The 72,089-nt window shown below is 39.5% G+C and overlaps 1 protein-coding gene across 1 annotated transcript; it reads right to left on the reverse strand.

The window, feature by feature from the left end:
- Positions 1 to 2,624: 2,624 nt before the first annotated feature.
- LOC149802162 (potassium channel subfamily K member 18-like) lies at positions 2,625 to 22,191 on the reverse strand. Its single transcript, XM_089954399.1, has 4 exons — positions 21,858 to 22,191; positions 19,466 to 19,783; positions 18,752 to 18,879; positions 2,625 to 4,978 (listed from the first exon to the last, which is right to left on the reverse strand). The coding sequence occupies exons 2-4, from the start codon at positions 19,762 to 19,764 to the stop codon at positions 4,143 to 4,145; spliced, it is 1,263 nt and encodes a 420-aa protein (XP_089810525.1). The 5' UTR covers positions 19,765 to 19,783; positions 21,858 to 22,191; the 3' UTR covers positions 2,625 to 4,142.
- Between the last annotated feature and the right edge of the window lie 49,898 nt (positions 22,192 to 72,089).

A 72,089-nucleotide genomic window follows, 5' to 3' on the forward strand; every position in this document is an offset into this window, starting at 1 on the left:
CACAAACCAACCGTGTAATATAGGCCCTCTTTTCTCATGTATAAATCTTGGCATAAAACTGTGCTTCCATCTCGCTTTGTTGCTTTCCAAGTTGACCTTGTCTTCTCTTTAGAAAATCCTAATAGTACAAGTATCATAGAATTTCTCACATCACTTGTTATTCTATCGCCTTCTCGCGCGAGTGGTCTGACTAAATTATGGAGGACAAGCTCAAATCAAAGGAAATCATGTCTTGATTTAGAAACAAGTGTGGTATTGCTTTTACTTTAGGAGAATTCAAAACAAAGCAATAGTCTCGTCCCCGGCTAATGTGTCTGTTTGCTCGATGGGATCAGGAGTATCTACAAACATAGGATCGGCTGGATTTTGCCAGAACGAGTAATTATCATCATCATCATTGGCGACTCGGTCTCGAAAGACCATGCGAATAGCGCCCTTGGGGTGTTGCCTGTCTCTGTTGGCAACGTCTGCTGTGGCTGTGCAGGCCTATACGTGAGTGACAGTCCCTACTGCAGTTGGTGCAGACATACTGGGAAGTCTGCATTACTGTGGTTGCTGTTGCGTTCTTCTTTCTCTTACGTTTCTCTGCCACCAACTGGCCTCTCCTCGCATCAGCGACTGATATGCCATTGTTTACCTTCAGTCTCCAGGTGCCTCGGTCCTCAGCCAGCTCTTCCCAGCCATCGGGTGAAATGTTGCATGCCTTCATGTCCCTCTTGCACACATCTTTGAAACGGAGTGAGGGGCGTCCGACTCTTCTCATGCCAGTGGCCAGCTGTCCATATAAGATGTCCTTTGGCAGCCTTCCATCCTCCATGCGTCGGACGTGACCCAGCCATCGAAGGCGGCGTTTAATTAGCAGGGAGTACATGCTGGGGGTACTTGCACGCTGCAGGATCTCGCTGTGTGGAACACGGTCTTGTCAGCTGATTTTCAGGATGCGTTTTAGGCACCGTATATGGAAGGAGTTGAGCCGGCGTTCTTGCCTCATGTAGGTACTCCACGTCTCACTTCCATATAGAAGGGTGCTGAGAACGCAGGCCTGGTAGACTCGGACCTTGGTGTGCTCTGTCAGCGCGTTGTTTTCCCAAACCCTCTTTGTTAATCGAGCCATGATGGTGTTTGCCTTTCCAAGCCTTCTGTCCAGCTCCATATCAATCGAGAGAGTGTTGCTGATGGTTGACCCTAGGTAGGTAAAGTTGTTGACTGCTTCCAGGGTGACACCGTTGATTTTGATTGAAGGGGCAATGGTGGTATCTTGCACGCTGACATTTGTTTTTTCCAAGCTGATTGTGAGACCAAAGTGCGTGCAGGCAACAGCAAAACGGTCTCCCAGTCTCTGGAGGGCTTCCTCGGTGTGGGCCACAAGAGCTGCATCATCTGCAAAAAGCATCTCCCTGATGAGCACAGCTCTCACTTTGGTCTTTGAGCGCAGTCGTGCCAGGTTGAACAGGCTCCCATCAGACCTGGTGTGTAGATATATGCCATCCGTGGACGTGTCGAAGGCGTAGGACAGGAGCAGGGAGAAGAAGATCCCAAAAAGTGTTGGTGCCAGCACGCAGCCCTGCTTCACACCACTGTTAATTGGGAAGGAAGTTGAGGATGATCCATCATACAGGACTGTTCCCTTCATATCTGCATGGAAAGAGATTATCATGCTGAGGAGTTTTGGGAGGCAACCGATCTTACTCAGAAGTTCAAAAAGGCCCTTCCTGCTGACCAAGTCAAAGGCCTTGGTGAGGTCGATGAACATCATGTAGAGTGGTTGACCTTGCTCTCTGCTCTTCTCTTGGAGTTGTCGTAGGGAGAAGATCATGTCTGTCGTCGACCTGCCTGCTCTGAAGCCGCACTGTGATTCCGGGTACACACGAGTGATTATAATCGCGAATATATCGGCATGGCCGGCAAAGCTGATTACGTGACGTTACTTTGATGGTATATATACGACATGGTCGAGCAACGAGGCCAACATGTAGCGCTTGCCAATGTTATTATTGCATTCATATTGACATACTCTGAGGCATACTCAATGTTTGTTCAATGCATACGCCTTTACATTCATTGCGTCCTAATACCATTGAACTTGACATGTGCAAAAGTTTATCTAATTGTGAAGGAATACAGTTCCTTATTTCATTCATGCTTATCTGCAACAAGGGTCTTGTAAATATACAGGCACACAATCGGAACAATCAGGAATAAACAAATCAATAAACTGGTTTAAAATGTGCCTCAAAGCTATGTTAGTCACGACCAGTAATGCATCATTTATCAATGCTCCAACCCTAATACCCCGTTAGCAGTACCAATTATAAATGTTACTGACTTATTTTTATATATCGGCAATGGTTTCTGCTTCTCTGGAGTTGGAATGGATTTCATAAAATCTCGGCCATTCGTTTCCCTTCCTTAACAATTTTCGTAAATGATTTATATCTGACTTATCTGTCTGTTTTATCTAACAAACGGTTTAAATGGCTCGTAAAAGATGACAGAACAAATCATGCTGAAAGATAAATTCATTGTCTTTCTACAGAACAGATAATGTTAATTTTGTTTAGGTGTGCTTACATAAATATTGTGAATAAAGTAATAAATATCAACATAAAAAGCACACACAAATATTTCCCTCATACGATTTATCACAGAAGACATTTAAAATAGAATAATGCTCAAGTCAAATATTATTTCAAGTAATAATGAAACATTATTGAAGAAAAATACATAGAAATGCGTGCGTTCTAAAAATATCACAAGTGCAATAAATATGAAGATAGAAATGATGAAAGAATACACACCACACTGTATCTTCAAATATATGAAGTTTTTTCTGTGTAAAACAATACTATTGCATAGAGATTTAAATACTACTAAACGTGGAGAACTTCGACTGTTTAGCACTGCCGAATAGCAAAATATTTATTATTAGAAGAACTAGGTCTCTGCAATGGCGGAGCGAGCGTTTCGATACGCCCGGGAGCAATGCCTGCAAGTGGAGCTCCTATCGAGGCTTCCGCAAATGTTCTTTTGTTAAACCGTTAATTTTCTACAGAGAAATATTTTATGTCGGATGCCAACCTCCCTGAAAACAACGACTACTTATACTACTAATAATGTTGACGATGCCATTACTACTACTATTATTGTTATTTTTATTATTATTAATAATATTATGAACTTAGTCAAATACAGCTCGATCAATTTTCGTCATTGTTTTCAAATGCCGACATTTTTTAAACCTATAATATGGTTCTTAGATATACTTCTGATGGAGAAGAGAATCAAAGTATTAGAATTATTCGGGAAAAGGAGATTACATCATCGTAGTTGTTCGCGGAAAGATGATTTCATTAGGGTAGGGAATACTATTAAAATCATTTTGTTCCCTTAGGACAATTATTCGAGGAAAGGGGATCGCATTACACTCATTGCTCAATGAAAAGGAATGCCATTCACGCCATTGATCAGGGGAGGGGGTCTCATTTTCGCCATTTTCAAGAGAAAATCGGTACATAAAATAATAAGAGAATCCACCGTAAACAGCAGTGCTGCCGACATTTGTCTGACACAGCCTTAGTACTTAAAAGTGTTGCTTGCTTTTAACAACTTTTCAATTAGTATTCAATGCATATCATTTGAATTCTTTACAATTCCATAACTTTTAACATTTTGATTAATAAGTAATGAATATGTTCTAATAAGTAATTTAAAGTCGGACATGCTATTTTTTCATCAGAGAGGAAAAAAGAAGCAAACATAAAAAGTACGAAGGAATATCGGTTCTAAGAGATATGAAACATGAGTTAAAACTACGCTATTAAAAATTTAATTTCTTAATATCACGAAGTTATGCAACCTAAGCTGTTTTATCACCATTAAAAAATATATCTCTCAATAACTTTGGATGTTTCAAATAATATGTCAAAAATGCGAGTTGTCCTAGTATCTCTATTAATTTAATTGTCCTTCGATTATGCCGAACCTTGTTAAGTGTTTGTCTTGCACTCACATTCCCATAGTTACACGTTATGCTAGTCCCAACTTCGGTGATACACTGTCTAAAACTGTAAATACTAAATGGGAAAAGTATTCAATACTCTACTCGATTTCGTTCATTCTTGCAACAAGTTGCCGTAACAAGTTCAGTCGTCTGCTTCTTTGTCGATAATTCCAAGCTTTTGTCCGAGCCATTTACATTTGGTAACCATCTCGTCTTGCATGAGGGCAAAACACATAGACATTATTGCCATACCGAAGAGGACGTACACCGCGCCAAGAATCAATCGGGCTGCCGCTTGGGGGTCTTCGAAATCCCTGCCTGGAACAACGTCTCCGAATCCAATGGTGGAGAGAGTGATGAAACAGAAGTATGCCGATTGCAGCATATCCCAGCCCTCCCAAAGACCGAAGAGAACTGATCCACCAAAGATATAAACACCAATCACAATCATCGTGATAGTAAGCGGAACAGTTATCTTTTCATCGCATTCATCGTCGTCATCATCGCTGTCATCGTCTATCATCATCTGCTGATTAATAATAGCTCTATTTCGACTTGCAAGATCCGCTGGTGTCATGGTCTTGATGTCCAAAGGGACAATCTTGGGTTTTATGCTCGGTGGAGAATCTGGCCTTTGGAGGAACAGTTTCTTGTTGTGCTCACTGAAGTTCATAGCCTTCTTGGCAAACTCTGTTTCCATTGGTGCAGACGTGGATAAGATTTTGCACTTCTCAGTATTATTTCCCTTGGGTTCTTGTGATCCACCATTTATCTGAACTACGGCGTTTTTAAGCTTGTCTCTTTTCTTATTTCGGCAGCAACCGAAGCAGCAGATCTTTGCATAGACAAAGCGAAAAATGTCGGCGAGGACATCTCCGATGTTGGCCAAACACAGAAGCATTAAGGGAATTCCTAGAACAGCGTACGCTATGCATACCAGACGTCCCCAAAAAGTTTTAGGGGCAATGTGACCATAACCTGAAGATAAAAGACAAGGGTGTAGTAATTGTTTTTGTATGTCTGGATGTTGTGATGGTGGCGGTGATTGTGTTTGTAGTAATAGTAGGTATCCGTTAAATCTTACCCTCACCCCTATCCCAGAACCGATCCGTATAGGTTGACGGACGATTTTAAGGTCTTATGTCACTTATATATAAACTTGAGGAATATTTGCAGACAGATCTGGCCGTAACAAATCGATGTTCATGTTAGACATGTTTATTCGTCTGACAAACTACTGTTTGTTTGTATGGTCCTTTTCTTCGATATGTAAGAACATTTCCAGATCATATCCTACGTTTCACGACATGCACATCCACATAAAATAAGACAACCCTATGCCATGTGACCATTTACAATTTTGTACCTACATACAACAGCTACCAAATACCTGTAAGTGTCCAAACTATGCGTTCCGGATAGATTTGTATGGATCAAAAAATGACATATTTATTAAACAGGTGACACCAGACCTCCAAATCGTCTATCACTATCTGGACAGTATTTGAGGGGGGATATATTTTATGGGACTATAGCAGCAGTAGTATCAGTAAAAGTATTGACTGCAAATAATAATAATAATAATAATAATAATAATAATAATAATAATAATATGGAGTAAAGTAGTGTCGGAGTAGAAAACTTGGGAAAAGAATCTATATAGTGGAAATGTAATTTTGAATTTTGTTATGTAACATTGATAGCGACGATGACGACGATGATAATGATGATACAGGAATAAGAACGAAGCTTCCTTTCAAAGAAATGCAGGTTTTTGAGTACTCCGTTATCGTAATGATGCTTCGCAGGTTCGAACTGGATGTTCATACCTGACTTGAGATGATAATGACTACGATACCCACGACGACAACAAGCACAATGATAATAATTTTATGAACGACGACCAGTATCATACTTAGTGGGTGAGGGCGAAAGAGGTCGTGGGGCGTCAAAACCCTGGGCGCCATATGTCTTGGGGTACCAAAACCTCTTTAGGCCTTCATCGTCAACCCGGACGCAAATTAGCCTTTGTACGCTTCTGACGACGATGATTGTAGACTAAAATCGATTACCATGCCAACAACATGAACATCAAAAAATATTTTGATGTGTGTATTCCAATATATCTATAAATATTTCCATATATTTAAACGCTTTTGAGTTAGTTAGGATCATTAAGTATTCAATCAATAGATAGTATGCATGTCTCTTTGATACTTTGGCTATTATGGCGATAACAATTTTTGAGACTTCTTGTTATTTATTTATTTATTTATTTATTTATTTATTTATGTATTCATTTATTTATTTATCCATTTATTTGCCAATTGTTAAGTGTCGAATTGTGAATTTCAGTGAAGAATAAAATTGAATGCATTGAGCATAAAAATTGTATCGTATTTAAGCCAGAAAAGCCTTTGTGAAGGTTAACTTCGACCTTTCATCGTTCATCACCCACCCACCCCATGTCAGTGTAAACTTCAAAGGGGCAGCATTCCAACTCAGTGAAACTGATCTTAACACGGTCCTTAAAAAAATAACCATTTGAGCTACCAACCCTAACCGCTTGGTAGGAACTTATGTCCACTTATCGGGGCCCCCGAGTGGCTGAGTGGTCTAAAGCGCTCACCGTTACGGATCACTGCCATCTCACCTCTATCTGCGTGAGTTCGAGTCTAGGATTCGGCCAATGTGGGTATGTGAGAAAGCTTGCCAGTAACTTCTAGTGGGTCGGTGGTTCCTTCCCGGGGTTTTCCAGGGTTCTTCCTCTACCATTAATACTGGCCGCCATGCATAGCCTATCGTGTGCTGGAAAATGGCGTTAAACCCCACAACAACAACAACAACAACATGTCCACTTATCATTTTTTCAAACGGAAATTGTTACGCACCGTCATTCACAGATTCAGGGCTGTCTAAACCTGATGAAAGGAATTATTTTGGGGGGAAAAATTACGGACCGCTGCCTACGACTGGGCAGAAAAAATTAAGGAGTACACTTTAGAAGCAATCATACTTTAAAGTGACGAATTGAGCCAAAATTCTTTTGTCTGAAATTTCCTGAAAGAGAAAAGAGTCTTGACTCCGTAGAGGCCTAAAGGGGATATAGTTTTCCTCGTTAAACAAGAAAGGGACCAGGTGGCCGTCTGGTAAAACGAAAGACAGGTTTTATTGATAGGACGCACAAAATCTGAAAGAGAAAAGCAATTACGTGCTAAATTTAAGTTTCACATAATATTCAATTATTTGATTGTTTTATGCAAATGTGTTTGCTATTACTAAGTTCCATATTATGTATCGTTTATTCAATTTCATGGCATTGTGTTGATGCTGGAATTGTTATGCAATTTACCGTTTAATTTTACAGTTATTAGTTCATTGGTAGAGTTGATTGCATGCGATCCAAATGTTCACATGTGTAGGATTTCATTGGGTTATGACAAATAACTTCCTTTGTTAAGACGAAAGAGTATCGTGAGTTAACGATATTTACCTAATTATATCTGATTTTCTAAAGTTTAAATAATATTGTAGTTAAGGATTGCTGTGAGCTACAGTTTGTGAATTCATGCAATAGTAATCGAACATGTAGTAACATATGTAAACGTATATTGTAACATTCGATAGACGCTCAGGTAGTAATTTAAGACCTGTCGCTGGAAGCAAGGTCAATGTCCTACCGTACTAAGTCAGAATTTACGCAGTGTATGGATAGCCAACATGCACTGAGTAACGTGAGGGAATTTTATGTACGTCTAGAGACTGAGGTATACAGAAATGTAGGGTGATATTGTCCTTTAAGGAACAGCTTTCTGGGAGAGAGACGGGACAGTCTGAAGACAGAAGTCCGAGGAATCAAAAGGACGAGGTCAGAATAAAATGACCAGGAAGTCTATGAAGGGACAAAGCATAGAGCTTAGGAAGGATGAACTAGGAGACGTTGATATACGGTCAAGAGAGGAAGGTGATTCAGATCGATCGTGGACATTGCGCTCTTTTCACCTCTCGTTATGATGATGAAATAAATCAAAATTGGACACTCCTGTTAAATTCTATTGACATAATCTAACTTGAGTTGGAATTACCGTTATTAATTTGTTCTGAATAAATTTGTTATTTTCTTGTCAAAGGAGCTCGTATTGCTTTATTTCTTACCAGTATTCTAGATCAAAATCCTGTAGAAATTTTATTCTTTTTTCACTCCAGCCGGGCTATAATATAGAGGGAGGTCATCTGCTAGATAAAGCCAGCCAAATCCAATTAACCAAACCTCTTACAAAGAGAGGAGACGTTACACCCATCAATTTAACATCGTCATCATCAGCAAGGTGCAGACCCTGTAGTCCACAGGGAACTTTGTCACTGGACCGTTGTTCACATCGTGTGACATGGTCTGTAGAGTACCACAGCTACATGAATAGTCAGAGGCCTGGCCCCATCGGACAAGGTTGACTGCACAACGACCCTGTCATATCCGGAAACGTTTCAGCGTGATCCACGTGTGTCTTGGAAGGTTGAAGCCAGGACGGTAGACAGATGACTCAGTTATTAGGGAGTGGCTTACAACATATGTTGGAAACCATTCATCATTCCGTGCCGTAATAGCTGTCAATTCATCCGGCAACGGACATAACCAGAATGTAAGTCTCAGAGCCAAACAGATTGTTCGATGTAAGGTGATGTTCATGTAGAATGGAAATTTCTCACTGGCATAACCCTTAGCCAGCAGGTTTGTGGCTGCATCCTGGTGACGGAGATGTGGATGAGGAACGTTGCTGAGTACCGGCAGACATGGTAAAGGAGAAGAACGTAGTGTTCCAGAGAGTATGTGCATTGTTGTGTTTACCTGGGCGTCAGTTAGCTTAGTATGGTCAAACGGGCCCAGACTGGAGCGCAATACTCTGCTGTTCAATCACAGAGGGTCAGTGCTTATGTCTTGAGTATCTAAGCAGTAGCGCCCCAGGTTGATGCAGCCACTTTGAGGACATTTTGTGTTTTAGTTATATTCGCATGCGAAATATAAAGTGCTGACCACAGATTTTCGTACTCCGAATTCAGCTGTGTTACTAATAAAAGATGACCACTACTGATCAAATATTTCGCGAATGGTTCGTGTTATATCATGACGATGAAATGACAATTAAGTGCCTTTCCCAAGGACACGTTGAGGCAGCCGACTCGGGCTGGCCTGGGCGGGTGTCAAAACCTTAAGCCTTGGATTACAAGTCACACGTCACTACAAACTGAATAATATGTGAATACTGCGTAGGTTAAACAAGAATACATATACATGCAAAACGTTTAGTTTATTTCGGTAGTTTTTTGGTGGTGGTTTCACTCATCACTACCCCCACCTTACCACCATCTCCATTGATCTAACGCGTAGGAACGAAGGTAAATGCCATCAACTATTCAAACTCATTGCGACTACAAATGTCTTTATCCATGGAATAACAAGCTGTTTGCAGCGGTCAATGTAGTAAATCCGCCTAATGCAGTATTATATTATAAGGTACAATTGCAACGTTGAATATAATAACTAACACACTAGATGCTATTCGTAGCGAAACGACATAGTACTTTTGTTATGATATGCAAAGGTTATTCGAGGCTAATTAATTCTAGTGATAACTATCACTATACTGTGATGTTCTACTGTGAAGATTTCTTATCTAAAACAGGTTTTGGAACGCAGGTAGAGCAGCGGTCCTGAATGCATATTCACTAACGAAACTTCTGACTGCTGTATTGCCCAAGGAAAAAGAGCACGCTATATTAAAAATCATGAAAGCTATTGACTTAAATAAGGAAACGTCCATGTTGTTTGTTTGTTGTATGGCTTTTCTTATCTTGCCATTTTATTATTTCTGTTGTTTTGTTTTAGTTTGTTTGTTTTTTTTTTTTTTAGTGTGGGGTTTTGGTAGTTCTGCAATGTTTATTCAATTCCGCCAGGTCCAAGTCGAGTTACCATTGATCAGTAGCGAATGTAAAGAAAATCAATCATGATATAAGGATATAAAGAGCATGCGCGGGGAACAATAAACTTCCGCTCAATAAATCGGATAATAGGCTGTGCTATTGTCTGAGTAAATTGTAAATACGCGCTTTAAAAAGACTTCCACTTCATACGCGAATAGTGTCAGGTGCTGTGAAAGAAATTGAAATGGACTCTATTTATAGTTTTTTGTTTTTGTTTTGACGCAAATCTAGTTCAAATGTACAGTGCTGGGCCTACGAAAGACAAACAATGAACATGAAATTCTAATCTTTTTGCCGAATCGATTAAGTAATCAATTATTCATAGTCCTTTGTTGAACTTACGTGTACGTATCTTCCATACTGCTAGAAGAATGCTGTCATATTGACAGGATAGATACTCGTGCAGGATATAATTTATGAATAATAATAATAATAATAGTAATAATAACAATAATAATTGCTGTTGTTGTTATTGTTATTATTATTATTATTATTATTATTATATGCGAAAGTAGTATTGTTGCATTGTTGTGTTTTTTTTTTTTTTTGCTGTTGCTCTTGATAAAGATTATCAGTTCAAAGCATCATGGTTCTATTCCTTTCTGTTTAAATAATACAAAAATATTAGGATTTTAAAGTGATATGGTCCACATCTTTCTCAGCTCCCAAGTGCATGTAATTGTTAGAATCTTGGCGGAGTGGTGGAGGGTTACTACTAAATAAATGTTATTTTTACTTTCTTCTTATACATGTGGATGTAGTCTGGGCTAAGTCAATTATGTTTAGTCCAGAACACACAACTAATTGTCATTGTCAAGATACAGACTGCATAATTATTATTTTTTTTTTAAACTTGAGTAAATAACTGTATTTATTCTAAATAGGGTTTCTTTAAAAATAAAGGCTTTTTTTTCTTCAAATGTAAGCAACATGTATACACAAATGTCTTAGAATAAATAATACACATAAAGAAAACTTCACAAGTAACTAAATAAATTCAATCGTCAAAAGCCACGGGCAAAATTCCACCACTCTCTTGTGAACACGCAACGATGAATATTCCCTAATTTACAATAATATCTAAGATTATTATATCCAATTAGAAGTATTTGTTTTCTCTTTGTTCTACTTACACTTACAATTAAATTAGATAAATAAATACTATGCAATTCTTAGAATGTTACCTTGCTATTTGTTTTACTCTCTCTCTCTCTCTCAGTTTACATACATACACACACACACACACACACACACACACACACACATATATATATATATATATATATATATATATATATATATATATATATATATATATATATATATATATATATATATATATATATATATATATACAAACAATATCCCACTTTTATACACTGTTCGATTTGATAGAAATTGCTACCATTTGTGCCATGGTGGGATGCAATTTCAAGACATTGTTCTCAACTAAATGTGGCCTTAACAAGACTGAACTCGTATTAATATGGTCATTTTCATGCACTCTAATAGAACTAAATCGTTAGTTTTCTCAGCATTAAATAAATATATTTCTTTTTTCTTATGATTTGCAATGCGTTCAATCACTTAACCCTTTTGAAATGAAATCGTTTGTATGTGTATAAACTGAAATGATGAACTGATTCACCCTGCGCACTTGCCCCATTTTTCACTGAATATGGCGCATTTTTGTCCTGAATTTATTCAAGAATAATTCGGCATTATCTCATCTTAAATTCTACCTGTTTATTACCTCTTTGTTGCAAATGTCGCATACTTCCTATCGTGGTACGACAGCTGATCATAGAGTTTGCATAACCTTTCATGGATGTCATAGTTTGTGGTATTTAAAAAGAAAATTCAACATCAGTGTCATCTCAACATGGTTTTGAGGCAAGACAAAAGCACGCTAGATCGACCTCTTGTTTTGCGGTGTCTAAATACAACAAGCACTAAAAGTCTTTGATCGAAAATCCTCTTCTCAACGACAAAAGCAGAAAAGCACTATCTAGTACGGACCGCTTCTTCCTGTCTATTCATTATAAATCGATGTTTAATCCACGTGATGCGGGTCTCTTTATAACAGTTCGTCACATTTGTGCACGATAAACAACTTTGAATGGGCTGTTTTGAATGTCGAATTGAGTTACAAATATTTGTCCCTTTAACGAAAACTCTAAGTAGGTGTTACTACCATAGCAATGTCCCATTATATTTAATTAGTAATGTTGAATTATCGTAATTAATCCTTCTTTAAGCAAGATCGCATAATTAAGACGATCAATCAACTCACCTCTTTTAATGTAAAAGTGTATACCTGCAATTTCATCAGCTCTAAGACGTGTAAACGTTACGCATTTATTGGGGATCTAACATGCTTTCTTGACAATGGCAGGACACAAGATTTACATTAATTCGATGGGTATATCAGTTTCCTTTAAATCGGTGGGTTTACCGAGTTTCCTTTAAATCGATGGGTATATCGATTTTCCTTTAAATCCATGGTGTATAAAAAAACCGCATATTCGAGTTATACATTGCACATTGCCAAGATATTTGTTGTGCGTACACACAAACAAGTTAAAACGTTTCAAAAGAATGCTTCTTTGTGGCATGTGTACGAATTCGCTCAAGAACCAGTAGGTAAACTTTTTTTTTATCAGGTAATATATGGAACTGAATCATCACCGACACTGAAAAAAAACCTGTCAAATAACACAAAACCAGTCAAATAACACAAAACCAGTCAAATAACACAAAACCAGTTAAATAACACCTTCACAAGATGAACAATTAAACTATAGATATTCTAAGAAGTAAAGAATAATAACACACGTAACAAAACATACAAGCAGACGTACGTACATGCATGTATATAAACAAAGATAGAATCACCAACTGGAAGATGAACAGACGGACAAAGAGATAGAGATGTTGAATAGCTGCACATATAATACCGAAGACCAAGAATTATAAATTATAATTAGGCATGCTATGAAATAAAAATTATATAAAATGAAAATAAATAAATGAAGTACACTTAGAATAGAGATAAATGAATGGATAGAAAAAATTGCAACAGATCTCCATTCCTTTTTGAATGAATGCTCTGATCATCTATTACTCTTGTTTTAATAACAGACGGAATGTTACATATATGTTAATGTATTATATGTTGTATGTTACATGTATAATAATATTTTAATATTTTCTATGTTACATATATGTTACTGTATTATATGTTGTATGTTACAGGTGTGATAATATATTAATATTTTCTATGTTACATATATGTTAATGTATTATATGTTGCATGTTACATGTATGATAATGTATTAATATTTTCTATGTTGCATATACGTAAACGTATTTATATTTCATATGTTACATATATTTTAATTTATTTATATTTTATACTCTGTATTTCAAGTACATATTATTTATTCCGCCATCATTGAATTTAAATTTGTTCGTATGTGTATTATCGAAGTCCACAATGTTTAATTTTACAAACGTTTTTCTATATTGACTTTTCTAATTGTATGATCATACTCAGTAAGAGAATGTTTCCGTGAATGGTACTTTGTGTCACGCATGCATAGTTTGAACATAGTATACCTTTACAACATGCATATAAATCGTATCCAACTTTTTTAGAATGAACTCTGTACTGTAGATAGAAAAATTTAGCATGCTTGCATGCATGTGCTTTGTTTAATGAGTGCGGACCTATCTAGCTGTCAAGGATATAAATACTAAGCAAATTTCAGACTGGGCCACTTTTATCCGCACGAAAAAATGGAACCTTTAATCCCGCTCCAACTCTTTCTTGCTTGCATCTAATAATTCGTTTATGCGTTTGTCTGCAACATTCCGCTTAAGCACACGATCTTCAGCTATGAAAACTGATTTGTTTAAAAAGGGAGCTAGAATGAAATAAATTAAAGCTGCAACGTTTAAATTGACATACAATTAAATAAGGGCAATGACGGAAACAAATGGGTGATGGCATACGACCAAGCAAGGGGCACGTGAAAACAATTGGGGATAAATACGATTAAAAAGGGCTAAGTGGAACCAACCTGGGGATGATATACGACAAAACAAGGGCCACGTGGAAACAAATGGGGTATGGCATACAATGAACAAGGGTTATGTGGAACCAAGTTGGGGATGACATACCACTACACACGGACCCTGCGAAAATAGATGCAAATCTGATATTTGTATCGCCTGCATCGTCGTAGTTAAATATAGGACAGTACGTTCCAAGCAGAAAAGCTGCGCAGGCAATGTAGAGCACGTGGGAATAACTTTGAACTCGATGATTTAAAGTTACGACTGAGTACTCCAGTAAACGTGTGTAGACAGCATACCGTGTATGATCGTTATTTTGACAATGAGCAAATTCAAGAGTAATTAATTGTACAATGCAACCTTTAGCCTAAGACTGAGTTCTCACTATCACTAACAAGACTAATGTAATTTGTGATTGGTCAAACAAAATCTCGAACATAAACTCAAACTCCAGAGGTTTTTTTCTTTCTTTCATTTCCTGGCCAGATTATGGATCTTTTCGCTTCGTGTATGTAAGTACTAGGTCACTAAAGTCTTAAATACCCGCTGTTCAGAGCTAGCTACCAGACGCGCGTGACTTCACACTGCGTACTTGCCTTCTATTCTGTCCTTTATCAGTTACAACATGCCCTACCTTTATAACGCAAGAATGTACACGTTAAACTAGCTGATTATGTTCGAATTTGTGTTAATGTTGGATATTATGGATTTTCAAGCCATTATAACATAGTACTATTTGCAGAAACGAGAAAGTGTTCCTATAAACACCCTCTTACGTGGAACGCACTAAATAATACAAACATATCGAGTTGTCCCATAGATTAAAGACGACCAAGCACTGTAGCATGCACGTGGTTTAACTTGAATCGCATTGCTGACACTTTGATATGGTTGACTGATGATCCCAATGTATCCTACAGAGATCGTTTAAAATATAATCGATTGCAATATCCATCATACAGTACTGTAAGTTACAGTATTTGGCTTACAGCCAGAATGCTGATATTCAATGAATACCTACCTCACAGTCAATATAAACCCATTTGCTTTTAATATTTCTCAATAGCTTGATGGAGGCACCTGGCAACAGCTCAGTATGCTTTTGTGAAAAATGGGACTAGGCTGCAATTGGGTAAAGGTCATGACGAGACGCAGTTCTCACCTTTAACAGAGTACTCGACTTAAATTTTCAGACATAGGCGTGCAATGTTGTAGCAATAAGACATTGTCAGAGTATCGAACTGTTAACAATATTTAATGCCAAGTCCTAATTGGAAACCTGGCACGTTCTCAAGTCGAGGCTTTAAAAAATGCGGTTCCAAATTCATCATTGCTCATTTATGTTATTTGTGTAATTTGAATTATTATGATTATATGTAACATGGAATCCCTCTAACTGTAACACAATAAATATATCTTGTACCTAGTCAAGCTGCGGGACAAAATAGCGAAAAAGATTTTAAACGTGCTATCACCTAATACTTTTGAGTAAAAATGTCCTGGCTTTATCTCTACAGAACATCCTCTGTTGAGCATCGTTGACTGTGTCACCGAAGGTAATCGAAAGCAGCAAATTAACCTGCATTAGAGTACAAAGGAGACCCATATGAATCAATATTTGTGGACAAGAACGAATTGAAAATAAGCACTTAAGAACAAACGAAGAAAGCGAGGAACGAAATAAAATTCGACGCAAAATATGATGTTAAGCTACTAAGGTCCGACGAAAAGAAGAAATAAAAATGCTGTCATGAATAAGAGTGAAGTAGTAGCCAGGGATAACAGTCAATCAGTAGGCAGGGATAACAGGTAAGTAGTAGGCAGGAATAACAGTGAAGTAGTAGGCAGGGATAACAGTGAAATAGTAGACCTAACAAATGTGAAAATGACTTAAGGCAGGCAGGTATAACATTGAAGTAGTAGGCACGGATAACAGTGAAAACGTAGGCCCAACAAACGTGAAAATGGTTTAAGGCAGGCAGGGATAACAGTGAATTAGTAGGCATGGATAACAGGGAAGTGGTAGGCCCAACAAACGTGACAATGACTTAAAGCTGGTAGAGATAACAGTGACGTAGAATGCCCAACAAACGTGAAAATGACTTAAGGCAGGCAGGTATAACAGTGAATTAGTAGGCATGGATAACAGGGAAGTGGTAGACCGAACAAACGTGAAAATGACTTTAGGTTGGCAGGAGTAACAGTGAAGTAGTAGGCCCAACAAACGTGAAAAAGACTTAAGGCAGGCAAGTATAACAGTGAAGTAGTAGGCCCAACAAACGTGAAAAAGACTTAAGGCAGGCAAGTATAACAGTGAAGTAGTAGGCATGGATAACAGTGAAGTAGTAGGCATGGATAACAGTGAAGTAGTAGGCATGGATAACAGTGAAGTAGTAGACCTAACAAACGTAAAAATAACTTAAGGCTGGTAAGAAAAACAGTGAAGTAGTAGGCCCAACAAACGTGAAAATGACTTATGGCTGTCCGGGACAACAGTGCAGTAGAAGGCCAACTAAAAGTGAAAATGATTTAAAGTTGCAGGGATAACTGTGAAGTTGTAGACCCAACAAACATGAAAATGACTTATCGTTTTGCATATAATCTATTAAACTTTTTGGAAATTAGTATTTTAAGGACATCTTTATAAAAGGTCATATGAACCAATGTGAACTAAATAGGAAATAACAGTTAATTCGTATATTTATTATCTGTCTGTCTGTCTGTATGTCTGTCTCTCTCTGCCTCTGTCTGTCTGTCTCTCTCTTTTACACAGTAAACCCCCAGTGTACACGCTAGTTGTAAAATATGTGTATCTCGCAGGTAGTTGAAATTCTACTGAGGAGCAAATGTTTCAAAGCAAGGAAGAGATGAATGGTGAAATAAATTATTAAATTCTAAGAAATAATTCATTCTTAGTAAGTATCGTTACACAAATTTAATGATAACTAGGTAAATTCATATAACGTTTATATTAAAAACCTATGGGAGTATGTATCATCATTCATATGTGCTGTCGATTCTATGCCTGTATAGTCAATGATGAATTTCTACTCATTAATTATTAGTGACATATGAAAATAACGATAAAAGTAATAAAAACCCTAGGGTTCTAACTTAATTCAACATGGTACAAAAATTTGTTGCAATCCTTTCTGTTTTTCGTTCCCCCTCCCCTCTTATGTAAAAGAGATACACTATGCAGACATCTGGAGTGAGAGAGAAAAGATCTTGGGTAGGATGAAAACCTTGAAACTGAACTTACACCAAGTAACCTAACAAGAAAATGATTCGTCGTAACGGTATGCAAACACTTTCCGTGGGATTTATTAACAGTGTTTATATAATAAATGATACAAAGCTGTAACAGCCTGTCGACACAATACGGTAAGATTATTTTGTTACGATGCACACCTTCTGTAATGTATTTAATGCTGTGTTGCTATTGTTGTCATTCTTTCTTAAACCTATTATAATGTTCGAAAATTCGATTATTATTAATTAATATGAAAAAGTAAATATGAAAATGCCCAGATACCGCCACTCTCTCTCTCTCTCTCTCTCTCTCTCTCTCTCTCTCTCTCTGGACCATCGTAGCAAGATACGGGCGAAAATCCACGAAAAGACGAAATTAGAGAATTATCGCTTGTCATACGACGATGTCTCTGAACCTATGAATAATCGTAAGAGTTAAGTCATGATGACCAAGACGGAAAAGGGGAGAGAGAGAAAGAAAGAGAGAATTTTATGGTTGGTAGTAATGTTAATTAAAGCTGAATAATGAATTAGGTTAACTGTAAATATATTAGACTATTGAAATTACCTATTGTTGATTCGTCCTTTCGCTTAGTTTCTTTTCCACACTAATTTATATGCCCCCGGTATGTGAATGGCTGAGGATTCAGCGTTCAAGAATCTAAGCATGTGTTGTTAGTGCTGTACTTTCGTCATTAAACGCATCTTTAATGATTAATTCATAATTGTGTCTTATATTGATTCAATCAATATGAGTAAAAATAGAAAGTCAGAAAAGAAAACAATCAACTTATCAGTCTGGAAACGGGATTCTGACTAGCCAAAAAGGGCATAGAACTACATTTTGTAGCGGACACACTCGGCAGGGATGTGAGGAGATTATTCATTCGGTCAATATACACGAGCCTGTAATCAGTCTTACCTCCGTTCAAAGGCCAAATTCGTATATTTGTGCGTGATATAAATAAAATATATGTGTAGTATGTATGCTGTATCAATGGTATGTACGTTGTATCAATGATATACCCCTCGTTGTATAAATTTTGCATTAAAAGCAAACTCGGCAAGACTGTTTTCATTTTAATGAAAATTTATATATCTCGTAGCATATCATTGATACAGCAGCGATGAGGACAAAATGGTGATGTAAAATAATTACGACAGATGATAATGAGGAGAATTTGGATGAAAAGTACGACGACGATAATTATATATTGCGATATTCATGTTTAGTATCATGAATATCAAGGGCGAAAATGTTGACAAGGAAAGGAAAGTTGACTACTGATCCTAAAAATTTAGCAAATCGCATGCAAACTGATTTTCTCCAGAATTTTTCCCCTCCCCAAATCCTTTTGAAAAATATCACTACTCTCCCACCCCAGCTATCTTTAAGTTATTGTTTCTTCTGCTACAGTCTATATGAAAGCCCATGCCGCTTACCAATGGTGGTTATGACGGTGACAGCAAACATCAGTGCTCCTGGCCATGACCATTCATATTTTGGTCCGTCTGGTTCTCCGTACATATCACAGTCAGTTCCGTCATAGCCGATGGCCAGTGTATTATTTCTGAAAGGTTTCACTACAATTATTAGAGTGGTCTGCTCTTTATGATATATGCAAACGTTTATGAGAGAACGGCGGAAGTTCTTTACATCAATGGTAAAAATCCAGTGTATGTCCCTTGTGTACCTAAAGTTGTAATTTTTCTTCGTGATCAAATTCATTATTAATTAAACTGTTTAGGAATCAACCAAAAGAACGTTTTCTTTATGGAAATATGCGAAAAGATCAACGAATAAAATCGAAACAAATTCTAACGACACCTGCAATTTCAACACAATCACTAACTGGATCACAAACTTAACATTGTCAATACCCGATTATACAGAAGAGTTATATTTATATGAAACGAATTTTATTTAAAGTGAAACTGTTGTTCCAGGTGTGATACCAATATCACCTATCAGCTATAACATCCAACGTAGGGACTAAACCATACCCATAATTATATAAGTATTGATTTATACTACCAAAGATTCTGACTGAACAGCAGATCTCTGGAACAAACTGAACTTCACAGTAAATATTATCTTGATTGCAAATCTTAAATCAATGGTATCTAATCAGCTGATAAAGTGTCTGCAGAATATACCTGAAAGTCTGCAATACGCTAGTCAGTTGAATCATCATGGCGTCCGTGTCCAAGTTACTGGCCAGAATGACTTTCTTGATGGAGGCGAGTGTCGTGTTCTGCATATCGTTATATTCTTTCCTGCCCTCAAAACAGATGGTTTCTTCATTGGCTTTCTCTAGATGCTCGAAAATGAAGCCGCCGGCAACGGTGTACAAAATTACCATGGAACTCAAGCCGATGTGAGAAAACAAGGCTTTCATAACCGTCTTGCAGCACTCTCGACCCCGGCTTTTTGAACCTTGTTCTTTAGAACCCATGCTTAAATCCTTTGGAACCCTGTATTTATGGTATTGATCAAACAAAGTATTCTTTAAGATGCTTTTTCAATATTTACATTTCCACATCGTTCCTAATCTAGAAAGTAAACAACAAAAATAAAACCCCAAACCTTTGTAAATAAAATTGAAGTAAGCTTTTTTTTCTGTGGCAGGCTTGAAACATATATTGTAATGAACCGAATGATTATATGGTACCGGATGCATTGGTTAGCATGATATTGTTGAACGAATCTTCAAGAGCTTAAATTACTCACGACAGTGAAAGAAACCTACATTATACCACTCCTAGATCATTTTGATATGAATACAAAATGAAACAAATGAATCAAAATAACGAAAGAAAGTGATAATTTTATACCGTTAAGTTTCTATTGATCGCAATTGCTATTGCTGGTTAAATTTGAACTGCTCAAAATGAATTTATCTGCATGCTGACGCATAAATTGATAGTTATAAAATTAACCTAGAAGGTATGAAGGTGGGTGTCTATACGCTGTATCATCGATATACTACGAGATGTATATATATTTTTTTTTGCCGGAAAGATCAATTAAAAATAAGATTAATGAATGAAAAACAAACGATGGACAAAATTAATTAGCATTTGTAAGAACAATTTCTTCTGAAACCTCATGTTTATCCCGTAGCAGTATCAGACCAAATTCATAGATGCGTACATATAGTGGCCTGATGAGGCGCATACAACACTATACATCTGCAGTTACGATTACATTTCTGTGTTCCTACATAGGTCTTGAAAGTGCGTTTTTTTGTCGTAGGTTCATCTTTATATTCGTGTGTGGAAAAGCATTAATTCTGAAGAATGATATAAATTAAAAATTAATTCGTAATAAATGTGCGATTTTATAATTGCATAAAAGCTCTTCAATGCTGGTATGGGACTGGATTTACTGTAAAGCACTGATCAGTTGCAGGCGGTGGGAATTGTAGAGAAGTAGGGGTAGAGCATTTCTGTATCCAAATCATATTAAATGTGTAAAAATTATATTTTCTTGCAAACTTTGTGTATGTGTATGCTAGCAACTAGCTGATGTCTTTACGTCCCTACACTTTCGTATAAAATTACATTACATAAAGAAGTAAATGTGTCTCGACAATAACATAGCATCAACATTTTAAACTGATGAAGAAAAAAATATTCTTGTTTCAAACTAGAGCTCACAAACTGCCTTCATTAACAGTACTTAACATCATCTCTTTTACCAAAAGCAAATTTAATCTCCATTCACCACAATATATATTACACATCCAGGTAAACTCTATAAGGCTTTTGCAATAAGGTAATATTACTGAGATCATTGCCAAGAGAAATAAAGAAACCATTTGTCCAGTTGTATGTATGGGTTTGTTTGTTTACGCGTAGTTACTGATACACCATCCTAATATAATAATCAGTTTATTTGTCTTTGAACACTTACAAACATATATACGTCCAGTAATATCTGCTTCACAAATTTGTAAGACAAAATTCTTTAGGTTATTTGAAGATTTGATTGATCTATGAGATTTTGTAAAAAATTTATACCACAATAAGAAAGGGTACTGAAATATTCGATAACAAATATGTATTTTTATTATTTGCTGGATGCAATATTAATCCGTGGAATTTTGAAACTACTTGAAAAATAGTCAACTGAAAAAGCACCTTGAACAACTAAATTAATTTGTAATTTTATGTGTATTTGATTTTTTAAAATTTTCTCTTTCTCACCCTCGCAACTTTTTCCTCATTTCTGGTTATTTGCAGTCAGATTTTTCTCCTTTATTTGTTTGTTATTTACATTAAGTAACAATAAAAAAAGACGATAACTGACATGACAATATAAAGGACGATGACTGTTAAACACTAGGTTGTTCTTCATAATCAATGCCATACAAATGGAAATGTATTTTAAAAAACATGTTTACGTGAGAATGACTTCATTATTATCGTTTAAACTTTTATGTCAGATGTATCTTGGAGACAGCGATTAGAAAATTAAAGAACACAAAGTCAATAGGGACTGTACAGGAAAACTATCCATAAGAAGAAAAAAACATTTATAACTTACCTCACATGAGAACTGTCTGACTGCCAATAGTACTAAGGTTTAATAATGTGTTTTTATGTTGCAGATCCTGTTAAAGCCGCCAGGTAACCAAGCAAAACCGTCATCTAGTGTGTCCTCAGTTGTTATAGATTTTAAAATATTCATAGTTCCAATGACGACCGAGGTGAATATCGATCGTTGATACCCAATCCATTAAATACATACCTTTGACATTCTACACAGTGAGGAAAGATAGCAACCCCATAATTGCCAGGTTGACATGAAAATTGCTTTGCCAAGTTTTTGTTAAACCAGCTACTGGTTAGGGGTATCTTGTGAACGATTGCAAGAGATAGAGTATATTTTCCATTGCAATCTGCACGCTAAATTCAACGATTGCTAGAGATAGAGTGCATTTCCCATTCCATCCAGCACGCTAAATTCAACGATATTTTGCGTTTAAAGATCATCACATATGTAATTTAATGCGAAATTATTTATTGATGGAACTAATATTAGACAGGAAACATGCAGGTCAAAACGCACTAGTTGATGGTTTGGTGGAGAAAAGAACGTTTCTATGCATATAATTACAACAATGAATCGCAGTTTGATGATTTAACCAGTCTGCTTTAGCAAGAAATGCTAGGTGATTTAATTCGCTGATCGAAGCTGCAGTTACAATAAAATCGCAATGACTCGAAGTCAGTTAGCTCGAAAACATGATATGTCTGTAACTAGGTTTTAAGTCCCAGAAGAAACCTAATTCGACAACACAACATAAAGATAACACGACATAATGACAACACGACAAAATATGACGTGTTAAAATGGCCAAAAATAAAACAAAGGTAAGAAAAGAATGATTCAGTTGTAGTGTCGTTTTATTGAATTAAACTGGTCGTCTTTTCATGGTGTGTTTGTCTTGTTCTTGTCTGGTTGTTATTTATTGTCGGACTGTTGTTGCTCGATTTGGTCCTGTTATTGTTTTGTCATTCTATCTGTATTGATTCTTTTGTCACAGTGATAACCGATTCTAAGAGATGACACAAAATAGTTCCCATACTAATTATGACACAGGTCCACAATGACAAAAACAAATAAACATCTTTTCCTTGTAGTGTTCTGTAAGCGACTCATCCTAAGTGTCATTTAAATCCAAATTACTCACATTAAATAGCTACAAATATATTTTAAATAAATATACATATTTTTGTAACTTGCCGACAAATGATATTAAAAAAAGATGACGAAATAATAACAAAAAGAAAACAAATAAACAGTTTATATTTGCTGATAAATTAAAGCTTTTGATCTATATACTGTATATTAATAATTTCTAACTGACATCATCTCTGGCATTCAACCAATTAAACACCATTGTCTGACTCATTCGAGTAAGTGATTGACTGTTTTTATACTTTTCGACCTTTGTCTTCGATAGCGAAGAAAATCCTTGTAGCTTACTACTTTTGTTTTAAAACGATATATTTATTACCAATAACATGTTGAAATGTATTCCCAGGATTTCCCAAGATTAATGTTTGAGAAATTATATGATGAGAATAATAGATTCTTGTAATTCAAGATGAAGGATAAGACCTTAGTAAGCCAATGTTTTCATTTACGGGATACGGGCGTCAAGCCTATTGTAACCCGTATGTAATAGTTATAAATAGGCATTGTTTTATCATCACAAGGATGTGCGTACTATATCAGTCTTCAACAGAAGAGTTATTTAAATATGTAATAGTTTGATACATTACATTTTCTAAATAAAAACGTGGCTCTAGAATTATTATCCTGCCTTTCTTCCCGCCCACCCCTTGAAGAAAAGAATATATTTCTCCCCGGGAAACGTCGTTCTAGAATCCCCTCCCCTACCACTGAGTTTCTTTTTTTCTTGTAAGATATACACTGTACAGGCCATGTATTGGTTCAGTAAAAATATTGGAAAAGGGAAATTAGATTAAAATTTAAGTCTATTGTAGCGTACATTTTCGGCGATCAAGGAGGAACTGAGGGTGGAGGAAATCGGATTGGAAAAGAATAAATTGTGACCCCACCACCCGGGTACCTGCTAGCAGAAGATACAGAGTCTACCAGCAAAAAGTGGAGATATGAAAATAATTATTGGATATTACTATCACTAACGACTCACTATTGACACACCAACACACCCAACACACACTCACACATCTACACTCATAGAAAGACACACACGCTATTTTGATTAGTTTTACGGCTCACAAATTTGTGTTCTATTTAATATTAGAAAACTTGTTGATACTTATTTGCATCAAAAGATGAAGTTCTTTCAATTTTCTTCCTAAATAAATACTCTGGTCAAAATGGTACAATAATCTAGTACCTTGACCCTTAGTGTGTTGTCAGCTAGAGACCTCTAACTAACTTTATCATCGTAAGCTACTTGAACCATTCAAATCAGATGTTTATTCATGTACCGAAATTTGTTTCTAGCCCATTAATTCCCACATGACCTTCACTAACCAACGCAAGATGAAATGTGATTTACCTCGACAGATCGAAACATCAATCGAGAGACAGGTAGAGAAACAGAGGAGGACGGGAGAGATATTACAAGTTTCATAAAACATTTTTTTACAACATGTAACATTTGTTCGACCTTTTACGCATTGAAATGAATTCTAACAAAATACTGTTTTTGATTTTCTGAGTGTGCTGTGTGTCATTTGGATTTTTTCAGTCATATTACTACGATGTAAGCAGTGTGCAAGTAGTGACAATGCGCAGGCACGAGGTATTATCATCCGTCAAACCTGCTTGTACGACAATGCCTGCACACGATGTATTATCATACGTCAAATATGCTTGTATGACAATGCCTGGACACGATGTATTATCATCAATCAAATGTACTTGTAGGACAATGCCTGGACACGATGTATTATCATCCGTCAAATAAGCTTGTACGACAATGCCTGGACACGAGGTATTATCATCCGTCAAAAGTGCTTGTATGACAAACCCTGGACACGAGGTATTATATTCCATACAACGTGCTTGTATGACAATGCCTGGACACGGGGTATTATCATCCGTTAAATGTGCTTGTATGACAATGTCTGGACACGATGTTTTATTATTCGTACAACGTGCTTGTATGACAATCCCTGGACACGAGGAATTATCACCCGTCAAATGTGCTTGTTTGACAATGCCTGGACATGAGGTATTATCATCCGTCAAATGTGCTTGTATAACAATGCCAGGACACGAGGTATTATTATCCGTACAACGTACTAGTATGACAATGCCTGGACAAGAGGTATTATCATCTGTCCAATGTGCTTGTATGATAATGCCCAGACACGAGGTATTATCATCCGTCAAATGTGCTTGTAGGACAATGCCTGGACACGAGGTATTATTATCCGTCAAACTTGCTTGAATGACAATGCCTGGACACCTGGTATTATCATCCGTCCAATGTGCTTGCATCACAATGCCTGGACACGAGGTATTTTCATTCGCCCAATATGCTTGTATGACAATGCCTGGACACGAGGTATTATCATCCGTCAAATATGCTTGTATTGACAATGCCTAGACACGAGGTATTATCACCAGGCCAATGTGCTTGTGTGAGAATTCCTGGACACGAGGTATTATCATCCGTCAAAGGTGCTTGTATGACAATGCCTGGAGACGATGATTTATTATCTATAGAATGTGCTTGTAAGACAATGCCTGGACACGATGTATTATTATCCATACAACGTGCTTGTATGACAAAGTCTGGACAGGATGATTTATCATCCATACAACGTGCTTGTAAGACAATGCCTGGACAGGATGTATTATTATCGATACAACGTGCTTGTACGACAATGCCTGGACACGAGGTAATACCATCCGTCAAATGTGCTTGTATGACAATGCCTGGACACGATGTATTATTATTCATACAACGTGCTTGTTTGACAGTGCCAGGACACGAGGTATTATCATCCTTCAAATGTGCTTGCATGACAATGCCTGGACACGATGTATTATTCTCCATACAACGTGCTTGTATGACAATGCATGGAAACGAGGTATTATCATCCGTCAAATGTGCTTGTATGACAATGCCTGGACACGTGGTGTTATCATCCGTCAAATGTGCTGATAAGACAATGCATGGACACCATGTTTTATCATCAATACAAAGAGGTGGTATGACAATGCCTGATCACGATCTTTCATCATGCGTCAAATGTGCTTGAATGGCAATGCCTGGACACGAGGTATTATCATCCGTCAAACGTGCTTGCAACACAATACCAGGACACGAGGTATTATCATCCGTCCAATCTGCTTGTATGACAATGCCTGGACACGAAGTATTATCATCCGTCCAATGTGCATGCATGACAGTTCCAGGACACCATGTGTTATTATCCAGACAAAGTACTTGTCTGACAATGCCTGCACACGAGGTATTATCATCCGTCAACATTGCTTCTATGGCAATGACGGACACTAGGTATTATCATCCGTCAGACGTGCTTGTATGACAATGCCTGGACACGATGTATTATTATCCATACAATGTGCTTGTATCACAATGCCTGGACACGAGGTATTATCATCCGTCCAATGTGCTTGTATGACACTGCCAGGACAGGAGGTATTATCATCCGTCAAACATGCTTGTATGACAAAGACTGGACACGAGGTAATATCATCTGTCCAATGTGCTTGTATGACAATGCATGGACACGAGGTATTAACATCCGTTCAATGTGCTTGCATGACAATACCTGGACGCCCTGTATTATCATCCATACAATGTGCTTTTATGACAATGCCTGGACACGAGGTATGGTCATCCGTCAATGTGCTTGTATGACAATGCCTGGACACGATTATCATCCATCAAAAATGCTTGAATAAAATACCGGGACACGAGGTATTATCATCCGTCCGATCTGCTTGTATGACAATGCCTGCACACCATGTATTATTATACATACGATGTATTATTATCCATACAACGTGCTTGTATGACAATGCCCGGACACGAGGTATTATCATCCGTCAAATGTGATTATATGACTGCCTGGACACGATGTATTATTATCCATACAACGTGCTTGTATAACAATGCCTGGGCACAAGCTATTATCATCCGTCAAAGGTCCTCATATGACAATGCCTCGACACGAGGTATTATCATCCGCCAAATGTACTTGTATCACAATACCTGGACATGATGTATTATTATCCATACAACGTGCTTGAATGGCAATGTCTGGTCACGAGATATTATCATCCGTCAAATTTGCTTCTATGACAATGCCTGGACACGAGATATCATCATCCGTCAAATGTGCTTGGATGACAATGCCTGGACACGAGGTATTATCATCCTTCATATGTGCTGGTATGATAATGCCTGCAAAGAGGTATTATCATCAGTCAAACGTGCTTGAATCACAATGCCGGGAAACAAGGAATAATCATCCGTCCAATGTGCAAATATTAAAATGCCTGAAGACGAGGTCTTATCATCCGTCCAATGTGCTTGTTTGACAATGCCTGGATACGGGGTATTATCATCCATCCAGTGAGCTTGTTTGACAATGCCTGGACACCATGTATTATTATCCATACAACGTGCTTGTATGACAATGCCTGGACACGAGGAATTATCATCCGTCTAATGTGCTTGTAGGACATTGCCTGGACACGAGGAATTATCATCCGTCTAATGTGCTTGTGTGACAATCCCTGGACACGATGATATTTTATTATCCATACAACGTGCTTGTATGACAATGCCTGGACACGAGGAATTATCATCCGTCTAATGTGCTTGTGTGACAATGCCTGGACACGATGATATTTTATTATCCATACAACGTTCTTGTATGACAGTGCCTAGACACGAGGTATTATCATCCGTCAAATGTGCCTATATGACAATGCCAGGAAACAATGTATTATTATCCATACAAAGTGCTTGAATGACAATGCCTGGACAAGAGGTATTATCATCCGTTCAATGTGCCTGCATGACAATGCCTGGACACGAGGTATTATCACTTATCCAATATGCTTGTATGACTATGCCTGGACACCATATATTATTACCCATACAATGTGCTTGTATGACAATACCTGGACACAAGGTATTATTATCCGTCAAATGTGCTTGTATGACAATCCCTGGACACGAGGTATTATGATCCGTCTAATGTGCTTGTATGACAAAGCAGACACACGATATATTATTATACAAACGATGTGCTTGTAAGACAACGCAATCAAACGATGTATAGTTATCCAGAAAACGTACTTGTATGACAATGCCTGGACACGACGTATTATCATCCGTCAAATGTGCTTGTATGACAATGCCTGAACACGAGGTATTATCATCCGTCAAATGTGTTTGTTTAACAATGCCTGGACACGATGAATTACTATCCATACAACGTGCTTGTTTGACAATGCCAGGACACGAGGTATTATCATCCTTCAAATGTGCTTGCATGACAATGCCTGGACACGAGGTATTATTCTCCATACAACCTGCTTGTATGGCAATGCAAGGAAACGAGGTATTATCATCCCTCAAATGTGCTTGTATGACAATGCCTGGACCCGATGTATTATTATCCATAGAACGTGCTTGTATGACAATGCCTGGAAACGAGGAATTATCATCCGTCAAATGTGCTTGTATGACAATGCCTGGACACGTGGTGTTATCATCCGTCAAATGTGCTGATAAGATAATGCATGGACACCATGTTTTTTTATCGATGCAAAGTGGTGGTATGACAATGCCTGATCACGAGCTTTCATCATGCGTCAAATGTGCTTGAATGGCAATGCCTGGACGCGAAGTATTATCATCCGTCCAATGTGCATGCATGACAGTTCCAGGACACCATGTGTTATTATCCATCCAAAGTGCTTGTCTGACAATGCCTGCACACGAGGTATTATCATCCGTCAACATTGCTTCTATGGCAATGCCGGACACTAGGTATTATCATCCGTCAGACGTGCTTGTATGACAATGCCTGGACACGATGTATTATTATCCATACAATGTGCTTGTACCACAATGCCTGGACACGAGGTATTATCATCCGTCCAATGTGCTTGTATGACACTGCCAGGACAGGAGGTATTATCATCCGTCAAACGTGCTTGTATGACAAAGACTGGACACGAGGTAATACCATCCGTCCAATGTGCTTGCATGACAATGCATGGACACGAGGTATTAACATCCGTTCAATGTGCTTGCATGACAATACCTGGACGCCCTGTATTATCATCCATACAATGTGCTTTTATGACAATGCCTGGACACGAGGTATGATCATCCATACAATGTGCTTGTATGACAATGCATGGACACGAGGTATTATCATCCGTCCGATCTGCTTGTATGACAATGCCTGCACACCATGTATTATTATACATACGATGTATTATTATCCATACAACGTGCTTGTATGACAATGCCTGGACACGAGGTATTATCATCCGTCAAATGTGATTATATGACTGCCTGGACACGATGTATTATTATCCATACAACGTGCGTGTATAACAATGCCTGGGCACAAGCTATTATCATCCTTCAAAGGTCCTCATATGACAATGCCTCGACACGAGGTATTATCATCCGTCCAATGTGTTTGTATGACAATGCCTGGATACGAGGTATTATCATCCGTCAAATGTGCTTGTATCACAATACCTGGACATGATGTATTATTATCCATACAACGTGCTTGAATGGCAATGTCTGGTCACGAGATATCATCCGTCAAATTTGCTTCTATGACAATACCTGGACACGAGGTATCATCATCCGTCAAATGTGCTTGGATGACAATGCCTGGACACGAGGTATTATCATCCTTCATATGTGCTGGTATGATAATGCCTGCAAACGAAGTATTATCATCAGTCAAACGTGCTTGAATCACAATGCCTGGAAACAAGGAATAATCATCCGTCCAATGTGCAAATATGAAAATGCCTGAAGACGAGGTCTTATCATCCGTCCAATGTGCTTGTTTGACAATGCCTGGATACGGGGTATTATCATCCATCCAGTGAGCTTGTTTGACAATGCCTGGACACCATGTATTATTATCCATACAACGTGCTTGTATGACAATGCCTGGACACGAGCAATTATCATCCGTCTAATGTGCTTGTGTGACAATGCCTGGACACGATGATATTTTATTATCCATACAACGTTCTTGTATGACATTGCCTAGACACGAGGTATTATCATCCGTCAAATGTGCCTATATGACAATGCCAGGACACGATGTATTATTATCCATACAAAGTGCTTGTATGGCAATGCCTGGACAAGAGATATTATCATCCGTTCAATATGCCTGCATCACAATGCCTGGACACGAGGTATTATCACCTATCGAATATGCTTGCATGACTATGCCTGAACACCATATATTATTACCCATACAATGTGCTTGTATGACAATACCAGGACACAAGGTATTATTATCCGTCAAATGTGCTTGTATGACAATCCCTGGACACGAAGTATTATCATCAGTCAAACGTGCTTGTATGACAATCCCTGGACACGAGGTATTATGATCCGTCTAATGTGCTTGTATGACAAAGCAGACACACGATATATTATTATACAAACGATGTGCTTGCAAGACAACGCCCTCAAACGATGTATAGTTATCCAGAAAACGTACTTGTATGACAATGCCTGGACACGACGTATTATCATCCGTCAAATCTGCTTGTATGACAATGCCTGAACACGAGGTATTATCATCCGTCAAATGTATTTGTATGACAATGCCTGGACACGATGAATTACTATCCATAGAACGTGCTTGTATGACAATACCTTAACACGACGTATCATAATCCATACAACGTGCTTGTATGACAATGCCTGGAAACGAGGTATTATCATTTGTTAAATGTGCTTGTATGACAATCCCTGGACACGATGTATTATCATCCATACAACGAGCTTGTTTGACAATGCCTGGGCACGCGGTATTATCATCCGTCCAGTGTGCTTGTATGAGAATGCCTGGACACAATATATTATCAGCCATCAAATGTGCTTCGATGACAATGCCTGGAGACGATGTATTATTATCCATACAACGTGCGTATATGAGAATGGCTGAACACGAGGTATTATCATCTGTCAAATGTGCTTGTATGACAATGCCTGGACACGAGGTATTATTATCCATAGAACGTGCTTGTATGACAATACCTGGACACGTGGCATTATCGACCGTCAAAACTGCTTGTATGACAATGCCTGGACACGAGGTTTTATCATCCGTCAAAGGTTCTGGTAAGACGATGCCTGGATACGAGGGTTTATGGAATGTTTTTTTCTCCATATAGCGTGGTTGAATAACAATGCCTGGACACGAGGGATTATTATCCGTCAAATGTGCTTGTATGACAAACCCTGGACACGAGGTATTATATTCCATACAACGTGCTTGTATGACAATGCCTGGACACGGGGTATTATCATCCGTTAAATGTGCTTGTATGACAATGTCTGGACACGATGTTTTATTATTCGTACAACGTGCTTGTATGACAATCCCTGGACACGAGGAATTATCACCCGCCAAATGTGCTTGTTTGACAATGCCTGGACATGAGGTATTATCATCCGTCAAATGTGCTTGTATAACAATGCCAGGACACGAGGTATTATTATCCGTACAACGTACTAGTATGACAATGCCTGGACAAGAGGTATTATCATCTGTCCAATGTGCTTGTATGATAATGCCCAGACACGAGGTATTATCATCCGTCAAATGTGCTTGTAGGACAATGCCTGGACACGAGGTATTATTATCCGTCAAACTTGCTTGAATGACAATGCCTGGACACCTGGTATTATCATCCGTCCAATGTGCTTGCATCACAATGCCTGGACACGAGGTATTTTCATTCGCCCAATATGCTTGTATGACAATGCCTGGACACGAGGTATTATCATCCGTCAAATATGCTTGTATTGACAATGCCTAGACACGAGGTATTATCACCAGGCCAATGTGCTTGTGTGAGAATTCCTGGACACGAGGTATTATCATCCGTCAAAGGTGCTTGTATGACAATGCCTGGAGACGATGATTTATTATCTATAGAATGTGCTTGTAAGACAATGCCTGGACACGATGTATTATTATCCATACAACGTGCTTGTATGACAATGCATGGAAACGAGGTATTATCATCCGTCAAATGTGCTTGTATGACAATGCCTGGACACGTGGTGTTATCATCCGTCAAATGTGCTGATAAGACAATGCATGGACACCATGTTTTATCATCAATACAAAGAGGTGGTATGACAATGCCTGATCACGATCTTTCATCATGCGTCAAATGTGCTTGAATGGCAATGCCTGGACACGAGGTATTATCATCCGTCAAACGTGCTTGCAACACAATACCAGGACACGAGGTATTATCATCCGTCCAATCTGCTTGTATGACAATGCCTGGACACGAAGTATTATCATCCGTCCAATGTGCATGCATGACAGTTCCAGGACACCATGTGTTATTATCCAGACAAAGTACTTGTCTGACAATGCCTGCACACGAGGTATTATCATCCGTCAACATTGCTTCTATGGCAATGACGGACACTAGGTATTATCATCCGTCAGACGTGCTTGTATGACAATGCCTGGACACGATGTATTATTATCCATACAATGTGCTTGTATCACAATGCCTGGACACGAGGTATTATCATCCGTCCAATGTGCTTGTATGACACTGCCAGGACAGGAGGTATTATCATCCGTCAAACATGCTTGTATGACAAAGACTGGACACGAGGTAATATCATCTGTCCAATGTGCTTGTATGACAATGCATGGACACGAGGTATTAACATCCGTTCAATGTGCTTGCATGACAATACCTGGACGCCCTGTATTATCATCCATACAATGTGCTTTTATGACAATGCCTGGACACGAGGTATGGTCATCCGTCAATGTGCTTGTATGACAATGCCTGGACACGATTATCATCCATCAAAAATGCTTGAATAAAATACCGGGACACGAGGTATTATCATCCGTCCGATCTGCTTGTATGACAATGCCTGCACACCATGTATTATTATACATACGATGTATTATTATCCATACAACGTGCTTGTATGACAATGCCCGGACACGAGGTATTATCATCCGTCAAATGTGATTATATGACTGCCTGGACACGATGTATTATTATCCATACAACGTGCTTGTATAACAATGCCTGGGCACAAGCTATTATCATCCATCAAAGGTCCTCATATGACAATGCCTCGACACGAGGTATTATCATCCGCCAAATGTACTTGTATCACAATACCTGGACATGATGTATTATTATCCATACAACGTGCTTGAATGGCAATGTGCTTGTATGACAATCCCTGGACACGATGTATTATCATCCATACAACGAGCTTGTTTGACAATGCCTGGGCACGCGGTATTATCATCCGTCCAGTGTGCTTGTATGAGAATGCCTGGACACAATATATTATCAGCCATCAAATGTGCTTCGATGACAATGCCTGGAGACGATGTATTATTATCCATACAACGTGCGTATATGAGAATGGCTGAACACGAGGTATTATCATCTGTCAAATGTGCTTGTATGACAATGCCTGGACACGAGGTATTATTATCCATAGAACGTGCTTGTATGACAATACCTGGACACGTGGCATTATCGACCGTCAAAACTGCTTGTATGACAATGCCTGGACACGAGGTTTTATCATCCGTCAAAGGTGCTGGTAAGACGATGCCTGGATACGAGGGTTTATGGAATGTTTTTTTCTCCATATAGCGTGGTTGAATAACAATGCCTGGACACGAGGGATTATTATCCGTCAAATGTGCTTGAACGGCAATGCCTGGATACGAGGTTTTATCATCGGTCAAACGTGCATGTATGACAATGGCCGGACACGAGTTATTATCATCCGTCCAATGTGCTTGTATGACAATGCCTGGACACGAGGTATTATCATCCGTCAAATGTGCTTCTATGATATTGCCTGGACACGAGGTATTATCATCCGTCAAATGTGATTGTTTGACAATGGCTTGACACGAGGTATTATCATTCGTCAAATGTGCATGTATGAGAATGCCTGGACACGAGGTATTATAATCCGTGAAATGTGATTGATTGACAATACCTGGACACGATCTACTATTATCCATACAACTTGCTTGTAAGACATTGCATGGACACGATGTATTATTAACCATACAACGTGCCTGGATGAGAATATCTGGAGACGAGGTATTATCATCCGTCAAATGTGCTTGTATGACAATTTCTGGACACGAGGTATTATCATTCGTCAAATGTGCTTGCATGACAATGCCTTGACACGATGTATTAACATCCGTCAAATGTGCTTGTATGACAATGCCTGGACACGACGTCTTATTTTAAATGCAACGTGCTTGTATGAAAATGCCTGGAGACGAGGTGCTATCTTCCGTCCAATGTTCTTGCATGACAATGCCTGGACACGAGGTATTATCTTTCGTCCAATTTGCTTGTGTGAGAATGCCTGGACACCATGTATTATTATCCATACGACGAGCTTGTAAGAGAATACCAGGACACTATGTATTATTATCCATACAACATGCTTGTATGATAATGCCTGGACACGATGCATTATTATCCATAAAAGATGCTTGTAGGACAATACCTGGACACGAGGTATTATCATCCGTCAAATGTGCTTGTTTGAAAATGCCTTGACACGAGGTATTAAGATCGGTCAAATGTGCTTGTAAAACAAAGCCTGGACACGAGGTATTATCATTCGTCAAATGTGCTTGTATGAGAATGCCTGGACATCATGTATAATTATCCATACAAAGTGCTTGTAAGACAATGCCATTACACGATGTATTATTATCCATTCAACGTGCTTGTAGGACAATACCTGGACACGAGGTATTATCATCTGTCAAATGTTCTTGTATGACAATGCAAACTCACGAGATATTATCATCCCTCAAATGTCCTTGTATGACAATGCCTGGACACGAGGTATTATCATCAGTCAAAAGTGCTTGTAAGACATTGCCTGAACACGATGTATTATGATCCGTTAAATGTGATTGTTTGACAATGGGAGTACACGAGGTATTATCATCCGTCAAATGGGCTTGTATGAGAATGCCAGGACACGAGGTAATATCATCCGTACAATGTGCTTGTATGACAATTCCTGGACACGATGTATTATTAACGATACAACGTGCTTGGATGACAATATCTGGACACGAGGTATTAGCATCCTTCATATGTGCTTGTATGAGAATGCATGGACATGAGGTATTATCATCGTTCAAATGTGCTTGTATGAAAATTTGTGGACACGAGGCATTATCATTCGTCAAATGTGCTTGCATGACAATGCCAGAACACGAGATAATATTTTCCATACAACTTGCTTGTTTGACAAAGCCTGGACACGAGGTTTTATGATCCGTCAAATGTCGTTGCATGAAAATGCCTGGACAAGAGGTATTATCATCCGTCAAATGTGCTTGTATGACAATGGCTGCACACGAGGTATTATCATCCGTCCAATGTGTGTGTTTGACAATTCCTTTAGACGATGTATTATTATCCATACATCGTGCTTGTAGGACAATGCCTGGACACGAGGAATTATCATCCGTCAAATGTGCTTGTATGACAATGCCTCGACAACGATGTGTTATTATCCATACAACGTGCTTGTAAGACATTGTTTGGACACGATGTATTATTATCCATACAACGTGCTTCTATGACAATGCCTGGACACGAGGTATTATCATCCGTCAAATGTGCTTGTAGGACAAAGCCTGGACACGTAATATTATCATCCGTCAATTGTGCTTGTATGACATTGCCAAGACACGAGGTATTATCATCCGTCAAATGTGCTTGTATGAAGTTGCCTGGACACGAGGGATTATCATCCGTCAAATGTGCTTGTTTGACAATGGCACCACACATGGTATTATCATCCGTCAAATGTGCTTGTATGACAATGCCTGTACATGAGGTATTATAATCAGTCAAATGTGATTGTTTGACAATGCCTGGACCCGATGTATTATTATCCATAGAACGTGCTTATAAGACAATGCCTGGACACGATGTTTTATAAACCATAGAACGTACTTGGATTACAATATCAGCAGACGAGGCATTATCATCCGTCAGATGTGCTTGTATGACAATGACTGGACATCAGGTATTATCATCCGTCAAATGTGCTTGTATGACAATTTCTGGACAAGGGGTATTATCATTCGTCAAATGTGCTTGCATGACAATGCCTGGACATGATGTACTAACATCCGTCAAATGTGCTTGTATAACAAAGCCTGGACACGAGCTACTCTAATCCGTAAAATCACCATGCATGACAATGCCTGGACACGAGGTATTATCATCCGTCCAATGCGCTTGTATGATAATGCCTGGACATGAGGTATTATCATCCGTCGAATATTCGTGTATCACAATTCCTAGACACCATGTACTATTATCTTTACATCGTGCTTGTAAGCCAATGCCTGGACACGATGTATTATTACACTTACAACGTGGTTGTAGGATTATTCGTGGACACGAGGAATTATCATCCGTCAAATGTGCTTGTATGAGAATGCCTGGACACGATGTTTTATTATCCATAGAACGTGCTTGTATGACATTTCCTGGATAGGAGGTACTATCATCGGTCCAAAGTGCTTGTATGACAATGCCTGGACACGATGAATTATTATCCATACAACGTGCTTGTATGACAATGACTGGACACGAGGTATAATCATCCGTTAAATGTGCTTGTATGACAATGCCTGGACACGAGGTATTATCATCCGTCCAATGTGCTTCTATGATAATGCCTGGACAGGATGTTTTATTATCCATGCAACGTGCTTGTATAACAAAGCCTGGACATGAGATATTATCATCCGTCAAATGTGCTTGTATGACAATGTCTGGACAAGAGGTATAATCATCCGTTAGATGTGCTTGTATGGTAATGCCTGGACACGAGGTATTATCATCAGTCAAATTTGCTTGTATGACAATGCCTGGATGAATCATTATCCATACTACGACCATGAATGACAATGCCTGGACATGAGGTATTATCGTCCGTCAAATGTTCTTGTATGAAAATGCCAGGACACGAGGCATTATCATCAACCAATTGTGCTTGAATGACAATGCCTGGACACCATGTATTATTATCCATACAACGTGCTTGTATGACGATGCCTGGACTCGGGCTATTATCATCCGTCAAATGTGCTTATATTATAATGTCTGGACACGAGGTATTATTATCCTTCAAATGTGGTTGCATGACAATGCCTGGATACGTGGTATTATCATCCGTCAAACGTGCAAGTATGACAATGGCCGGACACGAGTTATTATCATCCGTCCAATGTCCTTGTATGACAATGCCTGGACACGAGGTATTACCATGCGTCAAATGTGCTTGTATGATATAGCCTGAACACGAGGTATTATCATCCGTCAAATGTGATTGTTTGACAATGGCAGGACACGAGGTATTATCATTCGTTAAATGTGCTTGTATGAGAATGCCCGGACACGAGGTATTATCATGTGTACAATGTGCTTGCATGACAATGCCTGGACACGAGGTATTATAATCCGTCAAATGTGATTGATTGACAATTCCTGGACACGATGTATTATTATCCATACAACGTGCTGGTAAGACAATGCCTGGACACGATGTATTATTAACCATACAACGTGCCTGGATGAGAATATCTGGAGACGAGGTATTATCATCCGTCAAATGTGCTTGTATGACAATGCCTGGGCATGAGGTATTATCATCCGTCAAATGTGCTTGTATGACAATTTCTGGACACGAGGTATTATCATTAGTAAAATGTGCTTGCATGACAATGCCTTGACACGATGTATTAACATCCGTCAAATGTGCTTGTATGCCAACGCCTGGACACGACGTATTATTTTCCATACAACATGCTTGTATGACAATGCCTGGACACGACGTATTATTATCCATACAACATGCTTGTAGGACAATACCTGGACACGAGGTATTATCATCCGTCAAATGTGCTTGTTTGACAATGCCGTGACACGAGGTATTATCGTCGGTCAAATGTGCTTGTATAACAACGCCTGGACACGAGGTATTATCATTCGTCAAATGTGCTTGTATGACAATGCCTGGAAACGAGGTATTATCATTAGTCAAATGTGCTTGTTTGACAATGCCTGGACACGAGGTATTATCATTCGTCAAATGTGCTTGTATGACAATTTCTGGACACGAGGTATTATCATTCGTCAAATGTGCTTGCATGACAATGCCTTGACACGATGTATTAACATCTGTCAAATGTGTTTGTATGACAACGCCTGGACCCGACGTATTATTTTCCATACAACGTGCTTGTATGGAAATGCCTGGACACGAGGTACTATCATCCGTCGAATGTTCTTGCATCACAATGCCTGGACACGAGGTATTATCATTCGTCCAATTTGCTTGTGTGAGAATGCCTGGACACCATGTATTATTATCCATACAACGTGCTTGTAAGACAATACCAGGACACTATGTATTATTACCCATACAACATGCTTGTATGACAATGCCTGGAGACGATGTATTATTATCCATAAAAGATGTTTGTAGGACAATACCTGGACACGAGGTATTATCATCCGTGAAATGTGGTTGTATCACATCGCCTATGCTCGAGGTATTAGCATCCGTCAAATGTGCTTGTTTTACAATGGCAGGACACGAGGTATTATCATTCGTCAAATGTGCTTGTATGAGAATGCCTGGACATCATGTATTATTATCCATACAACGTGCTTGTAAGACAATGCCTGGAGACGATGTATTATTATCCATTCAACGTGCTTGTATGACAATACCTGGACACGAGGTATTATCATCTGTCAAATTAGCTTGTATGACAATGCAAACACACGAGGTATTATCATCCGTCACATGTCCTTGTATGACAATGCCTGGACACGAGGTATTATCATCAGTCAAATGTGCTTGTATGACATTGCCTGAACACGAGGTATTATCATCCGTTAAATGTGCTTGTTTGACAATGGCAGTACACGAGGGATTATCATCCGTCAAATGGGCTTGTATGAGAATCCCGGGACACGAGGTATTATCATCCGTACAATGTGCTTGTATGACAATTCCTGGACAAAAGATATTATAATCCGTCAAATGTGGTTGATTGACAACGTCTGGACACGATGTATTATTATCCATTCAACGTGCTTGCATGACAATTCCTGGTCACGATGTATTATTCACCATACAACGTGCTTGGATGACAATATCTGGACACGAGGTATTATCATCCTTCATATGTGCTTGTATGACAATGCCTGGACATGAGGTATTATCATCGTTCAAATGTGCTTGTATGACACTTTGTGGACACGAGGTATTATCATTCGTCAAATGTGCTTGCATGACAATGCCAGAACACGAGGTAATATTTTCCATACAACGTGCTTGTTTGACAAAGCCTTTACACGAGGTATTATTATCCGTCAAATGCCCTTGCATGACAATGCCTGGACACGAGGTATTATCATCCGTCAAATGTCTTTGTATGACAATGCCTGCACACGAGGTATTATCATCCGTCCAATGTGTGTGTTTGACAATTCCTTTAGACGATGTATTTTTATCTATACAACGCACAGAAAACAAAGGAGAGACTTCTAGCGGAGGAGCTGACTGGGTTAGGACAAAAACAAAAGATAAGTCATCATTCAATGCTATACGCAATTTAAGTAGAAGAATGCAAACTAGGTCCAAAGAAATGGCTCCATTCCATCCAAACACGCAAACACACAAACCACCAAACAACCCTATTAATAAATCAGTAAAAATAGTGGATGTATCAGAACTCCAAACAGCACCAATAAAGCATGTAAAACAAGCAAGATTAACGCAACTAGTACCAACCATAGCAAACTCGAATTCAACCAACATCACACTGGGACCCCAAATTTCTGGTCTCAAACACAGACCAAACAAACCACAAACCAGCAGACATAATTAACACACCCCCATCCCACCAACAGAAACTACTAGAAAGACAAAACTGCTCTCTAGGGAACAATATAAATACAATGCCAATACTATCGCCAATCCTCTTCAGGGAAGCGGAAAAACCAAACACAAATGAAGATATAGACACCACTATTCCAAACCTAACAAATGAATTTGACAGTAACCTACATACCTTAAACTACCCACAATTAGACCACATAACCATAACCAGCACCCCAAAATTCACCAAAAATGAAATAACCAATTCTAGAAGCATGCAAACAAACCAACAACAGGAAATCAAGCAAATAACAATAAATCAAAACATTAGGAAAGAAACTAGACACTCAAGCAAAACTCCTGGACCATCTGGGAGAATAACAGCAAGGGAACCACCAACCTATGGGAGAAATCCAATGAATTAGACACTACAAAACGACCCAGCAGTATCACTAATATGGGAACCCAAAGACCCCAAACAACCCAAAACACATACCTAGGTAATGGCAAGGGCCCGCTAAAACCCCAAAACAACCCCAAAAAAACCACAAGTAAGGTTAACTCAAAACAGGAAATGAAACAACATAACCCCCAAAACAAAATGTACAGTTATCATTCCATCGAACACACCATATACATAAGCAGCAGTTGCAACAGAATTACTAGTCTAAGTACCAATAGTATTATGACAGCACTGGCCAAAATTCACACTGGACAATTCAAACTGATAAGACCAAGGCGAAACTACCTCATTGTCCAATGCAGCACAATTCAACAGGTGGAAAAATTCATCCAAATTGAAACTATAGGCCCAATAAAGATCAAAGTAGAGAGACACCATAGCACTCAGAGGAAACCACGAGTCACTTCGAACTCCAAACACAGTGAAACCACAACTAATCTGGCTGAACCCACTAAAACCACTATCTTAAAAAAGTAATAGCACTAAACGGATACAACAAGGGCATAAGCAATGAACTCCTACTTCATAAACTCACAGCAAATGGAACACAGACCACCAAAGTATATGGTCTTAAAAATCACAAGGGACAAGGAACAAACAAAGCAGTTATAGAGGCTACCGAGCCAATACCCTCAACAATAAAACTAGGACAGTCAGGAGTGTACCATAAGCTGGAAAACTACATAAATAGGCCAAGATTGTGCACCAAATGCCTGCACTGGGGACACTATGCCCTCAGATGTAGATTCAAACCAAGATGTAAATACTGCGGAGGTCAACACAAAGGAGAATGCCACACAATTAAACAAAAATGTGCTAACTGTAAAGAAAACCATTATCCTAGATCGGCAGAATGCAGATTTGCAATAAAAGAGAAACAAATAGTGGACTTAATGAACGAAAAACACTTCACCTACCATTCTGCCAAAAACATTATTTGTAAAAACAACCCCAACACACCAAAATCTACCTCTGAAACAATCAATGAGCACCAAAACTCTCCACGCAGAATCAGAAGGGAAAACATTGCACCACAAAACATACCCTCGAATCAGGAAACAAAAGAACCAAAAACTACAACCCACATTATAACAAACCTATTACCACCCTGATAACACTCCAGATACAAACAAAACTGTCACCCCAAACATCCCCAAATCTAACACACACCCCAACACAGAATTAATACAGGAAGTAATGAACCTAACAACACGAACCATAATGCAAGATCTCAGTAGCATAATCAGAACCCTCAAAACCATTTTCACCATACTAGCTGATTGGACCACAAGACTAACAGATAAAGACAACGTCAAGAATGAATAGTACAAAAAATAATAAAATCACCATCTGGCAATGGAACTGCAGAGGAATCTTTAAAAACCTATCAGAACTGCAAAACAAACTGAATAATACGGCCATAAAACCAGACGTAATCTGCCTACAGGAAACCCTCATAACACAAGAACACAAACGCCTGCCCAAACTACAAGGCTATACCCAGGGAATCTTTAAAAACAGACCCATGGGGCAGAAAGGGGGTGGACTAGCAATTTTTTTAATAGATACACTAATCTACGATGAAGTAATAGAAGTACCCCCTAACCTAAACATCAATAATAGCATCGAAATAATGTCAGTAATGATAAATATAGGAACCACAAACATTCAAATAATAAATGCATACGACCCACGGGGTACCTTCTGCCCTACCAACCTAATCTCACTAAGGGCAATCACTAATAACAACAACAACAATCTAATGATCTGTGGCGACTTCAACGCACACAGTGAATTATGGGGAGGTAAAAAGAAAGATCAAAGAGGAAAAATGGTTGAAAAATGGATAACTGAGAACAATCTGGTCATCTTAAATGACGGGTCGAACACTAGATTAAACCATGAGGATTGCACTCTCTCAGCCATAGACCAAACCATCACTACCCCAAAATTGGCTCAAATCACAAATTGGTGGGTGGATCAGGAAGATACGTTAGGAAGTGACCATTTTCCCATCACAATCAATATTCAAACAAAAACTCAACACATTCCTAACGAAACCCCACCTAAATGGAAGTACCAACAGGCAGACTGGGACCAATTCCAATTATTAGTAGCTAGAGTAAATCCAGATAACTTAGAAAGCCCAAGTATTGACATGTATTATGATAACATAACAGACAATTATAGAAGCAGCTAACCGATGCATATCAAAGACAACTAATATCCAAAATAAAAACCCTGTACCATGGTGGACTAAACAGTGCACTATAGCACATAAAGACAAAAAAGGGCCTTAAATAAATATAAACGCACCAAAAATTCTATCTACTTCCAGCAATATAAAGATAAAGAAAAAGCACTAAAACAAACTATAAAAACTGCTAAAATTAATCTATGGCAAACCTTTTGCTCTAAACTGAGTCTAAAATCAAACTCAAAACAAATATGGGACAAGATAAAAGCCATAAAAGGGAAAGCAACTACCTCAGCCCCAAAAATTAAAAATGCCATAACAAATAAAGATAAGGCAGACCTCCTAGCGAAGCATTTTTCGAACATGAGTAGCAACAATAATCACACCAAAACTTTCAAGAACACAAAAAACTAATGGAGGGAACCAAACCTCAAATGTTTCAAGACCAAGGAACAAAAGAATCTCACCTAAATAGCGACATCACAGTACATGAATGGAAGATAGCCCTACGATTCAAAAACGAAACATCCCCTGGTAAGGATTATTTAGGTTACATTATCTACAAAAAAACTACCTATCAATATAACAATAGCCATAATCAAACTCTTTAATAGAATATGGGATAAAGACCAACTACCCACCAAATGGAAACAGGCCATAGTAATACCAATCCCCAAGCTAGGTAAAGATCCCAACAACATAAATTCGTACCGACCCATCTCCCTTACAAACAATATTTGCAAAATAATGGAGACAATAATCGCAAATAGGTTAAAACACCACCTAGAAACCAATACCCTACTCTCCATAAATCAATGTGGCTTTCGGAACAAACGGTCCACCACTGACCAACTTCTCAGATTGGAAACAGACATCAAACTCGCTTTTAACGCACATAGGAAAACCGATCGCAACCTCATCGCGGTTTTTTTTAGGCCTAGAAAAAGCGTTCGACCTAGTATGGACCAATGGACTAATGGCCAAATTAAACCAATCTGGAATAACTGGACGCTTGTTCAACTGGATTGGCGATTTCCTCACAGGCCGGAAAATTACCACAAGAATAGGCAACACCCATTCGGAAAAAATTTTCACTTGAAAATGGAACACCGCAAGGCAGTGTAATAAGTCCGTTACTATTTAACCTAATGGTAAACGACCTTGACCTCAATGTAGCCTCCACAAAAATAAACTTGTCACAATTTGCAGATGATAGTGGCATATGGAGGAATGGAAATCCTGCCAATAACACAGTAGTTAAAGAAATCCAGCAGAGCCTAGACAACATAGGGAGATGGGCGGACAAATGGGGTTTCAAAATATCTCATAAAAAAACTGTGGCAATCATATTCACCCCCAAACGAAATAACAACCTAGTCTATCCAAACTTCTATATACAAAATCAATTAATCAAATACGTAACAGTAGTAAAATTCCTAGGAATGTTCTTTGACAACCACCTCACATGGAAACAACACATTGAACAACTCACCCAGAATTGTAACAAAGATCTCTATTTACTCAGGAACATCACAGGGACTGACTGGGGATCCAACCAGGAAACCCTCCTCACGCTATATAAAAGCCTAATTAGATCAAAACTGGATTACGGTTGCCAAGCATATAACTCGGCTAAGCAGCCTGTACTACAAAAACTTGACACTATCCAGAGAAAAGCCTTGCTATTATGCACAGGAACACTCCCCTCAACATCATTAGAAGAACTACAAACACTAACAGGAGAACTACCCTTAAAATTACGTAGGCAAGAACTGCTCCTCCGATACTCCATTCGATTAGATACCCACCCAGATAACCATCCCACCAAAATAGCTATAAATAAGTGTAAAGTTGTCTTCAAACCCAAAATCATACCTATCACACCAAGTGGCAAAGTAATCCTAAGAACTAAGAGAAAAGATACCTCTACTAAAAAAACAGGTAACAAACAATACAGACCAGAACAAATCACCATGGTTACAAAAACCACCAAGGATTAACATTGAAGCTACCAAATTAGGCAATAAAGAAGGACAAGAAAACTTACTAAAACCTGTACTGGTAAACGAAATCAACCAAAAATACCCGGACTATATTAAAATATATACCGATGGATCAAAAACAAACAACCCACCAATAACAGCAGCAGCAATAGTCATCCCTGAATTCAATATACAAACGGGATCCAGATTACCTGACTATTGCTCTATTTACACCACTGAATTCTGGGCTATACTTGAAACACTACAACGGATCAAAGACAACCAAATATCTAAAGCAGTCATTATAAGCGATTCCCTAAGCGTTATCAAATCGATCCAATATCGCAATACACACTCTAGGGAACAATTCCACGACAAGGCATGCCAATTAATCGACGATATCACCACAGCACATCAATTAGTCGAGCTCATCTGGATACCGTCGCACATTGGAATCTCTGGCAACGAAACAGCAGACAAAGTTGCAAAAACCAAACTAGGAGATCAAAACTCTATCAAGCTTAACTATAGCTCTACAGAAGCACTCAGCCTCGCACAAACATATATAGACCAAACATGGCAAGATTTTTGGAACTCCTCCACAAAAGGTAAAAAGCACCATGAAACCCCCAAAAACGTAGATAGAAACATACAGCTACCTAAGGGTACCTATTTAGAACAGAAAACCATAAACAGGATAATAACTGGAAAAACTAAACTAGTAAACAGTTTTGGAAGGTTTATAGGACCAAAACCAGCAACCATTAACTGCTTTAACTGCCACACCACCGAAGATCTACACCACGTATTCAATATATGCCCAAAATATCAACCCGCTCGGAAAATATTTATCAAAAACCAAAAAGAGATTGGATCACCACACACATACCCAGAGTTACTTATGGACTCTAATAAAAATAAACAATCAGCATATAAAAATATAAATCAATTCATAGACTCAGCAGGACTTAGGAACAAAATATAATTACTATCCCCACAAAACCAAAGGACCCAGTAACTAGCTAAATAAATTTAGAAGACACCACATAAAAAACCATAACATATCATTCAATTTTATAAAAGTATTAATAAATAATTCACTTACGAAGCACCTATAAAAAACTAAGGAAACCGCAAAATCGGATGTCCTAGATGTCCTTAACAAACCGAGTAATCAGCTAGGATTCCTGTCCTAGATGTCCTTAACGAACCTTGTAATCGGCTAGGACTCCGGTCTCTTGCTAAATAAAGTATAAATAACATTCAATCTCAAAAACATCAATTAATAAATAACTTAAAGAGGTAATATCTACAAACATAGAAATAACATAACGTAGGAAACACACCCTAAACACCTCGACTAGTAATCCCATAATAACCATGAAAATTTCTCTTCATACATGATATCTACTAACAACCTCTATAAACAGTATAGAACATCCCCCCTCCTTTTAGAACATTTTGATGAAGAAAAAAAAAACAAATCTCGAAAATAAAAACCACCAGGCAAATGCAACAAGAAACCAGCGATGTAAAGCAAGCAGGACCGTTCCCGAGCTCTCCTTCCCACTAACGACAGCCAACCATTCAACTGTAGGGACCTTTATGGACCCACAGATTGAGGCCACACTATCAGGGTTCCTTGAATCCATAAAAGCCTGGGGGAGGTGGCACCATCCCCTTCCCCAGGAACAACTAGCAGGCTGCGGTGCAGTCAGAAAAAAGTGGCACATGCACAATTGTGCGAACGCTACTATAATTAAACTCAAAAACAAAAAAGAATCTATACAACGTGCTTGTAAGGCAATGCCTGGACGCGATGTATTATTATCCATACGTCGTGCTTGTAGGACAATGCCTGGACACGATGAATTGTCATCCGTCAAATGTGCTTGTATGTCAATGCCTAGACAACGATGTGTTATTATCCATACAACGTGCTTGTGTGACATTGCCTGGACACGAGGTATTAATATCTGTCCAATGTGCTTCTATGACAATTCATGGACAGGATGTTTTATTATCCATACAGCGTGCTTGTATGACAATGCCTGGACACGAGGTATAATCATCCGTCAAAAGTGCTTATATTATAATACCTGGACACGAGGTATCATCATCCTTCAAATGTGCTTGCATGACAATGCCTGGACACTAGGTATTATCATCCGCCAAACGTCCATGTATGACAATCCCTGGACACGAGATATTATCATTCGTCCAATGTGCTTGTAAGACAATGCCTGGACACGAGGTATTATTATCCATACAACATGCTTGTATGACAATGCCTGGACACGAGGTATTATCATCCGTCAAATGTGCTCGTTTGACAATGCCAAGACACGAGATATTATCATCCGTCAAATGTGCTTGTATGATATTGCCTGGACACGAGGTATTATCATCCGTCAAATGTGCTTATTTGAGAATGGCGGGACACGTGGTATTATCATCCGTCAAATGTGCTTGGATGAGAATGCCAGGACACGAGGTATTATCATCCGTACAGTGTGCTGGTATGACAATGCCTGGACACGAGGTATTATAATCCGTCGAATGTGATTGATTGACAATGCCTGGACACGATGTATTATTAACCATACAACGTGCTTGTAAGACAATTCCAGGACACGAGGTATTATCATCCGTCAAATGTGCTTGTATGACAATGTGTGGACACGAGGTATATTATCATCTGTCGAATGTGTTTGTATAACATTGCCTGGACACGAGGTATTATCATCCGTCAAATGTGCTTGTTTGACAATGGCAGGACACGAGGTATTATCATCCGTCAAATGTGCCTGTATGAGAATGCCTGGACACGAGGTATTATAATTCGTCAAATATGATTGACTGACAATGCCTGGACACGATGTATTATTATCCATACAACGTGCTTGTAAGACAATGCCTGGACACGATGTATTATTAACCATACAACGTGCATGGATGACAATATCTGGACACGAGGTATTATCATCAGTCAAATGTGCTTGCATGACAATGCCTCGACATGAGGTATTATCATCCGTCAAATGTGCTTGTTTGACAATGGCAGGACACGAGGTATTATCATCCGTCAAATGTGCCTGTATGACAATGCCTGGACACGATTTATTATAATTCGTCAAATGATTGACTGTCAATGCCTGGACACGATGTATTCTTGTCTTGTCTTGGCATCCGTCCGTCTACGGGAGACGATGGCGTAGCTCCAAAGTAAGCTTTTGTCTATCCTTCTTTGTAGCTCTTTTCAGCTTGTTTTATTCTTCTCTGTTCCTCAGCGTTTTGAACTCCCTGCCTGACAGCTAGGCGCCAGCTGGAACGGTTGTTTGCATAGCTCTCCCAGTCGTTGACATTGATTTTTGCCGTCTTCATATCCTTCTATCAAACATGTTTGTAGCGCAGATGTGGTCGTCCAATTGCTCGTGCACCTTCTGCTAACTCCCCATATAACAGGTCTTTGGGGATGCGACGTGGGTCCATTCTTTTGACATGGCCAAGCCAGCGAAGGCACCTCTCCCTGAGAATGGAGAACATGCTGTTCATGTTGGCGCGTTCTAGAACCTCTGTGTTGGGTACTTTGTCCTGCCACTGGATGTGCAGAATGCGTCGCAGACATCTCAGGTGGAAGCTGTTGAGTTTCCTCTCGTGTCTTGCATAGGTGGTCCATGTTTCGCTGCTGTAGAGAAGTGAGCTGAGTACGCAGGCTTGGTAGACACGCAATTTGGTCTTCTCTATGAGGTTGGGGTTGTTCCAGACTCTCTGGTTAAGGCCATCACTGCTGCTACCTTGGCAATCCTGCTGTTCACCTCAGAATCAATGGAGAGTGAGCTGGAGATGTTAGACCCGAGGTATGTGAAGTTCTCGACAACTTCCAAGTTGTACTCATCGATGGTGACAGAGGGAGAAGAGTCTGCGTCCTGCGCCATGACGTTCGTTTTCTTCAAACTGATGGTCAGCCCAAATTCCTTGCAAGCATGGGAGAGGCGGCATACCAGCTGCTGCAGTCCATCTTCCGTGTGTGATGTCAAGGCTGCATCGTCGGCGACGAGCAATTCACGGATGAGTACCTCGGTGACTTTAGTCTTAGCACGGAGACGGGCGATGTTGAAGAGCTTGCCGTCAGCCCTGGTATGGATGTACACTCCCTCGCTGCAGTCCTTGAATGCGTACTGGAGAAGCATGAAGAAGAAGATGACAAAGAGCGTCGGCGCAAGGACACAGCCTTGTTTGACTCCGCTGATGACTGGGAATGCTTCAGATGTTGCGCCATTGAAGCACACTGTGCTGTGCATGTTCTCGTGGAACGACATGATGATCTTCTGCAGGAGTCTGAAGAGTCCACTCCGACTAACCAGGTCAATAGCCTTCGTCAGGTCTATGAAGGCAATGTAGAGGGGCATCTGCTGCTCTCGACACTTCTCCTGCAGCTGACGTAGTGAGAAGATCATGTCTACAGTTGACCTGCCGGCTCGAAATCCACACTGGGACTCTTGGTAGACGCGGAAGGCTAGGGTCTGCAAGCGCGCCAAGGCAACACGGGCGAAAGCCTTTCCAACGATGCTGAGGAGGGAGATGCCCCGATAGTTGTTGCAGTCACTACGGTCTCCTTTGTTTTTGTACAAAGTGACGATGTTGGCGTCACGCATGTCCTGTGGGATGTATCCCTGTTCCCAGCAAAGGCAGAGGAGTGTGTGTAGGGGCTGAAGCAGTGCTAGTTTTCCGCTCTTGAGGACTTCAGGCGGAATGCCGTCGCTTCCAGGAGCCTTCCCACAGGCAAGGAAATCGATGGCATTTCCGAGCTCTTCCAGGGTCGGCTGTGTGTCTAGCTCCTCCATGACAGGCAGGTCTGGAATGGCGTCCAGGGCAGTTCCAGTGACATTGTTTTGGGTTGCATATAGCTCGAGATAGTGCTCAACCCATCGCTGCAGTTGTTTCCCCTGGTCTGTGATGACTTCGCCCGTCTTGGACTTGAGGGGGGCGGTCTTGTAGCTGGAGGGGGGGGGGCTGTCGCCTTTCTGATACCCTCATACATTCCTCTTGTATCCCCGGTGTCAGCAGCTGTCTGTACACTGTTGCAAAGGTTCAGCCAGTACGTGTTGGCACAGCGGCGGGCAGTCTTCTGGGCATTGTTCCTTGCAATCCTGAGGGCTTGTAGTGTTCTGGGGCTAGGTACAGCCTTGTATGCCAGGAGGGCTTTCCTCTTTGCCTCAGTCAAGGGATCCATCTCCTCCCAGTTTGCCTCATACCAGTCGACATTCTTTCGCTCCCTCTTCCCGTAAGCTGTGATGGCTGAATTGTACACACGGATATGGGACCACTTGGAGTCAATGGTGTCATCAGGTGTCACTTTGGTGAGGACTTCCTTCAGTTTGCTGATGAACTGCTGTATTTTCTCTTGGTTGCTTGCACAGCAGGTGTTGATACGTGGGTGACCCTTCTTCTTGGCGTGGTGCAGCTTCTTGGGTAATATTCGCACCTTGCTGGCCACGAGGGAATGGTCCGTGTCACAATCGGCACTGTGGTATCTGCGGGTGAGGAGGACACTGGCCAGTTCTGCACGCCTGGTGATGACGAGGTCTAGCTGGTGCCAGTTGCGTGAACGTGGGTGTCTCCACGACACCTGGTGGATCTCCTTGCATTTGAAGAAAGTGTTGGTCACACATAGGCTGTGGGAGCAGCACATCTTCAGCAGCCGCTGACCATTCTTGTTGATCTTGCCCCTTCTGTTAAAGCCGAGACAGGTGGACCAGGCCTCATGGTCAGCTCCCACTCTAGCATTGAAGTCTCCTAGTATGTAAAGGCTTTCATTGTTGGGGATACTGGATATTGCCTGATCCAGAGCCTCATAAAACTTGTCTTTCTCCTCGTAGGTGGAGCAGAGGGTTGGGACATACACGCTGAAGATGTTGACCGGGCCTAAGGATGTTGACAGCCGGAGGGCAATGATTCTCTCAGTACCTGATGATGGAGGTTCAATGAAGGCGATTAGCGTGTTCTTTACGGCAAAGCCTACACCATGTTGCCTAGGTTCATCCGAGGGTTTCCCCTGCCAAAAGAACGTGTAATTGGTTTCTCTGATTGTGCCGCTGTCAGCCAGTCGGGTCTCCTGGAGGCAGGCAATGTCAATGTTCAGTCGGGAGAGTTCTCTGTCAATGACGGCAGTCTTCCGTGCAACGTCAATCTGCTGTAGGTCAGCGGTCAATCCAGGACACATGGTCCTGATGTTCCAGGTTGCAAAACGAAGAGTTGGAGTCTTCTTATTTCTTCTTTTAGTCTTTCCTGGTGCGGAGTTTTGTGGCCCACTTGTCGAGATGGTTCTCTAAGCTCCACGCACCCAATGAAGCAGGCAGGCCATGGCGGGCAGCACCTTACTGACTCGGGGCTGCCCAGCTTGAGGCGGGCGGTAGCTGTCCAGTGAGACCTGATGATCTCTCCCACCGTCAGAAGTAACCCCTGGCGCCAAGCTCTACACCGATCGAGCTTTGACTTAGAACCGGTAAACTGCTACTTCTCGTGTTGTGCCGACGCCGCACGACGACGCTGAAGTGTCCTCTCCAGTGGAGGTATGAAGCCTGGGCAGGGTGGTATGGAAAACCAGCTGTTGTCCATGCAGCAGATCCACCCTCTCCACGCAGCTGGTGTGCCCAAGGGAACGACGAATGCCGATACAGCTTGGCACCAATGGCGTCGCAGGAGTTGCCGGAATGACATTGAAGTCAATGTCAGACCGCCTTAGGGACTCCATCTCCGGATTTTCTGTCGGGGTTTACTCCCCTAGCCTTTCCCGTGAGTGGGTATAGCCACAAGGCAGCAGAGGTTTGGAATCGGAGTTTGCTTCTCCTAGATGAGCTACCATCCAAGCTTTACGAGTCCCATCTACCCGAAGCAACTGGTTTTAAGGCGCCAGTGGGCCGCCTTAACCCCTTCTCCTGTTAGTAGAAAAAATGGTCTGCCGGGCTTCACATCTAAGCCACTCGCGAAGGCCGGGAGCTGGATTTTAGTTGACAAAGGTAGTCAGAGAAGCAAGCCTTATGGGGCATTTTCTGGAGGATTGGGACGCCTCTCCCACTCCCATCATGGGCAATGTCAACCTTAGACCATACAACGTGCTTGTAAGACACTGCCTGGACATGATGTATTATTAACCATACAACGTGATTGGATGACAATATCTGGACACGAGGTAATATCATCCGTCAAATGTGCTTGTATGACAATGCCTGGACATGAGGTATTATCATCCGTCAAATGTGCATATATGACAATTTCAGGACACGATGCATTATCATTCGTCAAATGTGCTTGCATGACAATGCCTGGACACGATGTATTAACATCCGTCAAATGTGCTTGTATGACAATTCCTGGAGTCTAGGTATTATTTTCCATAGAACGTGCTTGTATGACAATGCCTGGACACGAGGTATTATCATACATCCAATGTGCTTGTATTAGAAATCCTGGACAAGAGGTATCATCATGCGTCCAATGTGCGTGTATGACAATTCCTGGACACCATGTATTATTATCTACATAATGTGCTTGTAAGGCAATGCATGGACAGGATGTATTATTATCCATACAACGTGGTTGTAGGACAATGCCTGGACACGAGGAATTATCATCCGTCAAATGTTCTTGTATGACAATGCCTGGACACGATGTGTTATACTCCATACAACGTGCTTGTGTGACAATCCCTGGACACGAGGTATTATCATCCGACCAAAGTGCTTGGATGACAATGCTTAGACACCATGTATTATGATCCATACAATGTGATAGCATGACAATGCCTCCACAGGAGGTATTATCATACGTCAATGTGCTTGTATGACAATGCCTGGCCACGATGATCATCCATCAAACATGTTTGCATGACAATACCTCAATATGAGGTATTTTCAATCGTCCTATGTGCTTGAATTACAATGCCTGGATACCATGCATTACTATCCACACACCGTGTTTGAGAAACAATGCTTGGATCGATATATTATTTTCCATACAACGTACTTGTATCACAATGACTGGTCACGAGGTCAAATCCTACATACAACGTGGTTGTATGACAATGCCTGGACACCACGTATTATCATCCGTCAAAGGTGCTTGTAAGACAATGCCTCGACACGAGGTTTTACCATCCGTCAAATGTGCTTGGATTTCAATGCCTGGACACGAGGTATTATCATCCGTCGAATGTGCTTGTATGACAATGCCTGCCCAAGTGGTATTATCATCGGTACAAAGTGCTTGTATGACAATGCCTGGACTCGAGGTATTATAATCCGTTAAGTGTGCATGTATGACACTGCCTGGTCACGAGGTATTATCATCTGTCAAACGTGCTTGAATGACAATGCATGGAAACGAGGTATTAACATCCGTCCAATGTGCAAGTATCACAATGCTTGGACACGAAGTATTATCATCCGTCCAATGTGCTTGTTTGACAATGCCTGGACACGAGGTATTATCTTCCGTCAAATGTGCTTGTATGACAATCCCTGGACACGATGTGTTATTATCCATGCAACGTTCTTGTATGACAATGCCATGACAGGAGGTATCATCATGCGTCCAATGTGCTTCTACGACAATGCCTGGACAGGATGTTTTATTATCCATACAACGTACTTGTATGACAATGCCTGGAGGCGAGGTATTATCATCCGTTTAAAGTGCCTGTATGACAAGGCCTGGACACGATGTATTATTATCGATACAATGCGCTTGTATGACAATGCCTGGACACGAGGCATAATCATCCGTCAAATGTGCTAGTATAGTAAGGCCTGGACACGAGGTATTAACATCCGTCAAATGTCCTTGTATGACAATGCCGGGAGACGATGAATTATTATCCACACAACGTGCATATATGATAATGCATGGACATGAGGTATTATCATGCGTCAAATGTGCTTGTATGAAAATGCCAGGACACGAGATATTATCATCAACAAAAACAAATGCCTGGACACCATGTATTATTATCCATACAACGTGCTTGTATGACAATGCCTGGACACGAGGTATTACCATCCTTCAAATGGTCTTACAAGACAATGCCTGGACACGAGGTATTTTCATCCGCCAAACGTGCTTGTGTGTCAATGCCTGGACACGAGGTATTATCATTCGTCCAATGTGCTTGTACGAGAATGCCTGGACACCGTGTATTATTATCCATACAACGTGCTTGTAAGACAATGCCTGGACACGATGTATTCTTATACATGCAACGTGCTTCTACGACAGTGCCTGTACACGAGGTATTATCATCCGTCAAATGTGCTTGTAACAATGCCAAGACAAGAGTTATTATCATCGGTCAAATATGCTTGTATGACAATGACTGGACACGAGGTATTATCAAACGTCAAATCTGCTTGCTTGACAATGGCATGACAAGAGGTATTATCATCCGTCAAATATGCTTGTATTAGAATGCCTGGACACGAGGTATTGGCATCTGAGCAATGTGCTTGTATGACAATGCCTGGACACGAGGTATTATAATCCGTCAAATGTGATTGTTCGACAATGCCTGGACACGATGTATTATTATCCATACAACGTGCTTGTAAGACACTGCCTGGACACGATGTATTATTAACCATAGAACATGCTTCGATGACAATATCTGGGTACGAGGTATTACCATCCCTCAAATGTGCTTGTATGACAATTTGAGGAAACGAGGTATTATCATTCGACAAATGTGCTTGTATGGCTATGCATGGACACGACGTATAATCATCCCTCAAATGTCCTTCTATGACTGTGCATGGACACGGGGTATAATCATCTCTCAAATGTGCTTGTATGACAATGCCTGGACACGATGTATTATTATCCATACAACGTGCATGTATGACAATGCCTGGACACGTGGTATTATCATGCGTGAAATGTGCTTGTATGACAAGGCCTGGACATGATAAATTATTATCCGTACAACGTGCATGTAAGACAATGCCTAGACATGAGGTATTATTATCCGTCAAATGTGCTTGTATGAAAATACCATCACACGAGGTAATCTCATCAACCAATTGTGCTTGAATGACAATGCCTGGACACCATCTATTATTATCCATACAACGTGCTTGTATGACAATGCCTGGACTCCAGGTATTATCATCCGTCAAATGTGCTTGTTTGACAATGCATGAACACGAGGTATCATTATCCGTCAAATGTGCTTGTATGACATTGCCTGGACACGAGGTATTATCATCCGTCAAATGTGTTTGTTTGACAATAGCTGGACACGAGTTTTTATCATCCGTCAAATGTGCTTGTATCAGAATGCCTGGACACGAGGAATTATCATCCGTCAAATCTGCTTGTATGACAATGCCATGACATGAGGTATTATCATCCGTCAAATGTGCTTGTATGACAATGCCTCGACACGATGTATTATTATCCATACAACATGCTTGTAAGACATTGAATGGACACGATGTATTATCATTCGTCAAATGTGCTTGGATGACAATGCCTGGACATGATGTATTAACATACGTCAAATGTGCTTGCATGAGAATGCCTGGACACGCGGTATTATCATCCGCCAAACGTGCTTGTATACCAATGCCTGGACACGAGGTATTATCATCCGTCCAATGTGCTTGCATGACAATGCCTGGACACGAGCTATTATCATTCGTTCAGTTTGCTTGTATGAGATTGCCTGGACACCATGTATTAATATCCATACAACGTGCTTGTAACACAATGCCAGGACACGATGTATTATTATTCATACATCATGGTTGTATGACAATGCCTGGATACGATGTATTATTATCCATACAGCGTGCTTGTAGGATAATGCCTGGAAACGAGGTATTATCATCCATCAAATGTGCTTGTATGACAATGCCTCGACACGAGGTATTATCATCCGTTAAATGTCCTTTTATGACAATGCCTGGACACGAGGTATTATCATCCATCAAATGTGCTTGTATGACAATGCCTCGACACGAGGTATTATAATCCGTCAAATGTGCTTGTATGACAATGCCTCGACACGAGGTATTATCATCCGTGAAATTTGCTTGTTTGACAATGCGTGGACACGAGGTATTATCATCCGTAAAATCTGCTTGTATGACATTGCCTCGACACGAGGGATTATCATCCGTCAAATGTGCTTGTTTGACAATGGCAGGACACGAGGTATTATCATCCATCACATGTGCTTATATGAGAATGCCTGGACACGAGGAATTATCATCCGTACAATGTGCTTGTTTGACAATGCCAGGACACGAGGTGTTATAATCCGTTAAATGTGACTGATTGACAATGCTTGGACACGAAGTATGATTATCCATACAACGTGCTGGTAAGACAATGCCTGGACACGATGTATTATTAACCATACAACGTGCATTGATGACAATATCTGGACACGAGGTATTCTCATCCGTCAAATGTGCTTGTGTGACAATGCCTGGACATGAGGTATTATCATCCGTCAAATGTGCTTCTAGGACAATTTCTGGACACGAGGTATTATCATTCGTCAAATATGCTTGCAGGACAATGCCTGGACACGATGTATTAACATCCGTCAAATGTGCTTGTATAATAAAGTCTGGACACGAGGTATTATCATCCGTCCAATATGCTGGTATGACAATGATTGGACACGAATTATTATCATCCTTCAAATGTCCTTGCATGACAATGCCTGGACACGAGGTATTATCATGAGTCCAATGTGCTTGCATGACAGAGCCTGGACACCATGTATTAATATCCATACAATGTGCTTGTATGACAATGCCTGGACATGATGTATTATTAACCATACAACGTGCTTTGGTGACAATGCCTGGACATGAGGTATTATCATCCGTCAAATGTGCTTGTATGACAATTTCTGGACACGAGGTATTATCATTCGTCAAATACGCTTGCATGACAATGCCTGGACACGATGTATTAACATCCGTCAAATGTGCTTGCTTGACAGTACCTGGACACCATGTATTATTATCCATACAAAGTGCTTGTATGACAATGCCTGGACACGAGGTATTATCATCCGTCTTACGTGCTTGTATGACAAAGTCTGGACACGAGGTATTATCATCCGTCCAGTTTGCTGGTATTACAATGCATGGACACGAGTTGCTAACATCCGTCCAATGTGCCTGCATGACACTGCTTGGACACCATGTATTATCATCCATACGATGTGATTGTATGACAATGCCTGGACACGAGGTATTATCATCCGTCAAACATGCTTGTATGACAATACCTGGACAAAATTTATTATTATCCAAACAACGTCCTTGAGAGACAATGCCTGGAACCTTGTATTATTATCCATATAACTTGCTTGTATGACAATGCCTGGACACGATTTATTATCATCCATACAACGTGGTTGTATGACAAAGCCTGGACACGAGGTATTATCATCCGTCAACGGTGCTTCTATGACAATGCCTGGGCACGAGCTTTTATCATCTGTCAAATTTTCTTGTATGACAATGCCTGCCGAAGTAATATTATTATCCGTCCAATGTGCTTGTATGACAATGCCTGGACACGATGTATTATTATCAATACAACGTGCTTGTATGACAATGCCTGGACTCGAGTTATTATCATCCGTCAAATGTGCTTATTATAATACCTGCACACGAGGTATTATCATCCTTCAAATGTTCTTTCATGAGAATGCCTGGACACGCGGTATTATCATCCGTCCAATGTGCTTGCATGACAATGCCTGGACACGAGGTATTATCATTCGTCCAATGTGCTTTATTGAGAATGCCTGGACACCATTTATTATCATCCATACAACGTGCTTGTATGACAATGCCTGGACACTAGGTATGATCATCCGTCAAATGTGCTTGTATGACAATGCCTGGACACGTGGTATTATCATCCGTCAAATGTGCTTGTATGACAATGCCTAGACACGAGGTATTATCATCCGTCAAATGTCCTTGCATGACAATGCCTGCCGAAGTGATATTATCATCCGTCCAATGTGCTTGTATGACAATGCCTGGAAACGAGGTATTATCATCCGTCCAATGTGCTTGCATCACAATGGCTGGACACCATGTATTATTATCCATGCAATGTGCTTGCATGACAATGCCTGGACACGAGGTATTATTATCCGTCAAATTTGCATGTATGACACTGCCTGGTCACGAGTTATTATCATCTGTCAAACGTGCTTGAATGACACTGCCTGGAGACGAGGCATTTTCATTCGTCCAATGTGCAAGTATGACAACGGCTGGACAAGAGGTATTATCATCCGTCCAATGTGCTTGTTTGACAATGCCTGGACACGAGGTATTATAATCCGTCCAATATACGTGTATGACAATTCCTGGACACCATATATTATTATCTATACAACGTGCTTTTAAGGCAATGCCTGGACACGATGTATTATTATCCATACAACGTGCTTGTAGGACAATTCCTGGACACGAATTATCATCCGTCAAATGTGCTTGTATGACAATGCCTTGAAACGATGTGTTATTATCCATACAACGTGCTTGTATGACAATGCCTGGACACGAGGCATTATCGTCCGTGCAATGTACTTGTATGACAATGCCTGGACAGGATGTTTTATTATCCATACAACGTTCTTGTATGACAATGCTTGAACACGAGGTATTATCATCCGTCAAAAGTGCTTGTATGACAGTGCCTGGACACGATGTATTATTATCCATACAACGTGCTTGTATGACAATGCCTGGACTCGAGGTTTTATCATCCGTCAAATGTGCTTATTATAATACCTGCACACGAGGTATTATCATCCTTCAAATGTGCTTTCATGAGAATGCCTGGACACGCGGTATTATCATCCGCCAAACGTGCTTGTATGACAATGCCTGGACTCGAGGTATTATCATCCGTCAAATGTGCTTATTATAATACCTGCACACGAGGTATTATCATCCTTCAAATGTGCTTTCATGAGAATGCCTGGACACGCGGTATTATCATCCGTCCAATGTGCTTGCATGACAATGCCTGGACACGCGGTATTATCATTCGTCCAATGTGCTTTGTTGAGAATGCCTGGACACCATTTATTATTATCCATAGAACGTGCTTGTATGACAATGGCTGGACTCGATGTATTATTATCCATACAACGTGATTGTATGACAATGCCTGGACACGAGGTATTATAATCCGTCAAATGTGCTTGTATGACAATGCCTGGACACGTGGTATTATCATCCGTCAAATGTGCTTGTATGACAATGCCTCGACACGAGGTATTATCATCCGGCATATGTGCTTGTATGACAATGCCAGGACACGAGGTATTATCATCCGTCAAATGTGCTTGTATGACAATGCCTAGACACGAGGTATTATCATCCGTCAAATGTGCTTGCATGACATTGTTTGGACACGAGGTATTATTATCATCCGTCAAATGTGCTTGTTTGACAATGGCAGGACACGAAGTATTATTATCAGTCAAATGTGCTTGTATGTGAATGCCTGGACACGAGGTATTATCATCCGTACAATGTGCTTGTATGACAATGCCTGGACACGAGGTATTATCATCCGTCCAATATGCGTGTATGACATTTCCTGGACACCATATATTATTTGACAATGGCAGGACACGAAGTATTATAATCCGTCAAATGTGATTGATTGACAATGCCTGGACACGATGTATTATTATCCATACAACGTGCTTGTAAGACAATGCCTGGAGACGATGTATTATTAACCATGCAACGTGCTTGGATGACAATATCTGGGCACGAGGTATTATCATCCGTCAAATGTGCTTGTATGACAATGCCAGGACATGAGGTATTACCATCCGTCAAATGTGCTTGTATGACAATTTCTGGGCACGAGGTATTATCATTCGTCAGATATGCTTTCATGACAATGCCTGGACACGATATATTAACATCCGTCAAATGTGATTGTATCACAATGCCTGGACACGAGGTATTATTTTCCATACAACGTGCTTGTATGACAATGCCTGGACACGAGGTATTATCATCCGTCAAAGGTCCTTGTATGACATTGCCTCGACACCATGTATCATTATCCATACAACATGCTTGTATGACAATGCCTGGAGACGATGTATTATCATCCGTCAAATGTTTATTTTTATGACAATGCCTGGATTTGATTTATTATCATCCGTCAAATGTGCTTGTATGAGAACACCTGGACACGAGGTATTATCATGTGTCAAATGTGCTTGTATGACAATGCCTTTACACGAGGTATTATTATCCATACAACGTGCTGGTATGACACTGCCTGGACACGATGTATTATTATCCATAGAACGTGCTTGTATGGCAATGCCTTAACAGGAGGTATTATTATCCGTACAACGTGCTTGCATGACACTGTCTGGACACGATATATTATTATCCGTCAAATGTCCTTGCATAACAATGCCTGGACACGAGACATTATTAGCCATAAATCGTGCTTGTAAGACAATTGCTGGAAACGATGTATTATAATCCATTCAACGAGCTTGTATGACAATGCCTGGACACAATGTATTATTATCCATACAGCGTGCTTGTTAGACAATACCTGGAAACGATGTATTATAATCCATTCAACGAACTTGTATGACAATGCCTGGATACAAAGTAATAATATCCAGTCACCTTGCTTATATGACAAGATGTGGACGCGATGTATTATCCGTTTAACTTGTTTGTATGACAATGCGTAGACACGATCTAATACAACGTGCTTGTATGACAATGCGTAGACACGATCTAATACAACGTGCTTATATGACAAGATGTGCACACGATGTATTATCCGTTTAACGTGTTTGTATGACAATGTATGGATATGATGTAATATTATCCATTCAAAGTGCTTGTATGACAATATGTGGACTCTGTGTAGTATCCGTTCAATGTGCTTGTATGACAATGCCTGGACACGATAAATTATCCAATGAACCTGCTTGTAGAACGAAACGTGTGCACGATTTTGATCCATTCAACGTGCTTGAATGACAATTCGTGGACACGATCTGTTATCCATTCAAAGTGCTTGTATGACAAGGACTGGACACGATGTATTATCTATTCAACGTGCTTGCATTACAGTGGGAGACACGATGTATTATCCATTCAATGTGCTTGTATGACAATGAGGAACTACGATGATGTATTATTATCCATTCAATGTGCTTGGATGGCAATACCTGAACACGATGTATTGTCCATTCAAAGTACTTGTATGACAATGCTTGGACACGATGTGTTTTCCATTCAACGTGCTTGTATGACAATGGCTAGACACGATGTATTATCCCTTCAACGTGCTTGTAAGTCAATGCATGGACTCCATGTATTATTATCTATTCAACGTGCTTTAATGACACTGCCTGGATACGATGTATTATTACCAGTCAATGTGATTATATGACGATTAGTGCATGATGTATTATCCATTCAAGGTATATTGAATGACAATGGGGGACACGATGCATTATCCATCCAACGTACCTGTATAACATTAGGGGACAGGATTTATTATCCATTCTACGTGCATGTACGACTATGCGTCGACACTAAGTATTATCCATTCAACGTGCTTGTATGACAATACATGGACACGTTGTATTGTCCATTCAATGGCTTGTATGACAATACATGGACACGTTGTATTGTCCATTCAAATGGCTTGTATGACAATACATGGACACGTTGTATTGTCCATTCAAATGGCTTGTATGACAATCCTTGGACTAGAATAGACCCGAGGTATTATTCTTTATTCAAGTTGCTTGTATGTCTTTGCATGGACACGATGTGTTTGTTATACATTCAACTTGCATGGATGACAATTGCTGGACACAATGTATCATCCATTCAACATGTTGGTATGATAATGCGTGGACACGATGTATTATCAATTCGACGTGCTTGTATGACAACGCGTTGAAACAGTGTATTATGCATTCAACGTGCTTGTATAACAATGCCTGGACAAGATGTTGTTGTTGTTGTTGTTTTTGTAGAGTTTAACGCCATTTTTCAGCACACGATAGGCTATACATGGCGGCCAGTATTAACGGGGAGGAAGGACCCGGGGAAACCCCTGAAATAACCACCGACCCACGAGAAGCTACTGGCAAGCTTTCTCACATACCCACGTTAGCCGAATCCGAGACTCGAACCCACGCAGACAGAGGTGAAATGGCAGTGATCCGTAACCGAGAGCGCATTACTATCCATTCAACGTGCTTGTATGACAATGCATGGACACCGTGTATTATTATCCTTTCAACGTGCTTGTATGACAATGCGCTCACACGATGTATTATCCATTCAGCATGCTTGTTTGACAATTCATTGACACTATGTATTATAGATTCAACGAGTTTTTATGAGAATGCGTGGACACGTTGTATTATCTACTGAACGTGCTTGTTTGACATTACGTAGAATCGATGTATATTTACCCATTCAACGTGCTTGCATGTCAATGCCTGGACAGGCTGTATTATTCAGTCAGCGTTCTTGTATGACAATGAGTGGAAACGATGTATTATCCATTCAACGTGACGGCATGACACTGGCTGGACACGATATATTATTGATTCAACGTCCTTGTATAACAAAGGTAGGACACTATGTACTACTATCTATTCAACGTGCCTGTATTTCAATGCCTGGACACGATGCATTGTCTATCCAATGTGTTTGTATGTCATTGCCTGGACATGAAGTATTATTATCTATTCAACATACATGTATCACTTGGCCTGGAAAAGATGCATTATGATCCGTTCAACATTCTTGTATCACAATGGCTAGATACGATGTATTATCCATCCAATTTTATCTGTCTGACAATGCCTGGACACCATGTATTATTATCCGTTCAACGTGCTTGTATCACATAGGCAAGATACGATGTATTTTCCATTCAACGTTTCTGTATGACAATGCATAGACACGATATATTATTATCCATTCAACGTGCTTGTATTACAATAGCTAGATACGCTGTATTATCCATTCAACATTTCTTTATTAGAACTGCCTTCAAACGATGTATTATCCATTCAACTTCCTTGCATGACCATTCTTTGACACGATGTCTATAAAGTCAACATGTTTGTATGACAATGACCGGTCACGATGTGTTATCCATTCAACGTGCTTGTATGACAATGCATGGGCACGTATACATTCAGCCTGTTTGAATGATAATGTCTGAACACGATATATTATCCATTCGACGTGCTTGTATGATACTAATTGGACACGGTTTATTATCCATTCAACGTGTTTGTATGATTGGCGTGAAAACGATGCACTATCCATTCTTCGTGCTTTTATGACATTGCCTGGCACGATTTATTATCCATTCAACGTTCTTGTATGACATTGCTTGGACACGATACATTATCCATTCAAATTTTTTTCTCACGATTGCTGCACACAATGTGTAATCCAATCAATGTGATTGTTTGACAATGGGTGTATTATTCATTCAAAGTGCTTGTATGACAATGGCTGGATACATGTATTGTCCATTCAGTGTGCATGTATGGCAGTGGCTGGATACGATGTATTGTCCATTCAACGTGCTTTTATGACAATTGCTGGAAACGATGCATCATCCATTCAACGCGCTTTTATGAAAATGCCTGGAAACGATGTATAATCCATTCAACGTGCTTGTTTGACAATGCGTGACCACGATGTCTTCTCCATTCAACGTGCTTGGATGACAATAAGTGGACAAGACGTGTTATGCATTCAACGTGCTTGTATGACAGTGCCTGAACACGACGTATTGTTCTTTCCATGTGCTTGTATGATCATAGATGGATACGATGTATTAACCATTCAATGTGCCTGTATGACAATGACTGGATACGATATACTATCCATTCAACGTGCTTGTATGACAATGCCTGGACGCGATGTATTCTTATCCGTGCAACGTGATTGTAAGACACTTGGTGAACAATATGCATGATTATCCAAGCAACTTGACTGTATGAGAATGAGTGGACACGATGCATTATTATCCATATTACGTGATTGTATGGCTATGGGTGGGCACGATGTATTATTATCAATTCATCGTGCTTGTATGTGAATACGTGGACACAATTTATTATTATCCATTCAACGTGATTGTTTGACAATGAGTGGCCACGATGTCTTATCCATTCAACGTGCTTGTATGACAGTGGATGAACACGATGTATTATCAATTCCAGGTGCTTATATGACAATAGCTGGATACGATGTATTAACCATTCAATGTGCCTGTATTACAATGACTGGATGCGATATGCGATCCATTCAACCTGCTTGTATGACAATGCCTGGACGCGATGTATTATCCATTCAACGCAACTGTATCACAATGGACGGACACGTTGTATTATTATCTATTCAACGTGTTAGTGTCATAAGGTTAGGACACGATGTATTATTATTCATTCAACGTGATTGTATGTCAATGAGTGTACACGATGTATTATTATCAATTCATCTTGCTTGTCTGTGAATACGTGGACACGATGTATTCATATCCATTCAGCTTGATTGTTTGACAATGAGTGGACACGATTTAGTGTTATCCTATCAACATGATTGTAACACAATGGGAGGAAACGAGGTATTATTATCCATTCAGGGTGATTGTATGAGAATGGTTCGACACGATGTTATATTATCAATTCGACGTGCTTAAATGACAATGGGTGGACACGACGTATTATTATCAATTCAACGTGTTTGAATGACAATGCCAGGACACAATGTATTATTATCAATTAAATGTTCTTATATTGCAGTAGGTTGAGGCGATGTATTATTATCAATTCAACGTGCTGGTATAAAATGCCTGGACACGATGCATTATCCATGCAACGTGCCTGAATGAAAATACCGGGACACGATGTTTTATTATTCATTCGACGTACTTGTATGACATTGCCTGGACACGATATCTTATCCATTATATTTGCTTGTATGACAATGCCTGGACACGATGTCTTATCCATTATATTTTCTTGTATGACAATGCTTGGACACGATGTATTATCCATTATATTTGCTTGTATGACAATGCTGGACACGATGTCTTATTCATTATATTTGCTTGTATGACAATGCCTGTACACGATGTCTTATCCATTATATTTGCTTGTATAACAATGCCTGGACACGATGTCTTATCCATTATATTTGCTTGTATAACAATGCCTGTACAGGATGTCTTATTCGTTATATTTGCTTGTATAACAATGCTTGGACACGATGTCTTATCCATTATATTTGATTGTATAACAATGCTTGGACACGATGTCTTATCCATTATATTTGCTTGTATAACAATGCCTGGACACGATGTCTTATTCATTATATTTGCTTGTATAACAATGCCTGGACACGATGTCTTATTCATTATATTTGCTTGTATAACAATGTCTGTACACGATGTCTTATTCATTATATTTGCTTGTATAACAATGCCTGGACACGATTTATTATCCATTCAGTGTGCTTATCTAAAATGCCTGGATGTATTATCCATTCAACGTGCTTGTATGAGAATGGCTGTATACGATGTAAGATCCATTCAACGTTGTTGTATAAAATGGCTGGATACGATTATTATCCATGCAACGTGCTTGTATGACAATGTCTGGACACGATGCAATATCCATTCAAAGTTCTTGTTTGACAGTGACAGGACACGATGTATTATCCATCCAATGTGATTGTATGTCAATGCTTGGACACGATGTATTATCCATTCATCGTGCCTATATGACAATGCATGGACACGATGTATTAGTATCCATTCAACTTACTTTGATTGCGATGTCTAGATACGATGTATTATCCATTCAACGTGCCTGTATCACAATATCAGGACACGATGTATTATCCATTAAACGTGCTTGTATTGCAAATGCATGGACACCATGTACTGTCCATTCAACGTGCTTGTATGACAGTGCTTGGACACGATGTGTTATCCATTCAACAAGCTAGTATGGCAATGTCTGGACACGTTGTATTATCCATTCAACATCCTGGCATGACATTGCCTGGACATAATGTATTGTCCATTCAACGTGCCTGTATGACAATGTCTGGACACGTTGTATTATCCATTCAACATCCTGGCATGACATTGCCTGGACACGATGTATTGTCCATTCAACGTGCCTGTATGACAATGCATGGACACGATGTATTATTGTCCATTCAACGTGCCTGTATGACAATGTCTGGACACGTTGTATTATCCATTCAACATCCTGGCATGACATTGCCTGGACACGATGTATTGTCCATTCAACATCCTGGCATGACATTGCCTGGACACGATGTATTGTCCATTCAACATCCTGGCATGACATTGCATGGACATGATGTATTGTCCATTCAACATCCTGGCATGACATTGCATGGACACGATGTATTGTCCATTCAACATCCTGGCATGACATTGCATGGACACGATGTATTGTCCATTCAACATCCTGGCATGACATTGCATGGACACGATGTATTGTCCATTCAACATCCTGGCATGACATTGCCTGGACACGATGTATTGTCCATTCAACATCCTGGCATGACATTGCCTGGACACGATGTATTGTCCATTCAACATCCTGGCATGACATTGCCTGGACACGATGTATTGTCCATTCAACATCCTGGCATGACATTGCATGGACACGATGTACTGTCCATTCAACATCCTGGCATGACAATGCATGGACATGATGTATTGTCCATTCAACGTGCCTGTATGACATTGCCTGGACACGATGTATTTTCCATTTAACGTGTTTGTTGATATTAGGTGGACACGATGCATTAATCATTCAACGTGTTTGTATGACAATAGCTGGACACGCTATATTATCCATTGAACGTGTTTGGATGACAATGGATATACACCATGAACGTGCTTGTATGACAATGCCTGGATACGATGTGTTACCCATTTAACGTGCTTGTATGACAATGGTTGAACACAATGTCTTATCCATTCATCGTGCTTGTATGACAATGCCTTGATACGATATATTATCCATTAAACGTGTGTGTCTGACAATTCCTGAATACAATGTATTATCCATTCAACTTGCTTGTATTACAATTGCTGGATACGATGTATTAGCCATTCAACATGCTTGTATGACAATAGATGGACATTCTGTATTATCCAGTCAAACTTGCTTGTATGACAATGGATATACACAATGTATTATTACCCACTGACCGTGCTTGTATGACAATGCCTGGGTACGATGTATTATCCATTCAACATGTTTGTCGGACAATGCCTGAGTTCGATGTAGTATCCATTCAACGTGCTTTTATGGCAATGGTTAACCACGACGTATTATCCATTCAATGTGCTTCTATGACATTGCCTGGACACGATGTATTATCCATTCAAAGTGTTTGTTTGACAATTCCTGAATACATTGTATTATCCATTCAACATGTTTGTCGGACAATGCCTGAGTTCGATGTAGTATCCATTCAACGTGCTTTTATGGCAATGGTTAACCACGATGTATTATCCATTCAATGTGCTTCTATGACATTGTCTGGACACGATGTATTATCCATTCAACGTGTTTGTTTGACAATTCCTGAATACATTGTATTATCCATTCAATGTGCTTCTATGACATTGCCTGGACACGATGTATTATCCATTCAACGTGCTTGCATATTAATGGCTGGACATGAAGCAATTAACCATTCAACGTGCTAGTATGACAATACGTGGACATGATACATCATCCATTCAACGTGATAGTAAGACAATGCCTGGACACGATGTTTTATCCATTCAAACTGCTTCTCTGACATTCTTGGATACAATCTATTATCCATTCAACGTTATAGTATGACAATGGATGGATATGATGTTTTACGGTTGGATGATCGTTACTACAGCATTATATTCTGAGGAGCGTCCATAGCAACAACGGTGATGAGGTTAAGTCCAAATCTTTAATATTTTCTTGTTTAGTTTCCATGCATGTGACACACGAAGGATTATGGCGTTCTTTGTCGTCGCACTGTTGCAGCCATCTTCAGGGACGTGTAACTGGAACTCGGCTTTAGATAACGCGGCGATAACGCATTCTTTATTCTGATAAACGTAACTGATCAAGTACTGTATTTCTCTTTTTTCAACAACAAAAAACTAATAGGACTGTACGTGGAGTGGCATCGTCGCAAACCACGGGCGACAATTTCATCCATAGAGTACTAGAGCACGCATGAGTACTAGAGACAATTGTGTACTGGAGCATGCTTGAGTACTAGAGACAAATGTGTAATAACTAGAGACAATTGTGTACTAAAGCATGTATGTGTACAAGAGGCAATTATGTGCTAGAGCATGTTTGAGTACTAGATAAAATTATGTACCAGGGTATGTTTGAGTACTAGAGACAATTGTGTACTAGAACGTGTATGAGTATTAGAGACAATTGTATACTAGAGCACGTATGAGCATTAGAGACAACTGTGTACTAGAGCATGTTTGAGCATTGTCTACTAGAGCATGTATGTGTACTAAAGACAATTGTGTACTAGAGCCTGTTTGAGTACTAGAGATAATTGTGTACTAGAGCACGTATGAGTACTAAAGACAATGGTGTACTAGAGCACGTATGAGTACTAGAGACAATTGTGTACTAAAGCGTGTATGTGTACTGGAGACAATTATGTAGTAGAGCATGTCTGAGTACTAGTGACAATTGTGTACTAGAGCATGTATGTGTACTAGAGACAGTTGTGTACTAGAGCATGTATGAGTATTAGGGACAACTGTGTACTAGAGAATGTTTGAGTACTAGAGACAATTATGTACTAGAGTATGTTTGAGTACTAGAGGCAATTGTGTACTAGAGTGTGTATGTGTACTAGAGACAATTATGTACTAGAACATGTTTGAGTACTAGTGACAATTATGTACTAGAGCATGTTTGACTACTACAGACAATGATGTACTAGAGCATGTTTGAGTACTAGAGACAATTGTGTACTTGTGCTTTTATGTGAACTAGAGACAATTATGTAATATTGTTAACTAAACAGCCAACTTAGTTCTGTTATTGAGCATTATAATCTTATCCTAAGAGAATCCATTTAAAATCGAATGACAAATAAAAATAACGCACAGAGTCTAAAGGTTATCAGATTCTAATAACTAGATATTATGCTCTTGATTCCATCATTGAGGCCACAAACGAGAGCTAGTGACACGCATCGTCAAAATTTAACCTGCATGCAAGTTGGATTTTACTATGTTAATTCCTCAAGCTAGCTTTCATCAGCTGGATCTAATTTTTTGTGGTTTGCTGCAGGTACTAAGAGTTTTTAAAGCAAGAATACGTCAATTAGTGTGTAATAAAAAAGAGATGATGGAAAAATATAGAAAGAAGTATATAAAAAAAATAAACTGATGGCCTCAAGAAAAAATGCACAGCGGTCTTCATCTTTCTAACGGACAATATGACCAGTAGCTTCTCGAGGGTCGGTGGTTCTTTCTGGGGTTTTCCCGGGTTCTTCCTCCACCATTAATACTGGCCGCCATGTATAGCCTATCGTGTGCTGAAAAATGGCGTTAAACCCAACAACAACAACAGACAATATGGACCCAGGTGTGGACACACCCACTCTGGTAATATACGTCCCTGCCATACAATGTAATTTTATGATAATGATTTAATAAACCGGCTATACTATGCAGGGGGCTAATGGTTTGGGGTTATATACTGAGAGAGAGAGAGAGAGAGAGAGAGAGAGAGAGAGAGAGAGAGAATAGTAGTTGGTGAATTATCGATATCGACAATGTAATTCCGTCTCTTTTACTGTATGGGCGTCAGCAGAACTTTTTGCTTGGTGGTGGCAAGCCATCATATGGTGAGGGGCAAGCAAAAATAAAAAAGGGATAGGTTTATATACTGCACTACTACCAAAATACACCCAACCCATTCTCGGCAGACGTCGCAAAATAGATCGACATATTCAAATCTTTGCAAATAAATATAAATAGGATAATAAACAGACTGCAAATCGTAAAAAAAGTATTGAAAATATTTTTGGCGAATTTCATGTTATGAATTTATTGGTGATTGGTCAGCGAATAGTTAGGAACAAATGATGTCAAGAGAAAGTATAATACTGGTGTATTTGGATTCATAACTACTGTACCATATTTCATCAAAAATCAAACTCTAAGGAAAATCTTTTGAAAACACCTAGTTAGTGTAGTAATAACTTTCAGAGATTTGCGATAAAAATCTCACCAGTGATCACATTGCTAATTCTTGTATCAGACTTCTTTTTCTCCAGAGCACGAGCATAGTTCATCATATACTCTTTCATATATAACGACGACGAAATTTTACTAATTACTTTGCCTCACTACTTTAATTGTTCAAGGACTAAGAATAGAAACGAAGATAACAGTGGTTAAACGCACGCATAAAAAGTATGTTTAAACACACCCATACACGCACACAAATGTATTTAAACATACAAAATGGTGTTGAAAATATACACACATCCAGAATTCAGTTTATCTTCATTTATCGAATTTATTGGCAAAGTCACAGCTTATCAAGCTGTGGAACGAGCGAGCGATGCTGGAACCATTAAGCCAAACTGGGGTTTCTAAAAATCTGAATATTAGTTTTGCATTACTGAGTTCATATGTCTAAAGAAATAAAATAAAATGTTTGTTAAAACTATGTTAAAATAATCTGTTCCAACCAACATGTATTTTCTTAAAGTATAAAATTAAGATCTATGTTTGGCCCAACGTAGGCCTCCTAAATTTTCTTCCAATCTGGTTTTTGGGTTCTGGGCTTTCTTTAAAGACTATTGACTAAACATATGTCATTAAAACTCACGTTTTGTAACAGTATGCGATTTCCCCTGAGGTGGTACCATACGACATAATGAATCGGGCAACATATATTGTCAGTGAACCACCTACTGATAGGTAAGTCAATAAATCTAAAATGTCAATAATTCTCTCAAAGTCAATAAGTCTAAAAATATACAGAATGAAATTACTAAAATCCTCCGATTTTGTTTTTTATAACCACTTTTTGCTACATTTGCAACGAGATTTATGTTGTTGTTGTGTTGATCGTTTTTTTCAAGTGGACTTAAAATATAATTCTTCTATGTAATATGTTACAAGACAAGGAAATTTAACTTTACATTATAACTCTCATTCTATGGACTCCATTAATGTCATAGATTGCTAATGTAGTATGAAACTTGTCCCTTGTGACTAGATAACTCTTACCCCTGTCTAGTTACAGCAGAGTTATCTCTCTTAAATGCATTGGAGTAACTAACTGGTTCTGTCCTTGTCAAATTGACAATATAGCATTGTTCTCTATGACAGTGTGTGACATGCATGCTGATGTAGGATAAAAAGTATATTTATTTCACAAAACATTAGCATTGAGGTATATGGAAAAACAATTGGTACTGTGATACCTTATTCACTATAGCCATAAAATATTGTTTCCTTTTTATTTAATGCGTCGGCATTTGCAGCTTCCTCCAGCGCGCGGGCCTAATAAATGATTAGTAAAACCACACGTTATAAAGTAAACAAGCGTTTAAACCAGGCCGCAGGCCTGATTTAGTATAAAGTATACACAAGCAGTCTAAATACAGCAGCAATCTAAGAAATTTGTTTTAAATCGTGATATGATTTATTGGTTGTCATTTTCAGTGCCTGACAGAGACTGATACGTAAGTGATAAATCATCGATGTTAGTTGACCGCAAATGGATGTGTATCAAAAGTAAAGTCGGTGTTTAATCCATGTTAACTAGTAGATGTTGTTTGTGACAAATAGATAATCAAGCTGTATCTTGATGACTTAATACAGCTAATGTACAAAAAAGCCACCTACCAGTCATGTTTCCAGACTAGGTCTTCAAATTCTGTTCGTAGGCACTCAGCATTTACAGAGAACAAAACTATTAAAAAAATATTTATTACATTAAAGGACTTTATCCTTGCATTACGACAGTACGATAATCTAATTTCTTATTCTTATTGTGAATTAGAATACAAGTAAAAATATTTTTTTTCAGCTTGAATTTTGTATGTTCTTCCAATTCTTGACAACAACTAGTGACATGAATATGACGCAAACTGGGACTTGCTTTTTTATAAAGTATTGTATGTGACATATTGCAGACTGTTTACTTTGGTAATTCGTGTTTACTATAGAAGTATCAACCGCCACCATCACGACGAAATAGGTATGTAATATACGT

This window comes from Sinohyriopsis cumingii, chromosome 4 (assembly GCF_028554795.1).
Source record: "Sinohyriopsis cumingii isolate HCF-2022 chromosome 4, ASM2855479v2, whole genome shotgun sequence".
Classification (NCBI taxonomy): Eukaryota; Metazoa; Mollusca; class Bivalvia; order Unionida; family Unionidae; genus Sinohyriopsis; species Sinohyriopsis cumingii.

Coding starts and splice junctions, on each gene's coding strand:
- LOC149802162 (XM_089954399.1), bottom strand. CDS start 19,764: ATGGGTTCTAAAGAACAAGGTTCAAAAAGCCGGGGTCGAGAGTGCTGC. Junction 18,880..19,465: donor AGCGTATTGCAGACTTTCAG/GTATATTCTGCA, acceptor GAAACCTTTCAG/AAATAATACACTGGCCATCG. Junction 4,979..18,751: donor CACCGTCATAACCACCATTG/GTAAGCGGCATG, acceptor TTTTATCTTCAG/GTTATGGTCACATTGCCCCT.